The 72,089-nt window shown below is 45.6% G+C and overlaps 1 protein-coding gene and 1 long non-coding RNA gene across 2 annotated transcripts; one reads left to right on the top strand and one right to left on the bottom strand.

Annotated features, from left to right (window-relative positions):
• Positions 1–33,765: 33,765 nt before the first annotated feature.
• On the bottom strand, positions 33,766–71,435 carry CMPK1 (cytidine/uridine monophosphate kinase 1). Its single transcript, XM_068242427.1, has 6 exons — positions 71,217–71,435; positions 58,643–58,789; positions 50,384–50,536; positions 47,911–47,987; positions 38,052–38,148; positions 33,766–33,930 (listed from the first exon to the last, which is right to left on the bottom strand). Exons 1-6 carry the CDS (start codon positions 71,394–71,396, stop codon positions 33,889–33,891), a joined length of 696 nt encoding a protein of 231 aa, XP_068098528.1. The 5' UTR covers positions 71,397–71,435; the 3' UTR covers positions 33,766–33,888.
• LOC137522382 (uncharacterized) lies at positions 46,464–56,068 on the top strand. Its single transcript, XR_011022277.1, has 3 exons — positions 46,464–46,538; positions 47,539–47,710; positions 55,937–56,068. It is a non-coding gene; the product is annotated as an uncharacterized lncRNA (long non-coding RNA).
• Positions 71,436–72,089: the final 654 nt, after the last annotated feature.

Genomic DNA, 72,089 nt, shown 5'->3' with positions numbered 1-72,089 from the left:
TGAAGGCCCCCCCCCCCCCCCTCTACAGTTACACTCCCTACACCGTTGTTGACGCATTTGACTAGGAGACCCATCTGCCAGGCACCATAGACCAAAGCAGCCAACATTACTCCCCCATCCTCGCTTACTCTTGAGTATGGACCCCCGTCACACGAATTGGGGATGAGAAGTCGCCTCCCCCTTCAGAAATGTCCACGACTGTAGAGGCTTCTCCTTCTATCGTTATGCCTCTGAGTATATACTTGATAATTTTTCTGCCGAAACCCCCTATCAAAATTGAGCTTATCGTGAATGGTAGGAATTGATCACTATCCAATCAAATTTCAATTGTATAGAGATTGATCTGGACCATACTCAACCTGTGTATGGCTAGCTAACATTCTGCAGCCTCGAAACAACCATGAAACAACCTAATGCCCATTCTAGGAAAACTCACCACCACCCACATATCATATAGCTGAAATGGATTGAAAGTTTATCATACAGAGTTTGCATTTTCTCTCCCAGCCTCAGAAGAAGCGCCGTGCGGCGTAAAACGGCTGTCAGGCTCACTGGTGCCCGCAGCCATAGCAGACCCCCCAAGTGTCCCGGATCCTGCAGGACTGTCCCGATTTGGGGGGGGGGGGCGCTCCTGCTATCTTGCGCCACTCCACTTGTGTCCCAACCGGCTGGGCAGAGAGAGAAGGCAAAAAAAATGATCGCGGCGCCAGCAGTGCCAATGCGGGATGCGGAGCCAGCATTACATTCCTCCCTCCCTCCCTCTGAATAGGCCCCCCTAACTGTGTGTCCCCCCTGCTTACAGAGTAAGTGTGCGCAGCAGAACGGGCTGTCATCTTACCAACCATACACACGTACCGGCAGTCGGCTCTTCTCTGCTTCCTGTTTCCTATGATGTCATAGGAAACAGGAAGCAGAGAAGAGCTGGCTGCCGGAACGTGAGGATGGACGGTAAGATGACAGCTCGCTTTGCTGCGCACAATTACTCTGCAAGCAGGAGGGACCCACACAGTTAGTGGGGCCTATTCAGAGGGAGGGAGGAAAGTGATGCCGATGCGCATCCCGCATCTGTTTTTTTTTGCCTCTTCTCTGCCCAGGGCATCTCTCTCCCTAACCAAAGTGGCAGCCTCCTCCCCACCCACTAGCACCTTCCTCCCCACCCAAAGGGACCCTCCTCCCTACCTAGTGGCACCCACCATCTTACCCACTGGCAACCCTTTCCTACCACTAGCACCTTCATCCCCACCCACTGGCAACCCCACTCTACCAACTGGCACCCACTTCCCCACCTAAAGGCACCCTCCTCCTACCCAGTGGCACCCTCCTTCCTGCCCATTAACACCCTCCTCCCTGCCTATTGGCAACCTCCTCCTTCACCAAGTGGCACCTTCCTTTTCACCCAGTGTCACCCTCTCTCACCCACTGGCACCCTCCTCCCTCCCATTGTCACCCTCCTGCAAAAGCTGGGGTGTGGCTTAAGGCTGCACAGGGGGCATGGCTTAGGTATCCCTCTTTCGCATCTTCAAATGTTGGGAGGTATGCCCACAGCCAACCATAGCTCACCCCTGGTCTCCACAGTATACTGTTTGCATCACCTTTAATATTGTGCACGTCTACTTGCATCAGCTTGCCACAGCTTTTGTATGCATTTTGTCAAATAAACAGCAAGCCATTTTTTGCAGCGGTGCCAGGTTGCCTTTTATCTTATTACATATATCATACAAAGTTTATTGGCTTCCCCCTAAAATTGTCTTCCCTCTAAAATTGGCCCTAGACTACGATACATACACTACATAGGGTTGCTACCTCATCCCATTAAATACAGACACATGTGCCGGAATTTAAAGGGGTGAGGTGGCAACCCTGACACTACATGATATATATGTAAATAATAATTCAGCAATGGGGGGGGGGGGGGGGGCAGAGAATCACTGGGGCAGATTCCATCATTGTGACCAAATCTGCTGACTAAATAAACTCGCGTATGGCTACTTTCTCTCATACTCACTTTATCTATCATCTCACATTCCTGCCTTATCCTGAACCTCCCTTTCCATGGAGTGTGTTTACCTGTCAGATTAGGCTCAAGACGTAAAACTCAATTTCCAGCAATTTTGAAAAGTGAATCTCGGGCTTTTGTCCGAGCTGAAATAACACAGCCGTCTTCAGGAGCTGCAGGAATCCTTTGGTTTGACAGCCTTATTTTCTCATAGTTTGTGTACACATTCTCCCACCGGTCTCTAAACTCCACTGAAAGTGTATCTGTGTTTCACTGACAGCTGCAAATCATAGCTGGGACCTGGTGGTTGAATGGTGGGGTGACAGGACATCAAAGTTGAGGATCCTTGAAGGTTGGTATAGGTAGGGGGGGGTTGTGGAGGGTGGGGGCGCCACGGCCAGTACCAGGATCTCTAGTTTTAGAGATGGAAATTCTAACAAGCGTCTCCCCAAACACACACCCAAATTGTGCCTTTCCCAGTAGGTAGCAATTGTACACCCAGTATTAAAGTGCCCTTAGTATTAGGTAGCCAGAGGTACCCCGAGTATTAAGTTGTCCGTGACTGAAGGCAATTGCAGTGCCTGTAATGAATGGACATGACCCAGATCAGGGGCCATGTCCATTCATAAGAATAAACGTGAATAAAAGGCAATGATGCGGAGAGCAGGGTGAGTAACCTCTCATTTACCCTGCTCTCAAGACTCTGCATAGGGAAGGAAGGAGGGAGGCACTCGAGGAGCAGAGTGTGCAGCCTTTCTATCATCAGGCGCCTGTAGGCACTTGCCTACAGTGCCTTATGGTAAGTCCGGCCCTTTTCTTAATTATGGGGAGGGAGGTATATAATGAACACAACCTTCCTTCTTCTTCTCATTTGTTTATTTTACATATAACGTGCCAGTGTATTATGCAACACTGGCAGTTTCAGACTGGGAGGTGGGAAAACTGAGGAAATCCACCTGCTGGCCAAGCAGCAGTAACCCTGTGTTATCACTCCCAATAGAAACCTGCAGCAAGTCTTCACTGTGAGCAGCAACACCTGATTACTGCTGCTTGGCCAGCAAGTGGATTTCCTCAGGTTTCCCACCTCCCAGTCCAACACTGAGCACTGGACAATAAATAAGGTTACAGACAACAAAAGAGAACAACTGAGAACATGAATACACTCATTCCTGGAGAATTTTTAGATGCAAGGCTAGGTTCATGAACTCAATGTAGTGGTGATCAAGTAGTCCAGCTAGTTTGTCATTCAATGGGATGGGTGCATGACAGCTTAGGAAACACAAGGGGAGAGGACCCTGCCAAAAGTTTACAATCTAAATAGGGGTGGTAGGGACACACACAGTGGGAGACAATGAGTAATTGGTCAGCAGTGGGGGTTAGAGCATTAATGAGGAAGAGCAGGCCAACTGGAAGAGGTGTGTTTTGAGGGCTTGCTTGAAGGTTTTGAAGAAGGGGGCAAGCTTGATGCGGGGATGGCAGGGAGTTCCAGAGAGTTGGGGCAGCTCTAGATAAGTCCTGGAGTCTTGCATGGGAATGGGCGATGCATGGAGTAGTCAGGCGCAGGTCATTGGAGAATCAAAGTGTGCGGCCAGGTGTGTACCTGTTAAGATGGGTAGTGATTAATGTCACATATAAGGTATCAATATGCTCATCCGCGTTAAAGCCACTCACAACTGACATCAGAGGCTGGGTACATGTTCTTGAAACCTCCAAACAATACAAAACGTTAATTTACAATCTAGCCTGCCACAAAGGGGTTAACCCCCGAAGGAACAATATCAGGGATTCGCAAACGCACAAAGAAGAACAAATACATAAAGAAATCGATGTGCCAGCCCGTTAATCCTAAATACCATCGCTGCTCTTCTGAAACCAGACAGTGTTCAATTATGCCGGCGTGTGTTACGCACGTCAGTGACAGGTCCTCGCAGCCAGCTCTAGAGTAATTGCAAACTAACAAGAGCCTCATTGATTCAATAACATTTCAGTGGAGACCGTGAAACTCGCCCGAGTAAGGCTCCTCGCACGTCCAGATGACCTGACGCTGAGGTGGTTTTTAATATTGTTCTGAGGCGGCCAATCCCACCCGCGTTTCCAAACCCGACACAATATTGAGGAGAGTGATGACAGCTTCCATTTTAGCTCAGGTAAGAAGGAACATATTTTTGGTTCCAGAGCATGCTTGTCTTGTCTCCACGGCAACCGACCACCGTACCTTTTTTTTAAAGGTCACAAATCTGACAGCAAGACAAAAAGCCTTTTGCAAGGTAAAAAGCTTTTTCTTTAGAAAATTCAATAAGAAATGTGAGATGAGAATAGTACTTGGTTACGCTCTCGTTTTTGGATATGATGGTTCCTTAAAGGGAGAAGGAAAGGGCTCAATTCACAAAGCATTACCACATGCAGTACAGCAGAAAATAACTGATTTTACCAAACGATTTGTCAAATGTCAATTAACAAAGGATGTTACCGCATTGGAAACTAGAATGACCAACTAGTGAGGTAAATTGCCAAAGTTTGAGGTAAATAAAACATCTGTGAGGTAAATGACCAAAGTTTGAAGTAAATAAAACACCTGTGAGGTAAATGACCAAACTTTGTGGTAAATAAAGCACCTATGAGGTAAATGACCAAACTTTGAGGTAAATAAAGCACCTGTGAGGTAAATGACCAAACTTTGAGGTAAATAAAGCACCTGTGAGGTAAATGACCAAACTTTGAGGTAAATAAAGCATCTGTGAGGTAAATGTCCAAACTTTGAGGTAAATAAAACACCTGTGAGGTAAATGACCAAACTTTGAGGTACATAAAACACCTGTGAGGTAAATGACCAAACTTTGAGGTACATTAAACACTTGTGAGGTAAATATCACATAAATGTCAATTCACAGAGGATGACACATGCTGTAAAACAAGTGAAATGTTCTGTATTTTAACCACTTCAGCCGACAGGTCTTTTCACTTTCAGGATGGAAGCAATTTTCCCCTGTCAGCGCCTCTCCCATTCATTCGCCAATAACTTTATCACTACTCATCGCACGTAAATGATCTGTATCATGTTTTTTTTGCTACAAATTAAATTTTTTGTGAGCGATACTTGTTTTCAGTAATTACTTTATTTTCTATGCATTTTATAGGCAAATACACACAAAAAAAGAAAAAATACACTATTTCTCCAATTCCACCCACTATAGTTTTAAAATAAGCAATGCTACTATAAATAAAATCCACCGAATGTATTTGCCCAGTAGTCCCAGCTATCACAACATTTAAATTATGTTCCTAGTACAATGTATGGCGACAATATGTTATTTGGAAATAAAGGTGTATTTTTTCTGTGTGTTTTTTTTGTGTCCCATCAATTGTAAGCCCTTATGTACTAAAACAGTAATTTACCCTCATGATATACATATTAAGAAAAGCTAAGTCCCTAAGGCAAATATTTAGATATTTTTTTTACGTTTTTTTTTTTTGTTTGTTTTTATTTGGAAGGGATTTAAAGGACAACTGAAGAGAGAGGTATGTGGAGGCTGCCATGTTTATTTCCTTTTAAGCAATACCAGTTGCCTGGCATCCCTGCTTATCCTCTGTCTGTAATACTATTAGCCATAGCCCCTGAACAAGCATGCAGCAGATCAGGTGTTTCAGACTTTAAAGTCAGATCTGACAAGACTAGCCGCATGCAAGAGGGGCTGTCCCTCCAAAAAAAGGAAAATTGGGAGCTATGATTTCTGCATAGCTCCCAGCTGTCCCTCTTCCGGAGGGACAGTCCCTCTTTGGGAGCCCTGTCCCTCTGTCCCTCTTTCCACCTCATTTGTCCCTCTTTCAGGACTTTGTCCCTCATTCTACTGTATGTAAATATATATTTCTCTATAAAAATATGCGTTTGATTGACTCTAAACTTTATTCCATTCCTTTAAATTGATATATTTCTTATATACAAATGATAATATAAGGGAAAATGAACCAGGATAGAAAGGACCAGTGTGGTTTGAGTTATAAAACAACATCTTTTTCTTATGAAATCTTTACGGTGTGCGTGACTAGGTGTATGCTGGGGGGGGGGGGGGGTTATTAGGGGTGTGGCAGAGGTGTGGCTTAGGTGTCCCTCTTTCTAATCTCAAAAAGTTGGGAGGTATGATTTCTGCATATGCTCCTATATCCTTTAGATCAGGGGTCTCAAACTCGCGGCCCGCGGGCCATTTGCGGCCCTCGATACAATATTTTGTGGCCCTCGCCGGCAAAAGTTTCCTTATAGTTCGTTTCAGTGCTCCCATGTAATCTGCCGCATCCCCCGCCGCTAAACGAGGGCTGCAGAGCCCCCAAATCACCCAGGGGGCAATCCGCCGGCATGAGAGGGGCAGGCAGAGGCGGCGATCCGTGCGGCGATTGATGTCAGGAGGGGCAGAACTGAAGCTGAAAGCTCTGCCCCTTCCAGGAAATGCCGGCGGATTGTCCCTTGGGCGATTTGAGGGCTCTGCAGCCCTCGTTTTGCGGCGGGGACACGGCGGATTACTTGTAATGGGAGCGCTGAAGCGAACTAGAAGGTAAAATAGGCAAAATAGTTCGCTTCAGTGTGAATTTGATTTTGAAATAAAAATCAATGCAAGGGACGGTGGGGGGAGGGTGTGGCCGGGGCGGGAGCTGCTGTTTGTGAAATCCCTTATGCGGCCCAGCCGCATCCTGACTTTGCCTCCTGCGGCCCCCCAGGTAAATTGAGTTTGAGACCCCTGCTTTAGATTGTCCTCCAACTCTGTATTATGTATGTGGTGTGTGTATTATGTACCCATATTTGTTTATTACTTTGCTCAGCACCTCAAAGTCATCTGCTGGCCCCTCTGTTAACCGCCATTACCTCTTCTCTGTAGCGGTGAGCCGGTGACACAGTATTATTCAGGTTATCCATTCTCCTGATTGTGATGTATTATTTCTGCAGAGAGTTTATTTAATTGCCGCTTCTAGAATGTAGGGCCCATTTTAGGGTCATGTTGTGCATACATTTTTTTTTTTGTTGATAATGGGCAGGTTCATTTATTTAAAGTATTTCTGAAAAGAAAAACAAAACAAACAACAATTAAGCTGTTGAGAGATGGGTCGTGATGTTATACGTTTTTATGTATCCTGACAATGGAGTTTTTATATTGTTTTGAACTCTGTCCTTTCTAAACAAAGGTATTTGTAGGTTATTCCACTTCTACAAGCGCCCACATAATTGCTAAACCAGCGCAAACCGGTTGCCACGGAAACAGGAAATGACTTGCAATGATAATTCATTTGTGGTTGGAGGCACGTGCTTTGATAAATGTCCCCCTCCATATGCGGATTTTGATAGTTTGTCACATGCAGGGCTGAATTTCTGGGAAGGCGACAGAGGCCCGGGTCTTGGGCGGCTGGACATGAGAGGGGGGAATGGGCTACTGAATATGGAAGAGAAGCCTGCAAATAAATAGAAAGGCTGCAAATGGGAAGCAACAAATAAGAGAGGGGAGATGCTATATAGGGGAGCTGAACATGAAAGAGAGGGGCTGCTGTACATGGCTGTGACACATGGAAGAGGGGGCTGCACATGGAATGGAAGGAGCTACTGTACATGGATGTTACACATGGAAGAGGGAGCTGCACATGGAATGGGAGGGGCTACTGTATATGGATGATACACATGGAAGAGGGGGCTGCACATGGAATGGGAGGGGGGCTGCTGTACATGGCTGTAACACATGGAAGAGGGAGCTGCACATAGAATGGGAGGAGCCTGCTGTACATGGAGGTTACACATGGAAGAGCAGGCTGCACATGGAATGGGAGGGGAGCTGCTGTACATGGTTGTAACACATGGAAGAGGGGGCAGCACATGGAATGGGAGGGGCTGCTGTACATGGATGTTACACATGGAAGAGGGGGCTACACATGGAATGTACATGGATGTGAGACATAGAAGGGGGGCTGGGCATGGAATGGGAGCTTCTGTACATGGTTGTAACACATGGAAGAGGGGGCAGCACATGGAATGGGAGGGGATGCTGTACATGGATGTTACACATGGAAGAGGGGGCTACACATGGAATGTACATGGATGTGAGACATAGAAGGGGGGCTGGGCATGGAATGGGAGGGGGGCTTCAGTACATGGTTGTAACACATGGAAGAGGGGACTGCGAATGGCAGCCACTTTCCACATGCGATTTTAACTGTGGATTCATTAGGCTGCATCTAATGCAAGAAAAAAATGGTGCATGCTGCAGTTTTACATAGCAGCACGCATCCAAATTGCCCTAGCCCTGCATGGCAAAGCGATACGGATGTAAATTCGCATCAGCACAGGTGCTGCCTCACTGTGTTGCCTCATGCCTGTATGCTTGCCTCAAATGTGAAAAGTAACCCGCTGGAGCGCTTTGTATTGTGCTTGTCATGAGGTCACAGCAGACACCAAAACATCAGATAAAGTCACATCTGCCACCTAGGCAGCATATAAGTAAAGTCTGATATCTTACAGCATGTCTGACCTGTCATAACCGAACCCGTCTTTACAAACTAGTTAAACCTCAGCACTCAGAATCTGTATTCACATGTCAGACTCCTGACAGGCCCCCGAGGAAAGCCGACAGGAGACGAAACCAGAAAGGATCAAAGAGGACTGGTGACATTTGCTAGACGTACGATGGCCAATACTTGTGAAACAATAGATGCCAGTGAATAGGCAGAGCTGATGATTGTAAATATTGATTCAGCCATCTAAAAGCAGAGCCTGACTGTGAGTGACGGCGTACGTCAACATCGCGCTATTCAGTTCAGCCAGACCGCCTATACAGCTGACAAATGCACAGCTAAAATGTTTACCGAAAAAAATGACACTACTTTCCAATTAAAGTTATTTTAAAGAGGAAGTGTAGTAAAATTAACATAATTAATAAAAGTTTTTTTTACAATATTCTATTTATAGATTTGCACATTGTAAATTCTTTATTCTCCTTAATTTATTGTACATTCTGAAATGTATCCCTGGTGGTGACATCTTTAGTTCTGCCAGGTGATCTGCTCGGAATGTTCGCTACTGAGAGTTCTATGCACAGAGGGAGATACTGTTTGCTTAGCAGTTGGAAAAAGCTGTTATTTCCCACAATGCAACGAGGGTCACAGACTGTAAACTGTCAGGGCCATGGTCATAACATCACTCTGTGGGAGGGGCTTTACCACAACATCAGCCATACAGATGTCCTGGATCATGATCTGTTTGAGAAAAGCTAAAGATTATTTGTGGGAAAGGGGGCATCAGTTACTGATTGGTATGAAGTTCAATCTTTGGTTGAAGTTCCGCTTTAAAGCAATCTTCCATGTACAAGACCCCTGATCAATAATACAAATACTATGTGTCATGCAATGAGTTTTCTCCTATGATGAGATCTGAGTGATAAGGTGGCTTTTCTCCGTTCTTTAAGGCTAGGCGCACACATAGCAGAAACGCTAGCGTTGCGTAAAAAGCTGCGTTTTATGCAACAATGTTACTTAATGGGCCGCATGGGTATGCTTTTGTTCTTTGGCGTTTTTAAAATCGCTGGTTTTGTTGCATATTATGCATGAATGCATCAAAAACGCACATAATGAAAGTCAATGGAAACGCAATGTATTGCGTTTTGTATGCGTTTTTGATGCTTTTCTTTTCAAAATAAAGATTTCTGATGTATTTCTGCTTCCTGTTGTCTTCCTAGTGATTTGCATAAATGTAAATATAAAACCGCATACTAAACGCATATGCATTTTATACATGCGAACTGCAAACGCATCAATACGCTTAAACGCATCTGCGTTAAACCGCAAACGCACCAAAAACGTACACAACATTACCAAAAAACATGACATAAAACGCAGCCTTTCTTGTCATCTTATGTGTGCACCCAGCCTGAAGGGTACCTGTAACCGTTTTTTTTTTAAACGGGCACTATGCCGAAAAACTGTAAAATGTAAAATATGTGCAAACATATACAAATAAAAAGTACATTTTTTTCCAGAGTAAAATGAGCCATAAATTACTTTTCTCCTATGTTGATGTCACTTACAGTAGGCAGTAGAAATCTGACAGAAGCGACAGGTTTTGGACTAGTCCATCTCTTTATAGGGGATTCTCAGCAAGGCTTTTATTCTGCATAAAGATATTCCTGAAAAAGGATTTAAACAATGATGCTGGCCAGCTTCCCTGCTCCCTACGCAGTTTTTTGGCAGTTGGACAGAGCAACTGCCATTCACTAAGTGCTTCTGAAAATAAATATATCCCTGAGAATCCCCTATAAAGAGATGGACTAGTCCAAAACCTGTCACTTCTGTCAGATTTCTACTACCTACTGTCAGGGACGGATCTAGACCAAATTACGCCTGGGGCAAGGTCAGGTTTTGACGCCTAAACTGCCATTCCCCATCCAGTTTTGGTGCCTAAAGGTCAGGTTTTGGCGCCTAAAGGTCAGGTTTTGGCGCCTAAACTCCCTTTCCCTATCCAGTTTTGGCGCCTTTTTAGGAATTCAACAAACTGCGCCTGGGGCAAGAGACCCGCTCGCCCCCCCCTAGATCCGTCCCTGCCTACTGTAAGTGACAGCCACATAGGAGAAAAGTAATTTATGGCTCATTTTACTCTGGAAAAAAATGTACTTCTTATTTGTATGTGTTTGCACGTATTTTACATTATACAGTTTTTCGCTGTAGTGCCCCTTTAAGTTGGATACTTACTTCATTGCCTGGTTTAGAGCAGGGGTTCTCAAACTGGGTGCCGCGGCACCCTGGAGCGCCTCGGGCACCTTTCAGGGGTGCCTCGGGATGCTTCCACATCCTTTATGCAATACCATCAGATAATGCAACCGCTCATTGATATACAATGTGGCTGCATTACCTGCTGGTTAACCTTTAGTCCCCGCAATTATGGTTGAAGTTGAAGATGAGAGGAATCGCGGTGCCTAATAATCATCACTAGCTACTTGGAGTGGGTCGTCGCCTGCTAAGGGTCATAATGGCATTTCGGTAGTTGTTTTTGCCGAGGGGTGCCTTGAAAAAAATTCAAAGCCACCAAGGTGGGCCTTCACCCAAAAAAGTTTGATAACCACTGGTTTAGAGAGGCTTACCCTGTCCTTCTGCAATGCTCTGGGACCCTCTGAACAAACTTTGACATTAAAGTTGAAGATTACTCGCGGCCGTGCTCCCCACCGTGTACCAGTGTTGGCTGCACTGCGCAGGCGCAAAATACGGCCCAACTCTGTGCAGTGGCATGTGGCTGTTTGTGCATGGCCTTTTTCTTTGTGCATAAGTGGCTCCCTGTTACTGTGCAGGCAGAGGATTTCCCCTACTGACGTAAGTATGAAAGTTTGATTTTTTTAAGTAAACTTACAGGTTTTTTTTTAAAGGACCACTATATTGAAAAGAGTAAGCACTTGAAATCTGACAGAACTGACATGTTTTTGACTAGTCCATCTCCTCATGGGGGATTCTTAGGGTTTTCTTTCAAAAGAATTTCTTGAACAACAGTTGCTAAATCTAACTGCCAAAAGAGTAAGGCAGGGGACAGACTTGTCTTTCAGTTTTCTGCATGCATCACAGTGTGGGAGACTGGTGATGCGCAGCAGTGAACACACAAGTATTCAGGCGTGAGTGACAGCAGGTAAGGCTAAGTGCAGCTTGTAGGACTTGTAAGGGGTCTGTGATCTGCTGTGTCATCCACTAAAGAGAGCCTCCCTAAAACCCAGCAAAGTTTACCCAGCTCCTCCGCTGTTTGACAAAAGGATTTACGCTTTAAACCTTCATCTTCAACTTCTCACTAACAATAGTTAAAATGCCTCCATTAGCCCCTCTTTCCCATGCAGAGACTCTGGGCGGAGTGTGCAGAACGCATCCTCTCCTTTAACCACTTACTTACCAAGAAGAATTCCAGCCAGCCAACTAGATGCACAATAAAAACTAGTGTGAACTGGTGAATTTTGCATAATCGTAACTTTTGCATCAAAATTCGCAATTGCAGGTAGTTCCGACTTACGAACGCCCGACTTACGAACTGCCCACCGATACGAACGGCATGGATTCTGTGTTTCCATGGGAACAAGTAAATTAAAAAAAAAATTGGACTTGTAGTTTTTGAGAAAATTGATTTTAAAAAATTCAAAGAAAAATGTTTTTTTAAACTTACATAAGCATGTACAGAGGGCAGAGGTGACACAGAGGGGGACACTGGAGACACAAAGGAGGTACAGAGGGCAAAGGTGACACAGAGGGGGACACTGGAGGCACAGGGGGGGGGCACAGAGGAGGTACAGAGGGCAGAGGTGACACAGAGGGGGACACTGGAGGCACAAAAGAGGTACAGAGGGCAGAGGTGACACAGAGGGGGACACTGGAGACACAGGGGGGCACACAGGAGGTACAGGGGACAGAGACGGCACAGAGGGGGACACTGGAGGCACAGGGGGGCACAGAGGAGGTACAGAGGGCAGAGGTGACACAGAGGGGGACACTGGAGGCACAAAGGAGGTACAGGGGACAGAGATGGCACAGTGTTCTGGCTTAAAGGGAACCAGAGAGGAAGCACCCTTGTGTATTTTACCATGTATATCAGTAAGAACATTAGAGAAAACACTTACCATGCTCTCTGTTTCACCCTCACTGCTAAAAGTGTCTGTTAACAGCAGTCACAAGAATCCCAGACTGAGCAATTAAATCTGGCTTTGCTGGGAATGATTATTGCTGAGTCATTATAGCAAAGCCACAAGGGGGCAGGCTTGGGCTTGAAATAACACCACAGAAGACAGACTTAGCTATAATCTTTCTGTAGCAAAGCTAGACGGAGCAGCCTGACTTCTCAGTCGGGGATTCTTATCAGACGTGATAACAGTCAGATTACACAGAGAACAATGAAACAAAGGGCAGATTAGGTGTTTACTGTCATGTTCCCACTGATTTATAAGGTAAAATACAAGAGGGTGCTTCATCTCTGGTTCTCTTAAAGAGACTCCGTAACAAAAATTGCATCCTGTTTTTTATCATCCTACAAGTTCAAAAAGCTATTCTAATGTGTTCTGGCTTACTGCAGCACTTTCTGCTACCACAGTCTCTGTATTAAATCAACTTATCTCTCTCTTGTCAGACTTGTCGGCCTGTGTCTGGAAGGCTGCCAAGTTCTTCAGTGTTGTGGTTCTTTGATGCATCTCCCCCCTCGAGGCCCCTCTCTGCACACTGCCTGTGTGTTATTTAGGATTAGAGCAGCTTCTCTCTTATCTTTTACAAGCTGGATAAATCGTCCTCTGAGCTGGCTGGGCTTTCACATACTGAAGAATTATAAACAAGGGCAAAGCTGTTTGCAGGAAGAAACGAACAGCCTGAAACTTCAGTGCATGAGAACAGGGGGAAAGAAACACACAATGATCTCTTGAGATTAAAAAGAAAGGCTGTATACAGCCTGCTTGTGTATAGATGTATTTTCTATGTGTGGCCATACTGTACATCAACCCACTTTCTGTTTTGGTGGCCATTTTGTTTGTTTATAAACAAACTTTTTTAAAACTGTTTTTAACCACTTTTAATGCGGCGAGGAGCGGCGAAATTGTGACAGAGGGTCATAGGAAATGTCCCCTAACGCACTGGTATGTTTACTTTTGTGCGATTTTAACAATACAGATTCTCTTCAAGAACAGATTCAGGTTAAGAATGAACCTACAGTCCCCATCTAGTTCGTTAACTGTGGACTACCTGCATGATGTGAAATTGTAATGCAAATTTTCAGGCAAATTCACAGTTTATATCACTTGCAATCGTAATCACACGAAAATTCAAAGTTTGATTCTTTAGGAACAAGGGAAAAAAACTTTCAAAAATGCATTGTAGTCTTGTTTTGACAAAATCGATTTAAAAAAAATTCAAGGAAAAATTTTTTGTTTTTTTTAAACTCAGTACAACGACATTTTGCTGCTTTAATATATATTAATATTTATTATATATAAGTTCTGCAAACACATTTTATATATTTCAGGCTGGGACGCTAGACAGAAACGCTAGCATTGCAGAAAATTGTGTTTTTGCCGCTAATGCAAATCTATGGGCCTCATGTATAAACGTAGATATGTGCATTTTACAGTATGCATTTTTCAAAACGCACATCTTGCAGGTTCATTTTAAGGCTTCTTTCCCACCAGGACGTTGCGTTTTAGGGGACGTTATAGGTCAAATAACGTGCCCTTAACGCAACGCCTGGTGGTGCTGGAGGAGGACGCTACCAAGAGCTGCGCTATGCAGCTCTTGGTGCGCGTTTTTTGTGCTGTGCGATGCAGAGACCACGTGATCCGCATCACGTGGTCCCGCCAGCCAATCGCCTGGCTGCTCCAGGAAGTAAACACTGCACGTCACAGTGCAGTGAATATTAATAAACCATGTGGCTGGCCGCAGAGGAGGAGGGGAGACCTCCTCCTCCAACATCACTGAGCATGTGCAAATAGTCTAAAACGCACAGCATGCAGCACTTTCTTTTAACTCGCTGCGTTACAATGTAACGCAACGTGGGCACTGTGAACAGCCCATTGATTTTTCATTGCTGTGCGGTGGGCTGCGTTACAGCCTGCTCTAACGTGCGCCTGTAACGTCTTACTATGAAAGCAGGATTAAAATACACGTAAAACGCACATAATGGATACCATTCATAAAAGGCTATTTGGTAAAAAAAAATCTGGTCGGAAAATACCGCATTTGGTATTTTAGACTTTTGTGTGCAAATTCATAAACATTTTCACAGCTGCGATAGAAGTGCTGTGTTTTACTGAAGCCCAACTGTCCATAAGAGTTTTTTGTTACATTGTTAGATTCCTGTTCTCTGTGCAGAGACAGCGTTACAATAAAAGAGGCATCCCCAACTTCCCTTTAGATGTGCATGTTTTGTTATACTGCCTCTGCTTGCCCTGAATCTGCTCTGTATCTGTCCATAAAGGTGCGTACACACATGCGACTATAGTCGTTTGTAACGATCGTTCCCCGATCTTTACCAACGACGATCGTTACAAAAAACGAACCACCGACTATTAAGGCAAACGACGAACGAGCCAAATCGCTACAAAAGAAAGTTCTGTCTCGGCGGATTTTAACCAACGACGATCATTTGCAAAAGTAGTACATCGTTGGAAACGGACGTTCGTACTAGGCTTGACATGCGCATTTCACAATTTCTCCGTGAAACTTCTCATTTTTATGCGCAGGCACAATAGTTGCTTTACGTGATGTCACGTTCGTTCTAACAATCAGATCGTTACACACCTTTTAAAACTAACTTTACTTAGGTCGTTCTTTCATCAATTAAAAGTTCGTTCGTCGTTCTCAACGAACGATCGTTGTCGCATGTGTGTACGTAGCATTAGTCTTTCTTAATCTATTTAATTGCCACAGCGTAGAAGAGCTTAACCACTTAACATCTCAGTCGTTTTCAGCTTATGCATCCGAGCAATGTTCACCTCCCATTCATTAGCCTATAACTTTATCACTACTTATCACAATGAACTGATCTATATCTTGTTTTTTCCGCCACCAATTAGGCTTTCTTTGGGGGGTACATTTTGCTAAGAGCCACTTTACTGTAAATGCATTTTAACAGGAAGAATAAGAAAAAAATGAAAAAATTCATTATTTGTCAGTTTTCGGCCATTATAGTTTTAAAATAATACATGCCTCCATAATTAAAACCCATGTATTGTTATTGCCCATTTGTCACGGTTATTTTACCATTTAAATTATGTCCCTATCACAATGTATCGCGACAATATTTTATTTGGAAATAAAAGAGCATTTTTTCCGTTTTGCATACATCACTATTTACAAGCTTATAAAAAAAAAATAGAGAGAAATATTTCATCTTTACATAGATATTTAAAAAGTTTAGACCCTTAGGTAAATATTTATGTTTTTTTTTTTTTTTTATAGTAATTTTTTTTTATTAAACATTTTATGTGGGCATTTTTGGGAGGGTGGGATATAAAAGTGTTTTATTTGGGGAAATATTGGTGTATTGTAATGTTTTTGGGAATTTACTTGTAGTTTTACTTTTTGGCCACAAGATGGCAATCTCGATTTTTTTTACATGACGTCACTCTAAGCGTACAATGTACGCTTAGAGGGACATAGCTTCAGAAAGAGCGAAGCTTCCGAGAGAAGCTGTCGCTTTTTCAGCGGGGGAGAGGAATCAATGATCGGGCTCCATAGCCCGATAAATTGATTCCGTGGCTACCGACTCCGCGGCCGGGAGTGCGCGTGCACGCGCGCGATCGGCCGCGGGAGCTCGCCTGTCCTCCTTGACGTTTTTATACGTCAAGGAGGACAAAGTGGTTAAAGAAACTTTACACATGCCCGGCTTTCTGATGTGAAATACACATTATAAAAGCAGGAACCCAAGAGGTTAAACACACAGCCTAAGGTATTTAGGGGAAGCCATGTTTGTTCCACTCTCGCTGCTTCGGCCTGGGGGGAGATCTCACTGCTTCTGCTTAGGAGTCTCCATTATCATCATGTTCCTTGCCATTACCGCCTGCTCTAATCTTTATGAATTGACATTTACTGACATGTGTTGAGGTAATTACCGTACAAGTCGGTAATTTTCCTCGCTGCTCGGGAATTTCAGCTTTTCATGCAGTAACTGCTTTTATGAATTGACATTTTGCGAAGTGCTCGGTAAAGTCAGCTGTTTTCTGCATTACCGCATGCGGTAATGCTTTATAAATGATGATGTCATAATGTATCTCAATAGAGGACTGTGTTTTTACATGCATTTTTTGTTTAAGAATATGGGTACTTACAGTGGAGGAAATAATTATTTGACCCCTCACTGATTTTGTAAGTTTGTCCAATGACAAAGAAATGAAGTCTCAGAACAGTATAATTTCAATGGTAGGTTTATTTTAACAGTGGCAGATAGCACATCAAAAGGAAAATCGAAAAAAATAACCTTAACCACTTGAGGACCCACCCTTTACCCCCCCTTAAGGACCAGCGTTGGTTTGATTGATCTGTGCTGGGTGGGCTCTGCAGCCCCCAGCACAGATCAGGGTGCAGGCAGGGAGATCAGATTGCCCCCCTTTTTTCCCCCCTATGGGGATGATGTGCTGGGGGGGTCTGATCTCTCCTGCCTGCTGTGGGTGGCGGGGGGGGCACCTCAAAGCCCCCCTCCGCGGCGAAATTCCCCCCTCCCTCTCCTACCTGCTGCCTTGCCTGGAAATCCGGGCTGCACAGGACGCTATCCGTCCTGTGCAGCCAGTGACAGGACGTCCCGTCACATGGCGGCGATCCCCGGCCGCTGATTGGCCGGGGATCGCCGATCTGCCTTACGGCGCTGCTGCGCAGCAGCGCCGTACAAATGTAAACAAAGCGGATTATTTCCGCTTGTGTTTACATCTAGCCTGCGAGCCGCCATCGGCGGCCCGCAGGCTATTCACGGAGCCCCCCGCCGTGATTTGACAGGAAGCAGCCGCTCGTACGAGCGGCTGCTTCCTGATTAATTAGGCTGCAGCTGGCGACGCAGTACTGCGTCGCTGGTCCTGCAGCTGCCACTTTGCCGACGCACGTTATGAGTGTGCGGTCGGCAAGTGGTTAAATAAAAGATAGCAACTGATTTGCATTTCATTGAGTGAAAAAAGTTTTTGAACCCTCTAACAATAAAAGACTTAATACTTAGTGGAAAAACCCTTGTTTGCAAGCACAGAGGTCAAACGTTTCTTGTAAATGATGACCAAGTTTGCGCACATTTTAGGAGGAATGTTGGTCCACTCTTCTTTGCAGATCATCTCTAAATCCCTAAGGTTTCGAGGCTGTCTGTGCAACTCTGAGCTTGAGCTCCCTCCATAGGTTTTCTATTGGATTAAGGTCCAGAGACTGACTAGGCCACTCCATGACCTTAATGTGCTTCTTCTTGAGCCACTCCTTTGTTGCCTTTGCTGTATGTTTTGGGTCATTGTCGTGCTGGAACACCCATCCACGACCCATTTTCAGTTTCCTGGCAGAGGGAAGGAGGTTGTCGTTCAGGATTTCACGATACATGGCTCCGTCCATTTTCCCGTTAATGTGATTAAGTTGTCCTGTGCCCTTAGCAGAAAAACACCCCCAAAGTAAAATGTTTCCACCCCCATGCTTGAAGGTGGGGACGGTGTTTTGGGGGTCATAGGCAGCATTTTTCTTCCTCCAAACACAGCGAGTTGAGTTAATGCCAAAGAGCTCTATTTTGGTCTCATCAGACCACAGCACCTTCTCCCAGTCACTCACAGAATCATTCAGGTGGTCATTGGCAAACTTCAGACGGGCCTGCACATGTGCCTTCTTGAGCAGGGGGACCTTGCAAGCCCTGCAGGATTTTAATCCATTGCGGTGTAATGTGTTTCCAATGGTTTTCTTGGTGACTGTGGTCCCTGCTAATTTGAGGTCATTCACTAACTCCTCCCGTGTAGTTCTAGGATGCTTTTTCACCTTTCTCAGAACCATTGACACCCCATGAGGTGAGATCTTACGTGGAGCCCTAGAGCGAGGTCGATTGATGGTCGTTTTGTGCTCCTTCCATTTTCGAACAATCGCACCAACAGTTGTTACCTTCTCTCCCAGCTTCTTGCTAATGGTTTTGTAGCCCATTCCAGCCTTGTGCAGGTCTACAATTTTGTCTCTGACATCCTTGGACAGCTCTTTGGTCTTTCCCATGTTGGAGAGTTTGGAGTCTGCTTGATTAATTGATTCTGTGGACAGGTGTCTTTTATACAGGTGACTAGTTAAGACAGGTGTCCTTAATGAGGGTGACTAATTGAGTAGACGTGTCTAACCACTCTGTGGGAGCCAGAACTCTTAATGGTTGGTAGGGGTTCAAAAACTTATTTCACTCAATGAAATGCAAATCAGTTGCTATCTTTTATTTAAGGTTATTTTTTCGACTTTCCTTTTGATGTGCTATCTGCCCCTGTTAAAATAAACCTACCATTAAAATGATACTGTTCTGAGACTTTTCATTTCTTTGTCATTGGACAAACTTACAAAATCAGTGAGGGGTCAAATAATTATTTCCTCCACTGTATCCGTTAGCCGAGCGCATCCTCTAGGTGGCAATAATTACTATTCCCCCTCCAGGCCGCCATGGATAGTAAGGAAAGATGTAACTCTGCTGGAGTTCTATCGCCACCTAGAGGATGCGCCCGGCTAACGGAAAAGAACCAAAATATGATACTGTATTACTTCAATAATAAAGGGAAAATGTTAAAAAAAATGCAAATGAAAATGTACCAAAAACACATGAATAATGCAAATGCACACAAAATGCACAAAATTAAATAAAAGTACAGTGCAGAAAATGCTTGGTTTTCGGCACTGTCCATTGTGTTTCCAGCCTCAAGAAAACAGACAGCATGGGGTCCCCCTCCCAAACCTTTAAGGCCAGAAACCCGCTAGGAGCGATTTCAAATCCTTAGTGATTTGAAAAAGCTCTTGCTAATGCAGTGCTATGGGGTATTTTTTATAAAATCACATCACTCAAGTGGGATCACACCCACAGCATTACATTAGCAAGAGTTTTCAAATCCCAAAGCGCTCAGAAAATTGCTGCTAGTGGGTTTCTAGCCTTACCCCTTGTCACCCATGCAAGCTGGTATAGCTAGAATTTGGAGCCTGGACTGCATGGGGCTCCTCAGCCTGACCTATACCAGCCCACATAGTCCATGATTAGGGGGCATCTGGAAGAGAGGTGTGGCAACACCTCTCCCCCTCCCCTAAACCCTTTGTCCAATAGATGGACAAGGGGCTCATCCCAAACTCCGATGCCCTGTATAAAATAAGCATACAGAACTTGGAACTCAGCATATATTAAATTGTACATAACATAAAAATCTTTTTTTTTTTTTTTTTTTACGTTTTCCTTGAATTTATTTTAACACCGATTTTCTCAAAAACTACATGGTCTTGTTATAAAAAAAAATAAGACTTGTTCCCACTATTTCCCCAATCATTCTAGTTAGCGCAAACTTTTTTTTGCAATTTACCCTAAAAAAAAAAAAAGTCTGTGACTGCCGCATTTGTAATTTTGCATAATATGCAAAATTAATGAATATATTTCGCAAAATTAGTTCAATTTAAAAATTGTAATTATGTCTGATCGTAATTACTGTACAACATCTTACATGAAATTTCACATAGGCCAACTTAGCCCATTACGATCATATACTAATAAAACAAATATACTTTACCTACCAGCAAGAATACATACAAACATGAACTTTAGCGCCTAATTTGGGAACAGATATTCTTTCCCACTCTTGTCCCCTGGTCACGTAACAAGCAGTATTTTTAGGATCAACAACCCAAAACGTGTATGCAAATTTATGTGTGCAGTTACCAATTTCTGTTCAGGTGCTCAATCATCTCAGCTACCTCACAAGGTTTGCTCACATCTGTCTCTGCTGCAGTCAAGATAAGGTAGTTCTGTTCTGTTATGTGTTATATAATTATTATTTTTTCCCCACAAGGATATATTTTCTTTAGAGTAACCATTATAGGATGAATTGGCACTAATCTGGTAATAAAACTACACTGGGCAGCCTTACAAGTTCAGCACCAATACCTGCTGTGACCAACTGTCCTGGAATGGACTTGACTACAAACTCTACCGATGTGACCACTAATTGGCCTTGGGATTGGTGCAGAGGCAGTGACATCAATATTGGTCTGTAAGGAGGTGTGGCTGGCATGGGAGGAGCTTGGTAAAGGCAGGCGGAGGCATGGCATAATTTGGAAGAGGTGTGGCATGGATGGGAGGGTGTGTGGCAGAGCCGGAACAAAGTCCTCCAGCACCCAAGGCTGAGACACCATCCCAGCCCTCACACAGATTGCTATTAGACTAAGAGGCGTCCCAGGGCCCCCAACACCTTAATCTCTAGTTATCTGGCTTGCAGTCACTGCCACGTATCCCCTTTTCTTATTTCTCTCTGCTTCAAACACAATAGGGGAATGATAGCTGAGGGAGTTGTGTGCTCCCTCCTACACCGCGCCCTGAGGCTGAAGCCTCTCTCGCCTCTGCCTCGGGTCGGCCCTGATGTGTGGCTACATAAAGACACCAAATTTTAATCACCCGATACAACCATTGAGGATCATTTCATCTAGCAATTCACTACAAAAATCTAGCATCACTACAAGTGTCCAGTATAGCTAATTCAGGGCAGATCACCAAAGATGAGACACTATTGTGGTGTCTCTACAGCAACTGCGCCTTAATCTGTCACCTGAAATGATCAAGAACAAGTGATAGTTGCTAAGCACCTGTACAAAACCTAGCTTTGCCTCCCATTCCTAAAGGTGGATTAACTAAAAAATACATGGTGGTTTGTGCATTGAACATCTGTACTTTCTGAAGTGCACAAGTTAAATGTATCTGGCGGGCTGCAACCTATCAGACAGTGGAGAGACGGTTGTCCAGGCTCCTCCCCTATCCCATCATCAACCACATGAAGAAGTCAGAGAGGAACTGGGAGGATGCAGGAGCCAGTCTCTCTGTCAGCACGGATACCCTTACATCAATCACTTCCTCCCTCTGCTGAAGAGATTAACTCTCGTTGGACAGCACTGCAGCCACAACAGAGCATCATAATGAAAGGAATTTGCTGAGCTGCAGTGCTGACAACAAAGAGTTACTTTTTCAGCAGCAGAGAAGGAGCTAAAAAGTGAAAGCTGCCCTCTAGTTGGGAACTCCCACTTTTTTGCCAGCTTCATGCTTTTTGCAGGGATGTCAGAGTCATATGACGGACTTGTCCAAAACTGATTTCTTTGAAACAGCTGCATCAAATATGAAAACTGTGTTAGTATTAGCATAGGCCTCTAATAACTTTAACTAACAATAAATAAATAAATAAAATCTACGAGGCGCTTTAAAGTCAGAGGACAAATTAAGTCAAACCAACTAATGACATTTAATAGTGTGGTTTGGCTCATAAGCTATGAGAATCTTACTACAGAAAATGTGCATATGTACACAACGCATTGCATGTGCATAAACCAACTTGCCAGCAAAAGTTCCCAAATGCCAAAGTCTGTTATTTCTCTATAATGCACATATCACCAGTGGCACACAGGGTAATGGTGTGATTGTTGGCAAGCTACTATTCATTTCATTAGAAACGGGCAAACATTACAGTATTAAAGTGTTGTTATACTTAAAGCGGACCTAAACTAAAAACAGATCATGCTAGCACAATAATTAACATTTCATTTAATATGCACGCCTGATTTTTTTTCCCCCCAAGTATAAACATTCGATTAACTCATTTCAGGCCGAGGCTTCTTTCCTTCCTGGCAATTTGCAATTGTATTTTTCATGCGTTTTTAGTGCAAATTGTGTTTTTTAGAGATGGTGGTGGTAGGCTGAATTTGATTCATCCTGTTTATCACCAATTTTGAACATTGGCAGAGGAGTAGCTAGGTAATGTTGTATTTTTTATTTATAATTCTGTGGGTGGTTCGCTATTTTTTTTTTTGTTTTGCTTTGCATCCTCTTTAACCTCCTTGGTGGTATTCCCGAGCCAGGCTCGGGGTAAAAAAAACAAACAAACATGCTGGTAGTTGTAATCCTGAGCCTGGTAGCCGATGGGAGGTATATGCTGAGCCTGCAGTGGAGCGGCATTGTCACTCACCTCCCCCGGGATCTGGGCACTCGCTGCCTGTCTTTTTCCCGCCCTGGAAGGCTCTCGATCCCTCGGGTGAGATCGCCATTTGTCACATGACGACTGATGGCGATCTCACCATAGGAGTAGTGCACCATCTGTAGGAAAGGAGGGAGAATTGCAGCGCTGCATCCTGAGAAGGTGAGTAATGTGCAGGGGCCACTGCAGATGTCTCTGTGGTGTGATTTTTTTTTCCTGAATTTTAGGGTCTTAAAGAGAGCCCAAAGTGGGCTCAAAAAACGAAGGAAAAAAAAGTAGGCTGCCTGATCCGCAGTGCTGAGCAGATCAGATAGCTGCAAAAACCGCTGCTCCCGTGGGCCGCAATGGCCCACTTTCACTTTTGTGACCTCTGGGTCACGACGCTGCACTGAGAGACTGTGTGTCTCTCTCAGCATGCAGGGAGGCGGGGGAGTGGCAGGGGGCGCGGCCAGGGAAAGAGAGCTCCCTGCCCAATGGCAGCTCAGGAAACCCTGCAGGAACGCCCCTGGTGGGGGTTTTGAACTGGGAATTCCTCTCCCCTGTGTTTACCTTCAAATTAGCCATAAATATTGTCGCTAATTGGGGTGGCTATAGCGCGGAGACGGGGGGAGGCCAGAGAGCGGCGTCTGGGGGACACAGAGGCATGTCATGAGGCAGAGAACATGCCTCTGTGTTCCATTTGCCCCCCCCCCCCCCCCGCCCCCAGAACTACCTCGGGTTCTCTTTAAAGCTAATAAAAAAATTGTATCACCACGACTCTAAAATCTGGAAAAATAACACCATGGAGGTTAAGTGTGCTTAAAGTCTTCATGGGAAACGCTAAACTTTAAAGCGGGATTGTCAGCCCTAAAATCAATTTCCATTTACCCACTGCTCTGTGTTTATTATGTAGTCTACATCCTGACCCTGCATTCCAATGGAATCATAAATGTGTCTGCTGTAATAAATCTTAATGAGCCTGGCTGTATTCTGGTTCATTGCCAGGAAGAGGGACGCTTGTTATATCACCTCCCACATTCCTGCTCCTCACTGGCTGAGGGCAGTTTAGTGTGACACAAGGCTGAGAAGGGAAATGCACCTAACCTCTCTTCAGAAGCTTCTGAAATATGACCTATGCTGTGCTCACATGTGTTTACAAAGCATGCTAGCTATGACAGTGCACTTGCTAATACGGAGCTCAGTGGAGAGGAGGGCTGGCAATGCATAAACCATTTTAGGCAGGAGAAAAAAAAAAAGGAGTAAGAGAGGAAATGACATCAGGATTAGCTTCAGACAGAGGCAGTAAAGATAAAAAAATGCCTGGAACAGTGTTCTCTTTGTTTACTATATATAAAATTCACTGAAATCAAAACGTGGACAGTACAATACATCTCTAAGTAAATAATTCCAGTATTTGTATAGTGCTTTTCTCCTCTCTGACTTAAAGCGCCAGGGCTGGAGCCACTAAGGGCTCACTCAGCAGGCAGTACCAGTGTTAAAGGAGTTCTTCCGCGAATGAGGGAAAAAAAAAGGTGGTTTATGCATAAACTATTAAACATCCCTCCAAAATAGTGTAAAAAGTTTTTTTAAAAAAATGAATGGTTTCACCAATATAACATGTATTGTGAACAGTGACAGATGACGGCTGGGAGGCTAATCCATTTGTTAGGGGTGTTTTTTGTTTTATTTTTACTTTCTTTTCACAACCATAACTGCTGCCTACATAGTTTTCAGTGGTATAACCCACTTCTAGCAGGAATCGCCTTTATAACCCTAATAGCTGAGCTCCGCTGAATATGTGTTTACATTGTTGCTAGGCAATCAGACCCTGGTGCAGAGACTCGTTTTGTGAAAAGAGTCATAAGCTGCAGGGAGAATCAGTCCCATCTACACCATATGATTCTTTGTCAAATTCGATTCAATTTGATTCGATTCACTAATATGATTCAATCTGACATATCCGATTCATGATTCAATTCAAATTGAACCAAATCATGAATCAACATGTCAGATTGAATCAAATCAATGAATCGAATCAAATTGAATCGAATCTGACAAAGAATCAAATGGTGTAGATGGAACTAATTATTCCTGCGGCTTATGACTCTTTTCACAAAACGAGTCTCTGCACAGGGTCTGGTTGCCTAGCAACAATGTAAACACATATTCATCAGCTCAGCAGAGCTCAGCTATTAGGGTTATAAAGGCGATTCCTGCTAGAAGTGGGTTATACCACTGAAAACTATGTAGGCAGCAGTTATGGTTGTAAAAGAAAGTAAAAAAAAAACACCCCTAACAAATGGATTAGCCTCCCAGTCCTTTATTTACAATACATGTTATATTGATGAAACCATTCATTTAAAAAAAAACAAAAAACTTTTTACACTATTTTAGAAGGATGTTTAATAGTTTATGCATAAACCACTTTTTATTTTTTTTCCTCATTCCCGGAAGAACCCCTTTAAGGAGTCTCGCCCAAGAACTTCTTACTGAATAGGTGCTGGATTACTGAACAGGAAGAGCCAAGATTTGAACTCAGGTCTCCTGTGGCAGAGCTCTTGAAGAGACACTGAAGCGAAAAAAATATATGATATAATGAATTGGTTGTGTACTATGAATAATTACTAGAAGATTAGCAGCAAAGAAAATATTCTCATATTTTTATTTTCAGGTATATAGTGTGTTTTCTAACAGGGTAGCTTCAGCCTAAACAAACATACTGTCATCAAGTTACATTAGTTATGTTAATTAGAATAGATAGGTAATATAAACTCATACCCACCCTGAGTTTACTGTGTAGTGAGCAGGAAAGCTGGCCAGCAGGCAAATGTTTGTGATTCATGGGGGCAGCCATCTTTTTGGTTGAAAGGAGGTGACAGGGAGCAGGAGACACAGTTCCAACTGTCCTGTGTCCTGATCACCCCTTCCAGCTGCACACACTAGGCTTCAAATGTCAAATTCAAAGTGTAAAAAAAAAAAAAAAGTGGCACCAAACCAGCAGAACGAGAAAAACAACATAAGAAATCCCATCATGCTTTGCACAGCATCAGGGGAAAAAGTCTGGGCAGTTTTCTTCTGTGCAGCTAAAAATGAGGCTTGTATAAGAGAAACAAAGTTCCGATGCTGTGAAACTGTTAAAGAAACACAAAGCCTTTTTAGTGCTGCTGAGTCGATTTTTAGTCCGGAGGTTCACTTTAACCAGTACACTATCCAGCCACTCATTATGCATTTTACCTCCTTTTCAGACATATCAACCAGTTTGCACAGTATAAATAAGTTGTTATGATAGTAAGTTAGTTACAGTGTGTGGTGATCTCAGTTTGAATAATTTGGTCTGAAACTTTTTCCATTGCTGTAAAATCACTCTCGTTTCTTTCCTATTATACCACATTTCTCATCATAATTGTGAATGTTAATGCAAAACCTAGATTATGTTATTTGAGCTCAACACTATTTACATTGACTCCCGCATTCCCTTCCCAATTGTGCGTCTAATGACAGCTGAATTCCGAGCAATTTCATTGGCTCCACAACCTGAGATCACGATGAGCCAATCACAGAGTGAAAATATAGCCCCCCCCCCCCCCTTCCCAAAAGTCTGCGGTTCTTAAAGGTGCCAGAGCCGCTTGATCCCCAGGAGGTTAAAGGGGCACTATGGCAAAAAATGTTAAATTTTAAAATATGTGCAAACAAAAAGAAATAAAAAGAAGTACCGTACGTTTTTTCCGGGCCATAAATTACTTTTCTCCTATGCTGCTGTCACTTACAGTAGGTAGCAGAAATCTGACAGAAGCGACAGGTTTTGGGTTAGTCCATCTGTTCATGGGGGGATTCTCAGGGATTAATTTATTTTCAAAAGCACTTAGTGAATAGCAGTTGCTCTGTCCAACTGCCAAAAAACTGTGTAGTGAGCAGGGAAGCTGGCCAGCATCATTGTTTAAATACTTTTTAGGGAATATCTGTATAAAGAATAAAAGCCTTGCTGAGAATCCTTTATGAAGAAATGGACTAGTCCATAACCTGTCGCTTCTGTTAGATTTCTACTACCTACTGTAAGTGACCGCAACATAGGAAAAAAGTAATTTATGGCTCATTTTACTCTGGCAAAAACGTACTTATTTGTTTTTGTTTGCACACATTTTAAATTGTACAATTTTTCACTATAGTGCCCCTTTAATGAACAGCACCAAATAAAATGCAGAAACTTTTAAAGCTTAACTTCTAGCAGCAATAGTAGTAGTTCCCAGCTCTCCTATGTCAGCTGCACTTTTCAGAGAGCCACATCGCCGCCTAGTGTTCAACCAGGACACTACAGCAGCAATCACTCCTGGGTCTTGCCAGGCTTTCTGTCCCAGGCGTTGTTCTAGTGCAGGCCAGAACCAGAACCTAACACTAGCTATTAGGCTTGTTGCTTCTGCAACAGACAATTGTAGAGCGTGAAACTGTAGTACCAGCAAAACAAACAGTCATTACCATTTATTACGGGATCAAACAAAAGTTTTCTATATAAAAAAAGGGGGGGGGGGGACAGAACAGAAGTACTTCTGGAGCGCAGCTAAACCTCAGACTCTGGTTACATAGAGAGAGTTCTGGCCGCTAGCTGCAGCCCAGCTTCTGCTGCGTTTTCTTTGGACGGCGTCCCGCGGTGGAATGTATACGCAATGAACAAGGCCACCATTATGGATTCTGGGAGATTAGCTGGAAAAGTGGAAACCAAGAGGAAAAATAGAGCGAGGTGAAAGGGGCTCTGAAAGAGTTTCCTCCCCGAGGGTCCGTGTGGAACTAGACCGGGCGGGGCTTGCTTTAAAGAAATATTTTATGAAAGGCCAGTAGTATAAAATACCAAGTGCCCTATATGTATATATGAGGAGCAAAATTTAAAGGGACCTGGGCTCAAAACTCATAGCAGCTAACACACCTTTCCAAACTATGGGCCCATTAACTCTAGAAATCACAAAACACTAGCGTTTAGTTCAAGTGATTTTACCGCGATTAGCGGGGTCAAAATCGCTGGACACTTCTGCGATTTCAATCAGCGCTTTATAAGCACTGTACTACGATCGCTCCAAAAATGCTGCAGGTAACGCGTTTGTGATTGATGCCAATCGCAAAACGCCTGCGATCGGCGCCAATCTCGGCAGTGAGAACACCATCATAGGGTAGAATACCACTGGCGCTTTTAAAAAGTGCTAGCGATTTGGCGACTAGTGGGAATCGCCCTAGTGTGAATGGGCCCAAAGTCCTGTAACCCACTACAAATCGCAAATCGCGAGCGCAATCACTAGCGGTTTTAATTAGTGATTTATAAGCAATTTCATGAGTGTTTTCTGCAGCGAATTTAAAAAGTGTAAGCTTTTTGCCAACGATTGTGATAGCGATTTGCAATTTTAATTCTGATTGGTCCTTTCAATTTAATTTTTTTCACAGGGTGCAGTCATTTAAAATCATGTTTTAATCATGAGCACTCCAGGTGATAGTATAATTTATTATCGATATCACTCTCATATATCACTGATATAACATATTGCTGGATATATACTGTATATTGTATTGCCAGAGGTGGTATGATCTTTTTAATGGGTTTATGGGCCCTTTTCCACCAGCGCGTTTGCGCTGGCTGAATCGCAAAAACGCAAACCGCTAGCGATTTTACAATCGCTACGGTTTGCTTTTTAACATAGGAATCGCGGTAGGTCATTTCCACTACCGCGATTCGCTTTTGACGGGAACGCGAACGCGCGGCGGAGCGATATTTGCCGCGATTTTGCTATGCAGTGCATAGCATAGCAAAATCGCGGCCGCGAACGTCGGGGAATCACCGGTTTTGCGATTCAGCAATCGCTAGCGTTCAGCGTGAACGCTAGCGACTGCAGGTGGAAAAGGGCTCTATCTCTTGTTTACAGTATTATATGATTGAAATAAATATGTATACTTTTGCATAGACACATGAAGTGCTGCATTTTGAGCTATATTGTCCTCTCCGGTTTACAATTATGCCTGAACACACACCAGCTGTATTGTTGCAGAGATTTTTTTCCTAACGTATTTTCCGGCGTATAAGACGACCCCAACTTTTCCAGTTAAAATATAGATTTTGGGATATACCCGCAGTTTAAAGAGAATCTGTATTGTTAAAATCGCACAAAAGTAAACATACCAGTGCGTTAGGGGACATCTCCTATTACCCTCTGTCACAATTTCGCCGCTCCTCGCCGCATTAAAAGTGGTTAAAAACAGTTTTAAAAAGTTTGTTTATAAACAAACAAAATGGCCACCAAACCAGGAAGTAGATTGATGTACAGTATGTCCACACATAGAAAATACATCCATACACAAGCAGGCTGTATACAGCCTTCCTTTTGAATCTCAAGAGATCATTTGTGTGTTTCTTTCCCCCTGCAGCTATCTTCCACTGAAGTGTCAGGCTATTTCTTCCTGCAGAGTGCAGACAGCTCTGCCTGTATGTAATTCCTCAGTATGTGAAAGCCCAGCCAGCTCAGAGGAGGATTTATCCAGCTTGTAAAAGATAATAGAACAGAGAGAAGCTGCACTAATCTAAATATCACACAGGCAGTGTGCAGAGAGGGGCCTGGATGGGGGAGTTCATAGCAGAACCACAACACTGAAGAACTTGGCAGCCTTCCAGACACAGGCCTGACAAGTCTGACAAGAGAGAGATAAGTTGATTTATTACAGAGATGGTGATAGTATTACGTGCTGCAGTTAGCCAGAACACATTAGAATAGCTTTTTGAACTTGTAGGATGATAAAAAACAGGATGCAATTTTTGTTACAGAGTCTCTTTAAGACTACCCCTCTTGACTCTTGGACATTTATATACTGTACTGTATGTACTGGTGCTATACCATATAAACAGGTACAGATACTGGTGCTGTACTGTATGTGGTACCCAGTACACAACAACCAGCCAATCACAGCAAGTGATGTACCTTCCCGCCAATTGGCTGGTTGTTGTATACAAAGCCTGTTTAGATTGGTGAGCTATCCGTGTCTTCAGGACTTTCAGAGCAGTAGCACAAACATGCCTCTTTCACCCTTCAGGACCCCCTTGTATACTATTACCTCTTTCTCTGCCTCTCAGATCTCACACATGGGCGCACTGCAGTCCTCAGGAGTGAGGTCTGAGAGGCAGAGAAGGAGGTACGGTAATAGGATACAAGGGCAGGGCAGACAAGTGAAAGGTGTTATTCTGAGCACAGCGCCGCTCTCTTTTTCCATACCCCGGGCGTCCCGGATGACTGGAGCTTGCTCCGCCCTTCACTTACACCTTCCACACCTCATCATCGGGACAGCGTTAAAGGGAAGGTTCAGGGACTAGCTAAAAAAAATAATCCATTTCCACTTACCTGGGGCTTCCTCCAGCCCGTGGCAGGCAGGAGGTGCCCTCGGCGCCGCTCCGCAGGCTCCCGGTGGCCGACCCAACCTGGCCAGGCCGGCGGCCAGGTCGGGCCTCTTCTGCGCTCCATGGTGCGTTCCACGCCGGCGCGCTGACGTCATCGGACGTCCTCCGGGCTGTACTGCGCAGGCTCAGTAGTTCTGAGCCTGCGCAGTACAACCCGGAGGACGTCCGATGACGTCAGCGCGCCGGCGTGGAACGCACCATGGAGCGCAGAAGAGGCCCGACCTGGCCAGGTTGGGTCGGCCACCGGGAGCCTGCGGAGCGGCGCCGAGGGCACCTCCTGCCTGCCACGGGCTGGAGGAAGCCCCAGGTAAGTGGAAATGGATTTTTATTTTTTTTAGCTAGTCCCTAAACCTTCCCTTTAAGTCACTTCTTTCCAGGAATCCTGGTGAGTGCATTTTCTTCTACCATACTTGTACAGCTCCACCCTTGCTGCTTTCATACGGTCGCTGCATATGGTGGTGATGCGTCTGCGGACGTTTTTGAGCTCCCCCCCTACCATATGCGGCAAACACAGATTCCCCAGTCCAGCTCAAAAGTTTCAACACCCGGCGTATAAGACACCCGGCGTATAAGACCCCCGACTTTTGAGATTTTCCTGGGTTAAAAAGTAGTCTTATACACCAGAAAATACAGGTATTTGTAAGCTTCTAATATAGTAAACAACGTTTCCTGATCCCTTGGAGTTTACTATAAAGGGATTGTCAGATATGTTCTTGTGACCGCTCTCCTCAGTGTGCAAGACCATGACTGCGCAGGAGGCTGAAGCTGCTTGTACACAGGTGACTCCATGCTGCTGTGCAGAAGCAGCCGTACTCATGCATGCGCAGTACGGATGCACCCATCTTCGGAAGCACTAGAGGTCACAAATGCTTCTGAAGCCTGCCCAGGACTCATGAAGGTATGGAATTTCAATGGGGGAAGAGGACAACGAAGGAAGTATAGCTTAGAAACTTCTACTACCTGATGCTTATATGTTCCAAGAAGGTGAGCAGAGAGGTTATATAGTTGTCTAAACAGAGGCTAGCCTTGCACATACACTAAACTCGGCCCATAACCACCACCTCTGCCAAGAATCCAGCGTGTGTACAGAAGCCCTTGATGTAACTCGGCACACGATCTGCCTGGTGGATCAACTTGGCCAAGCACGTTGATCTCCCCGTCAACTTCGTGCCGCTCCTCATGCACCACTCCATCAAACCCTTCTATCCCCACTCCGTGACGCTCCTCATGCACCGCTCCATCAAACCCTCCTATCCCCACTCCGTGACGCTCCTCATGCTCCGCTCCGTCAAACACTCCTATCCCCACTCCGTGCCGCTCCTCATGCACCGCTCCATCAAACACTCCTATCCCCACTCCGTGCTGCTCCTCATGCACCGCTCCATCAAACACTCCTATCCCCACTCCGTGCCGCTCCTCATGCACCGCTCCATCAAACACTCCTATCCCCACTCCGTGCTGCTCCTCATGCACCGCTCCGTCAAACACTCCTATCCCCACTCCGTGCCGCTCCTCATGCACCGCTCCGTCAAACCCTCCTATCCCCACTCCGTGCCGCTCCTCACGCACCGCTCCATCAAACCCACCTATCCCCACTCCATCAAACCCACCTATCTTCTCCACTCTGTGCTGCTCCTCATGCACCGCTCCATCAAACCCACCTATCCCCACTCCGTGCCGCTCCTTATGCACCGCTCCGTCAAACCCTCCTATCCCCACTCCGTGCCACTCCTCACGCACCGCTCCATCCAACCCACCTATCCCCACTCCGTGCCGCTCCTTATGCACCGCTCCGTCAAACCCTCCTATCCCCACTCCGTGCCACTCCTCACGCACCGCTCCATCAAACCCACCTATCCCCACTCCGTGCCGCTCCTTATGCACCGCTCCATCAAACCCACCTACCCACAGATGTGACGCTCCTCATGCACCGCTCAGTCAAACCCTCCTATCCCCACCCCGTGACACTCCTCATGCACAGCTCCATCAAACCCTCCTACCCACAGATGTGACGCTCCTCATGCACCGCTCAGTCAAACCCTCCTATCCCCACCCCGTAACGCTCCTCATGCACCGCTTAGTCAAACCCTCCTATCCCCACCCCGTAACGCTCCTCATGCACCGCTCCGTCAAACACTCCTATCCCCACTCCGTGCTGCTCCTCATGCACCGCTCCGTCAAACACTCCTATCCCCACTCCGTGCCGCTCCTCATGCACCGCTTAGTCAAACCCTCCTATCCCCACCCCGTAACGCTCCTCATGCACCGCTCCGTCAAACCCTCCCACCCACAACTGTGACGCTCCTCATGCACCGTTCCGTCAAACCCTCCTATACCCACTCCGTAACGCTCCTCATGCACCTCTCAGTCAAACCCTCCTATCCTCACTCTGTGACGCTCCTCATGCACCAATTCATTGGTCCTTCTCTGTCACCACTGTGATGCTGCTCATGCACTTTTGCCCCCCCCCCCCCACACACACACAATACTCCTCCCTGCTTCTTCAGCACCCCCTCATGACGCTCCCAATGTACCACTTCCTCAAATCCTCCACCTCCAAAACCATGAAGCTCCTCATGCGCTGGTTCTTCAGCCATCCTTCCAAATAGCAACATAACGCGTTGTACACCTCTGTGCAGCCTTGGCCCCGAACTGTTGCCTGAGGGAACGAGTCTCTCTGGCGACATGTCCGAGGATTGACAGACAATAAACTGTATTAACCTCTTCTTTAGCATCTCTGCTTTATTATTTTGTGTTTAGCACAAAAAAAAAATAAAAAAAAATTGATAAACATGAAATACTGCTCATACATTTGACTAGTTAATTTTGAGAGAGTGCTACTGTACCATTACACACACGTTAGATTTTCATCACCTAAGACGATTGTCTGACACATATCTGTAGCGAGCACTGTAAAAATAGCGCAGGAGATGTGGGTGCAGCTGACGCCACCATAGGCCATGATAAGAATTACAGCTATAGCGGCACTCAGTAAGTGATTTGGGCGCCGTTAAAAGATGAAGCACAAATTACTACAAAACACTAATTTGGCCGTCAGCAATAGCTTGAAGCCCAATTACAGCTTTCCCCAGCTATCCATGGCGGCCTGGAGTAGGAATAGTGATAAACGCCACTAGGACTTGTGCAGGAGCAGGGTGAGCAGTTTATCGGCTTTTCCCTGTGCCCAAATCTCCCGGCAGCCGATTCATAGATAAGCATCATCACACCCAACCTGAAGAGGTGGAGCTATACAGAAACATTTTTGTGCATTTTGCAAAATGCAAAACAATGTTTTCCAGATAAAATTCCTCCAAATCTTCTTAAAAACCAATAAATAGAACAAAAAAAGTTACTATACATTCCCTTTGAGGTTTTTTTTTTCTTAAACGTATAAAATTAAAAACAAAACTGACCCTCGACAGCTAGCAGTGGGTAGAGGTGTCCGCTTTTGCTCCACTTTTTCTTTTTGTTATTAACGTGTTTATAACTGGTAAATGGCACACACCGTTATTCGAGTTTAAATAATTTCGATTTTTTTTTCTTTTCTCTTATCTCTGTACAAATATAGGCTACAGTGTTTTATCGGAGGTTTTACAGTCCATTATGGTTGCCCTGGGTCCAGGTGAGCAGAGCCTGTGAGGCCCCCTACTGGCAGCTCCTAAAAGTACAATCTCAAGTATGGATGGGTAAACAGAAATAAAGCACATACACCATTAAAATCAAGCCCATGTTTACAATGTTTACATAAAAAAAAAAAAGAATAGAAAAAAAAAAAGTGGTAAATATGAATTAATGAGATTCAGCCTTGTGAGAATTCTAGGTCTGTCGGAGCATCGTCAACCTTCCCGGTCAAAGATTTCCTGGACTTTAACGAAAACCTGGAATAGAAAGAGGAAGAGCTATGAGTACAGGGGATTAATGTCCAGGATGTATGACGTTTAAGGTGGCCATTAACAATCCAATCCAATAGCTGATCAATAGTTCGGAAACACGGACTTGATCCAGGTATCTGATTAAACTGGATAGTGGGAATTATGCCATTAACAGTGGATTACCACGATGGAAATGATTGATCGTCCGCAGGATTGTATAGTTAATGGCCAGCTTAAAGGTGTCCACTAACGGTCCAATTTCTAGTGAAAAATCGTTCGAGTGATGAGACATTCTGAACGGATTGGTTGTAAATAATCTCAGTTGATGGGCACAATCGATTACAAACGATAATAAAAATAGTCATCCGATTGGATTTTAACCACTTTGTCCTCCTTGACGTATAAAAACGTCGAGGACATGCGCGCTCCCGCGGCCGATCGCTCACGCGCACTCCCGGCCGTGGAATCGTTAGCCCAGGAATCAATGTATCGGGCTATGGTGCCCGATCACTTGATTCCTCTCCCCCGTTGAAAAAGCGACAGCTTCTCTCGGAAGCTACGCTTTTTCTGATGCTATGTCCCTCTAAGCGTACATTGTACGCTTAGAGTGACGTCATGTAAACAAACTCAAGATTGCCATCTTGTGGCCAAAAAGTAAAACTACATCTAAAAGTAAAAAAACATTACAATACACAAATATTTCCCCAAATAAAACACTATTTACTTCCCACCCTCCCAAAAATACCCACATAAAATGTTTAATAATAAAAAAAAAAAACATTACTATATAAAAAAAAACACAAATATTTACCTAAGGGTCTAAACTTTTTAAATATCTATGTAAAGATGAAATATTTCTCTACATTTTTTTATAAGCTTGTAAATAGTCATGGATGCAAAACGGAAAAAAATGCTTTTTTATTTCCAAATAAAATATTGTCGCGATACATTGTGATAGGGACATAATTTAAACGGTGAAATAACCGTGACAAATGGGCAAATACAATACGTGGGTTTTAATTATGGAGGCATGTATTATTTTAACACTATAATGGCCGAAAACTGACAAATAATGAATTTTTTCATTTTTTTTCTTATTCTTACTGTTAAAATGCATTTACAGTAAGGTAGCTCTTAGCAAAATGTACCCCCAAAGAAAGCCTAATTGGTGGCGGAAAAAACAAGATATAGATCAGTTCATTGTGATAAGTAGTGATAAAGTTATAGGCTAATGAATGGGAGGTGAACATTGCTCGGATGCATAAAGTGAAAACGACTGAGAGCTTAAGTGGTTAATCAAACCAAAATTTGGATGTTCTTGTTGGTTGTGATAGATAGGAAGCAAAGATTGGTTCGTTGATGGCGTAGTGAACGATTTCACTTCCATTCAGAATTATCTGATTGCTCAAATGATTTTTCGATAGAAATTGGATCGTTAGTGGCCACCTTTACACAGCACCATCAATTCTGCTGAAGAGAAAACCAGTAGTGACAGAATAGGGAGGCGGCCATGTTTAGGTAAAAAATGTCAGCTGCCTGGATGTCATTTAGAAATGCACAAAATTAAAGGACCACCGTCGCAGAAATCTTAAAATTTAAAATACATGTAAACATATACAGATAATAAGCATGTTTCTTCCAGAGTAAAATGAGCCATAAATTACTTTTCTCCTATGTGGCTGTCACTTACAGTAAGAAGTAGAAATCTGACAGAACCGACTAGCATTTAGCCTTTCACATACCGATCCTTGCAGCACTAAGGAGGAGGTTTGTATTAGAGGCTTTTTAAAAAGGTAACCCGAGGCGAGGTTCTCACAATGAAATCCCCATACAGAGGCTGGGTCTGCCTATAAAGCCCAGCCTCTGTTGCTAATCAGATCCCCCCTAAATCCCCCCTGCGCTCAGCGAAACCCCATAAATGACAGCCGCGCTGCCGACATGCAGCGTGTCAGAAGCGGCTGTGTTTACCTTTGGAACGTCAGTCTCCCCTCTCCCCGCCTCCTGTATCGCTCCGGTCCCGCCCGCGCCCCTTCCCTCCCCGCTGATTGGAGGGAAGGGACGGGGACCGGAGCGATGCAGGTGGGGGTGGGGGGGTGGGGAAGGAGCGCCGAGACTGACGTTACAAAGGTAAACACAGCCCGCACAGCGCGGCTGTGATTTATGGGGTCTGGCTGAGCACAGGGGGATTTAGGGGTGGATCGGATTAGCAACAGAGGCTGGGCTCTATAGGCAAACCCAGCCTCTGTATGAGGATTTCATTGTGAAAATCCCGCCTCGGGTTCTCTTTAAAGGGGAACTGAAGAGAGAGGTGTATAGAGGCTGTCATGTTTATTTCCTTTTAAGCAATACCAGTTGCCTGGCAGCCCTGCTGCTCCTCTGCCTCTAATACTATTAGCCATAGCCCCTGAACAAGCATACAGCAGATCAGGTGTTTCAGACTTTAAAGTCAGATCTGACAAGACTAGCTGCATGCTTGTTTCTGGTTTTATTCAGATACTACTGCAGAGAAATAGACCAGCAGGGCTGCCAGGCAACTGGTATTGATTAAAAGGAAATAAACATGACAGCCTCCATATACCTCTCTCCTTAGTTCCCCTTTAAAGAGAATCTGTACTGCCCGATTTGTACAATAAAAAACATACCAGGAAGTGATGATGGTGTGTGTGTGTGTGTGTGTGTGTGTGTGTGTGTGTGTGTGTGTGTGTGTGTGTGTGTGTGTGTGTGTGTGTGTGTGTGTGTGTGTGTGTGTGTGTGTGTATATGTTACAGTATACTACAAGTTTTTATTACATAGTGAATTATCTGCACTCCAGTCTGGGATTCTCACAGTTTCTCAGCATGTGACAGGCAGCTCCCTCCCCCCTCAGCCTCACAAACTGCATCACAGGCAAGCTGAAACAGAGCTGTCTGTGAGGAGTAAACAAAGCACACAGAGTGTGGAGGGGGCCTGCATAACTAGTATTCATTACAACAGAGGCAGCCCATTCCTCCCAGGGTCAACAAAGCTTGACAAAGAAAAGAAGATTAGATATATTACAGGGCAACTAGAAAAGGCTGCAGTAATCCAGACCACATTAGAACAGGTACAGGAACTTACAGGATAGAAGAAATAAGGCTGGAAATTGTTACAGAGTCTCTAATCTACAAGCTTGGTACTCTTTAAAGCAAACCTGAAGGGAAAATAATCAGAGATACAGTACATTTGTATCTATAGTCCTACTCCTAAATAGGACTCCCCCCTCTCCACCCCCCCCCCACCCCAGACAATTCAATCACTTTGATAGTGTCTGCCAGACATCTATGGCCCCAACAAATGCGATTGATTCTGGACGAAGCAAGAGATCGATAGCCACACAGAGGTATGAGCGACCACTTTCCTGGTTTTGAAATGTGTGTACTTATTCTAGAAAGTTTGCAGCCAAGGCCGGTTTGTGGGAGAGTCTCTGCCATGAATCTAGTAAGTGGATAGTTGAGCTGAAAACTCTGGGTTGTCTTGTCCGAGCCCATTGTACTACCCCAGGGGTGAGCAAACTTTTTGACTCGAGTGCTGGGGCAAAAATTGGGTGTGGCCATGACAGGATGTGGGCAGTATGAGTTAACTGTAATGCAGCAGTGTATTGCACAGACTGCACCCAAGTTTTCTACCAAAACAGTTATGCAAAGAGACCCTTAAGGTAATTAGACAACGATCACCATCCCCAATCCATAGAAAAAACATAATACACACACATAATAAAGCAGAGTTCTTACCCTCCCCCCCCCCCCCCCCCAACAAAAACCACATAAGGGAGCAGCATTTTCCCCATGAAGTGGTAAAATGGCAGATTTGTACCCCTTGAATACCCAGGTGTACCCCCAATATAGCAGCCTTCACCTCTGATCCAGAGCCCGTTCTACCCGCTCCACGTCGTCATACGCATCCACAGCAACAGAACTTGATGCAAGGCTATAGCCTAACGACATGTCTGTACAACACTTGGCTCTGAACCATCGCACCTGGTGTCTATCAGAGGCTGCAGCACAGCTCAGGACAATGAACAAGTGCATGATACTTAATACCTTGCGGTCTATCAAAGCCAGAGAAAAGAAGCCCAGAATACAGCTGTGTACAGAGACACCTGAGCTCACCTTATCCACAGAGTGAGAGGCATCCACCTTCCGGACTTTACCCCTCTTCTCGTACAGATCGATGATAGGCCGGGTGGACTGGAGGTAGGTCTGAATCCTGGAATTAGAATAGTTACAGGTTCTCATGAATACAAATACAGCCAATGGAAGTCAAGAGAGGCCGATAATAGATCATCTGACTAATTTCAATGCCTTTTATAGTACTGGGAGAGCCATTAGGCAGAACTGCTCTGAAAGCACTAGGACAAATTACACGGGTGATATTTGTAGAACAACAATGACATTTATGCAGACCCTGAATGGTCCCATGGCCTGTTTCCTCAACTCCCAATCACTGTACTGGGAGTCAACTGATACAGTCTGTCGCGCTAGTGCATCCACCAATAGATCTTAAAGAGGAACTCCAGTGAAAATAAAAAAAGTGCTTAATTTTTACAATCATTATGTATAAATATTTTGGTCAGTGTTTGCCCATTGTAAAAGCTTTCCTCTACCCCATTTACATTCTGACATTTATCACATGGTGACATTTTTACGGCTGGCAGGTGATGTCACTGGAAGGAGATGCTGCTAGCATTTTCAGCAGTTGGAATCCGCTCCAACAGCGGTTATTTCCCACAACGCAACAAGGCTCCCACAGTGTGATGTTAGGACCTCAGTGCTGCGTGGCACTGACATCACACTGTGGGAGGGGTTTCACTACAATATCAGCCATACAGAGCCCCCTGATGATCCGTTTGAGAAAAGGAAAACATTTCTCATGGGAAAGGGGGTATCAGCTACTGGTTGGGATGAAGTTCAATTCTTGGTTACGGTTTCTCTTTAAATATCCATCCACGGTTTTCAGGACGTCCCCCATGTCTCTTGTGTGCAAATCTACAGGCTCCAATATCCTCAGAGCTTATGTGGAGACAAAAGGTGAAACAGGGCCTCCCTCAATCTTGAATAAAAGTAATATTGGCTTTAAAGAGACTCTGTAACAAAGTGTTCATCCTTATTTATTCTATCCTATAAGTTCCTATACCTGTTCTAATGTGGTCTGTCTTACTGCAGCCTTTTCTAATTGCACTGTGTCTGTATTATCTCTGTTATATGATCTAATCTTCTCTCTTCTGTCGGCACAGTCAGGCTGAGGCAGTCAGACTGGAATGTGCAGGGCTGCTTGTGATTAGCTAGAAGCTATACACCCCCCCTACAGGCCCTCTGCAGGCTCTGTATGACACACACTCTGTTTATGTGAGCCTATCAGAAGCTGTTTAGTTTGTTTGTAAACACTGCCTAAAACTGGCAATTACAAGCCAGGATTGCAGCAGAGAGTGGCAGAAACAGCACAGAGGGGCCCAGGAGAACATAATAAATAGAATGGTATGCTTTTTACTGTAAGAATTTTAGAGTACAGATTCTCTTTAATCAAACGTGCAGATAAAAGTACACCGACCGGTTTCGGCATTCTGCCGTCATCAGGGGCGGGCATTACCAATTGAGGATGAGTGATGACCTATGCCATAGTACCACGAGGGTGGGAAGGGATATCAGCCAGTGGGCCTAAACGGTTCAAGTCCAACAGAAGACAAAGAGACAAGGGGGACGTCCTAAGAACAGTGGATGGATATTTAAGAACTATTGGTAGAAGCACTAGCGCGAAAGACTGCATCTATTGGCTTGGAGAGACTTTGTGTGGGACTGAGGCTGGGAACACACTAGGCAGAAACTGTAGCCTTGGGTAAAACGCAACAGAAAAATGCACCTAATGAAACTCAATGAGCCGCATGATAAATGCATGCTTGCATTCAGCAATGTGCTTTTTAAAAAACGCTGGTTCTGTTGCATATTTTTCCAAAATGCACATAATGAAAGTCAATGGTGACGCAGAGGTATTGCATTTTAGTGCGTTTAAAAAACAACAACAAACAAGTCTGATGATGTATTTCCGCTTCCTGTTGATTTCCTAGTGATTTGCATAATACACATGCAAAATGCATACGCGAACCACAAACACATTAAAAACGCACGCAAAACGCATGTGTGGGGAAATAAACACAAAACGCAAATGCACTAAAAATGCATATGCAGCAAAACGTGACCTTTACTGCACTGCATAGTGTATTCCCAGCCCGAGTCTTACTGCATGCTGCTGTGTTCCTTGGTATTCCAATAGAGGGCGCCTGTGTCGTACATTGTTCTTCACAAAACTGTACTGGGAGTGTCCGCATTCTCTATCCCCAGCATCGGGAGATAAACCTCTAAACTGCGCATTCTGACAACTCCATGCTGACTTGTTTCAGCACTTAAGCCATCAGCGCACTGCAGAGTACAGAAAATAGCCAAAACAGGATTCCCCCCCCCATTTTCCAGCATTCAGGCCACTTTACTTGGTTCTGGATTACTTCTTATTATATAGTATTTATACAGCACCAACATATTCCGCAGCGCTGCACAGAGTCTACTCATATAGTCTAGTCACTAAGTGTCCCTCAGAGGAGCTCACAATCTAATCCCTACCAGAGTCCTGTCTATGTTTGTATCGTGCAGCGTATGTATTGTAGTCTAGGGTCCATTTTTTTTTAGGGGGGAGCCAATAAACTTAGCTGTATGTTTTTGGGATGTGGGAGGAAACCGGAGTACCCAGAGGAAACCCACGCAGACACAGGGAGAACATACAAACTCCTTGCAGATATACGGAAATGCAGAGGCGCCAAAAGAGTAAAATTTTCTAAAAAGTTTAAAAGTATTCAGGTGGCGGTGGTGGCCCGGCTGCACCTAAAAACAGGCACGATGCTTATTCACATACTGCTATTAAAAATGCAACGCGTTTCACGGGCGACATCCCGCTTCATCAGGCAATGAACAACTGGAGTATCCCACTGAAATATGACAGAAGCAACAAACATATCAGGACGCTGTAAGGGGCTTAACTGTGTTATAACTTATTTATAGGTAATATAATATATAGGGTAGTGAGGAAGTAATGTAACATGATGTGGGTAATGGGAGTCTTGTACCGGGAAAATTAGGTATTAAAGTGGACCAATTAGTATAAACGCTAGTGTAGGGAAAATTAAGTGAAGGAACTAGAGGATTAATACAGGGAAAATTGAGGAGCTATGCATATGGCTGGGAACATAAATGACACTGAACAGGCTGAGTATATATCAGATGAACTATGAACTGTGAAATCGTTGCGCTAACGCTGACAGAACGATCGATTTCCGCCCGAAATCAATCGTTCCCGTCAATCCGTCCGTGCGGAAGATTTTGCTCGATCGCCGGCGGGTCGGGAGTGCATCGATAGCAGTGTTCGAATGCCCGACAACCGACGCAATACAGCGGCAATCCATTACCTGCTCCGGTCCCCGCTGCCTTCTTCTCCGCTGGGTTCCGGACCGGCGGGCTTCATTTCCTGTTCCGGCAGGAAGTTTAAACAGTAGAGCGCCCTCTACTGTTTAAACTTCCCCGGACAGAAAGAAGTGAAGCCCGCCGGTCCGGAACCCAGCAGAGAAAAACAGTTAGGGCTGGTTTACACTGGCAATCGCTAAACGCAATCGCCAAGGAAAGCTTTTGTGACATTTTTTCTAGCGATTGTCTAACGCTTTAGGGGGCGGTTTCAGAGTGTAGCGATTAGCCAGTGATTGGTGGGTAGTAGTTTTTATTTGAAAAATGATGGGAAAAGCGCTGAAAAATCACTGCACTGCAAAAAATAAAAAGCTATTTTTAAGCGATTATAAACGTATAATGGAAACGCTATCGCTTCAAAAACGCTGCATGCACCACGTTTGTGAATCGCTTAAATGAGAACAGCTCCATTGAAATACATTGCAATAGCGCTTTTCCAGATCGCCAGCTATCCGAAACGCTGCCAAAATTGCTAGAGAAGCGCCTAGTGTGAAACTAGCCCTCAAGATAGAAACCAGCAGAAATATTCTGGTCCTTTTTCATTTCTGACAGTGAACGCCAAAAACATCAAGATGGGTAAGAAATAATTTCTCATTGGATTATTTACTTCAATTATTTCAGTTAATAAGGAGTTTTAAAAGCACTTTAAAGGCAACAATATACAGTAGCAATAACAAGTATGTGAAACCCTTGGAGTTATATGGATTTCTGCACAAATTGGTCATAAAATGTGATCTGATCTTCATCCAAGTCACAACAATAGGCAATCACATTCTGCTTAACCACTTAAAGGGATACTGTAGGGGGGGGGGGGGGGGGGGGTTGGGGAAAAATAAGTTGAACTTACCCGAGGCTTCTAATGGTCCCCCGCAGACATCCTGTGCCCGCGCAGCCACTCACCGATGCTCAGGCCCCGCCTCCGGTTCACTTCTGGAATTTCAGACTTTAAAGTCTGAAAACCACTGCGCCTGTGTTGCAGTGTCCTCGATCCCGCTGATGTCACCAGGAGCGTACTGCGCAGGACCAGTATGGTCTGTGTCTGCGCAGTACGCTCCTAGTGACATCAGCGGGATTGAGGACATGGCAACACAGGCGCAGTGGTTTTCAGACTTTAACCTCCCTGGCGGTAAGCCCGTGCTGAGCACGGGCTATGCCGCCGGGAGGCACCGCTCAGGCCCCGCTGGGCCGATTTGCATATTTTTTTTTTGCTGCACGCAGCTAGCACTTTGCTAGCTGCGTGCAGTGCCCGACCGCCGCCGCTACCCGCCGATCCGCCGCTATACGTGTCGCCGCAGCCGCCCCCCCAGACCCCGTGCGCTGCCTGGCCAATCAGTGCCAGGCAGCGCTGTGGGGTGGATCGGAGTCCCCTATGAAGTCACGTCGTCGATGACGTCGGTAACGTCATCCCGCCCAGTCGCCATGGCGACGGGGGAAGCCCTCCAGGAAATCCCGTTCTTTGAACGGGATCTCCTGATCTCCGACGGCGATCGGAGGGGCTGGGGGGATGCCGCTGAGCAGCGGCTATCATGTAGCGAGACCTCGTCTCGTTACATGGAAATTTTTTTTTTTTTTTTAAACGTATTTGCTGCCCCCTGGCGGATTTTGACAAATCGCCAGGAGGGTTAAAGTCTGAAATTCCAGAAGTGAACCGGAGGCGGGGCTGGAGCATCGGGGAGTGGCTGCGCGGGCACAGGATGTCTGCGGGGGACCGTTAGAAGCCCCGGGTAAGTTCAACTCATTTTCCCCCAACCCCTACAGTATCCCTTTAAGCTCTCAGTCGTTTTCACTTTATGCATCCGAGCAATGTTCACCTCCCATTCATTAGCCTATAACTTTATCACTACTTCTCACAATGAACTGATCTATATCTTATTTTTTCCGCCACCAATTAGGCTTTCTTTGGGGGGTACATTTTGCTAAGAGCTACCTTACTGTAAATGCATTTTAATAGTAAGAATAAGAAAAAAAAAATGAAAAAATTCATTATTTGTCAGTTTTCGGCCATTATAGTTTTAAAATAATACATGCCTCCATAATTAAAACCCATGTATTGTATTTGCCCATTTGTCACGGTTATTTCACCGTTTAAATTATGTCCCTATCACAATGTATCGCGACAATATTTTATTTAGAAATAAAAGAGCATTTTTTCCGTTTTGCATCCATCACTATTTACAAGCTTATAAAAAAAAATAGAGAAATATTTCATCTTTACATAGATATTTAAAAAGTTTAGACCCTTAGGTAAATATTTATGTTTTTTTTTTTTATAGTAATGTTTTTTGTTTTTTTTATTAAACATTTCATGTGGGCATTTTTGGGAGGGTGGGATATAAATAGTGTTTTATTTGGTGAAATGTTTGTGTATTGTAATGTTTTTTTACTTTTACTTGTAGTTTTACTTTTTGGCCACAAGATGGCAATCTTGAGTTTGTTTACATGACGTCACTCTAAGCGTACAATGTACGCTTAGATGGACATAGCTTCAGTAAAAGCGTAGCTTCCGAGAGAAGCTGTCGCTTTTCCAGCGGGGGAGAGAAATCAGTGATCGGGCACCATAGCCCGATACATTGATTCCGTGGCTACCGAATTCGCGGCCGGGAGTGCGCGTGCACGATCGGCCGTGGGAGAGCGCCTATCCTCCTTGACGTTTTTATACGTCAAGGAGGACAAAGTGGTTAAACTAATACCACACAAATAATTAAATGTTTCCATGTTCTTACTGAACACATTCACAGTGCAGGTGGAAAATGTATGTGAACCCCTAGAGTCTAGACTAATGACATCTCCACAAGCTAATTGGAGTGAGGTGTCAGCCAACTTGAGTCCAATCAATGAGAGGAGATTGGCAGTGTTAAGGCCCATACACACGTCTGATTTTTGCAAACGACCCGCCGTTTGGACGTCCAAATGACCAGTGGTTCGGACGTCAAATCGGGCGTGTGTACAGACTGTCATTCAGCTGATAAGACTGGACATGAGCGATTCTTGGGTTTGCTTCTCCCAAGAATCATTGCATGATGTCAATGTTGTCTCGGACAAACAAGATCTCAGAAGACCTACAATTCAAGGTGGCCATACACTGGTCGATTCGCCATCAGATCGACCACCAGATAGATCCCTCTCTGATCGAATCTGATCAGAGAGGGATCGTATGGCTGCCTTTACTGCAAACAGATTGTGAATCGATTTCAGCATGAAACCGATCACAATCTGTGAAGTTGCCGCTGCCGTTCTTAACCCCCCCCCCCCCTACATTACCTGATCCAGCCGGCGTGAATCCCTCGGGCTCCGCCGTCTCTTCTCCGCGCTCCAGCTTCACTGAACTTCCTGCCGGGGGAAGTGTAAGGCTACTTGCACACTAAGACGTTGCGTTAGGTGCCACGTTAAGGTCGCATAACGTGCAGCTAACGCGACGCCTGGTGCTCTTTGATGTGGACGTCAGAGTGAGCCGCGTTGTGCAGCCCACTCTGGCGTCCGTGATGCGTACTCTTGGACGCATGCGGCATCACGTGGTCCCGCCGGCCAATCGCCTTACAGAGCGGCCGCTCCAGGAAGTAAACACTGCATGTCACAACGTGCAGTGAATATTAATTAGCCATGTGCCCGGCCGCTCTCCGCTCCTCCCCAACATTACTGAGCATGTGCAGACAGTCTAACGTGGCTTAAGCCGCTGTAACGCTATAGTATGTTGCACTTTCTGAAGAACGTGCAGCGTTACATGTAACGCAACGTGGGCAGTGTGAACAGCCCACTTGTGTTACATTGCTGTGCGTTGGGGGAGCGTTACAGGCTGCACTAACGTGCGCCTGTAACGTCCCTGTGTGGAAGCAGCCTAACAGTAGAGGGCGCTCTACTGTTTAAACTTCCTGTCCAGACAGGAAGAATTGAATCCTGCCGGACTCGAAGCCCAGCGTGTAGAAGAAGCAGCGGTGACAGCGGGGACTCGCGCCGGCCAGATCAGGTAATGTATTGCCGCTGTATTGTGTCGGTCATCGGGCATTCGAACGCCGCTATCAACGCACTCCCGACCCGCCAACGGTCGTGCGAAATCTTCCGCACGGACAGATCGATGGGAATCGACGGGAACAATCTATTTCGGACGGAAATCGATCGTTCGGTCAGCGTTTGTGCAACGATTTCACAGTCGATTTGATCACAGTGATCGAATCGGCTGTATATAGGCGGGAAAATAGTTAGGTGTATAGGCCCCTTAAGAATTGTTGACTTGCATAAAGCTGAAAAAGGTTACAAAAGTATCTATAAAAGTAAGGTTATAAAGGTAATTATTATGGCAGCCTCCATATTTAAATGTAAAGTGAACCCTTTTACTTACAGCGCCTGTACTCTTGTAGGTCCCTCACTGTTCTCCTGGTCCTGTTCCTTGATAAGGCTGCAGATCAGCTAAGTTACGCACTATTGTACTTGCACTGACCCTGTGCCACCTGCGCTCGGTCACACACGTGATCAGACGTGTCCTGCGAATGCACAGTCACTAGTCTTAAAGAGGAGCTGTCAGCCATACTATGCCAGATAAAAAGCGGCGTAGATAAATACTAGCTCTACTTACATAACGTGTATTGCACGGTCCAAGTGTTGATTTCAGTGAACTTTATAAAATAAAAAAAAGGTAAATGGAGAGAGTTCTGTTCTCTGGCAGGGGCCATCTTTACTCCCTCCAGCTGAAGCCAATGGTGAGGTCATTTCCTCCCTTACGCCCCCCCTCCTCCCCACACCAATAGCGAGCGTTGATTGTAAATGCAGGGAATCCCTAAGGAAATGGTAGCAGGGAGGGGGGTCCACATGGATGCGATGCGGTGGTGGCAGGCTGGCAGCCACTGCCCACATGAATCAGCAAATAATGCCCGTCGGGCTGGAGTGTGGGGAGGGGCAGACACAGACAGTCATGGGAGGCAGCCAATGAGAGGAAAAGGAGTGAGAGTGACACAGGCTGCAGCCAATCAGGCTGAACTAGCTGTGTCTGTGCAGAAACTCCCCCCGCCCCAGCCTGCACTGCAACTTCTCTTTTGCGGCTGTTTACTGGCTGCGTACTAAGGAGCTGGGGACATGAGGATTAATCTCTGCAATAAAAAAGTAAGATTGATTTTAACCATTTCAGCCGCCCGGACATGATGACCACGTCCAGGCGGCTGCTCTGCCGCGCTTCGGCGCACTCTCCGTGCGCAATTGCGAACGCGACCCCGTGCTGTTCCCCGGTAGCCCTGGGATCAGTGAACGGGAACATGGTTCCCAATCACCGATCCATGTCCCCAGCAGAAAATTCGAAGCGCTCTTACTAGAGGCTTCAGTCTTTCTGCAAAAAAAAAAAGTTTTCCCTGTCCTTGTGCTTCCGGTTAGCGAAAAGCACAAGGAGAAAAAAAAAACCTCAAGGTGGCCATCTTGTGGCCAAATAGTTAAACTACGTCTACATATTTTTTACATTACAATTTACACATACAATAACATTAAAAATTAACTGTTTATTTCCCACACCAAAATATTACCCAAATAAAATAAAAAAAACAAATCGTTACCTAAGGGTCTGAACTTTTTAAATATGCATGTGAAGGGGGTATACTATGAACATTTTTTTTATTATAAGCTTGTAAATAGTGATGGACGCAAAACGGAAAAAATGCACCTTTATTTCCAAATAAAATATTGGCGCCATACATTGTGATAGGGACAACATTTAAATGGTGTCATAACCGAGACAAACGGGATAAAAAAATAGATAGGTTTTAATTATGGTAGCATGGATTATTTTAAAGCTATAATGGACGAAAACTGAGAAATCATGAATTTTTTCCATTTTTTTCTTATTAATCCTGTTAAAATGCATTTATAAAAATATTATTCTTAGCAAAATGTACCACCCAAAGAAAGCCTAATTAGTTGTGGAAAAAAACAAAATATAGATCAATAAATTGTGATAAAGTTATTAGCAAATTAACGGGAGGTGAAAATTGCTCTGATGCATAAGGTGAAAAATCTCTGCGGGCTGAAATGGTTAAAGTTATGCATTGCCTTTTTAGCATTCCTTTTATATAAGCAACAGAAATAGAGAATTGATTTTGTTTTTCATGCCTAACAGTTACTCTTTGACGTACATGCAATCTTGCAATCAAGCACACGCCTCCGGACCAGAACATGCGTAGTGTGTGACTTAGCTCACCTACGGACTTTATCGGGGCCTACAGCGGATGCAGGAAGAGGACCAGGAGGACAGTGAGGGACCTACAAGAATACAGGGGCTTTTGCCTTAGGTATCCTTTAAACACGTAGACAACATAAAGAGCTTTAATTAGTGCATCTTTGTTTGGTATATTTCAGTGGTTGGTACAATGATCCCTCCAGCGGTTACATTACAAGGAGTATCAGTTTGGCTAATGGCGGGGGTGATCTCGCAGTGCTGGGGTTGTGTGTCAAATGATATCTGCGGATAGGAAGACACTTCTTTAGTTACCTCTTCTGTAAGCTCTCCCTGTTGTCATCGCTTCTACCGCTGCTCTTCCCTCGCTCCAGACAGCGCTCGATACAAGTCTACAATACAAAAATCACACCTTCATAAGACACTGCGATGTGAAGGAGAGCTCCACAATGTACTTAAAGTGAATGTTTACCGTTTAAAAAAAGAAAAAAAAGTCAGATACTCACCTAAGGAGAGGGAAGGCTCGGTCCTAATGAGCCTTCCCCCTCCTCTCCTGGTGCCCGGTCCCGCGCAGGATCCCCCGTGGCAGTATTCGACCAGTTCGGTCAAATACTGCCACTTCCGCATGCCGAAGGGAGCTTTCGGAAGGCTTCGGGAGCACTCGGACTCCCGAGGACGGGCTCGCTCCATACTACGCATGTGCGAGCGCCCTCTATGACGCGATCGCGTGTACGTAGTATGGAGCGGCCCGTCTTCGGAAGCCCGAGTTCTCCCGAAGACCTCCGAAGTCCCTGCGGCGGCGGACGCGAACGAGGGAGCCAGCGCAGCACCGAGGGCACCGGGAGGAGAGGGAAGGCTCATTAGGACCGAGCCTTCCCTCTCCTTAAGTATCTGACTTTTTCTTTTTTTAAACGGTACCCATTGGCTTTAATGAAAATCCTGCCTTAAAATTAAAAGAACATGAAACCACATACAATTGAGAAGTTTATTTTCAGGTTAAGTGGACTCTGAGCAAAAAAAAAACAAAACAAAAAAACAAAAACAAAACTGGTACTTACCTGAGGTTTTCTCCAGCCCACTGTAGGCTGCCAGGTCCCCCAGTGTCCTCCTGACTCCGCTCCTGCTGGCGACTTTCAGACTGAGGGTCGGCAGTACTCTTCCTGGACTGGGATGTTCCGCGTCATCACGTCAGCAGGCGTGACAGTCCTGTGCATGCGCGGTCCAGAATAAAAGAAAAAACGCAAAAAAAACCACGCACATGTGCAGGACTACCACGCGGGTCGGCGTGATAACGCAGGGCCTGTCCTATCCAGGAAGAGTACTGCCAACCCTCAGCCCGAAAGTCGCCGCTAATGAAGCTGCCAGCGGGACCGGAGAGGAGCCAGGAGGAGGCCGGGGGACCTCGCAGCCTAAAGTGGGCTGGGGAAAGCCCACTTTTTTTTTTTTTTTGACTGCTCAGAAGTCCCTTTAAGTTGTTTTTTTTTACTATATGTAGTGATATATTATTATTAATATAGCACCAACATCTATAAAAAAATAAAGTAAAAAATTATTCAGCATACCCACTTTTACGTTAAATACGCTCCCACTGAGACTTAACCTAGGCTGTTTATTATACTGAATTCTCCCCCATTCTGGGATACCAGAGATATTTTCTACTGCTTTAGAATTCTCAATAAAAAAAACCCCCAAAAAACATTCCGCAGAGATCACCTGGCAATGCTAAACACTGGGGGGGCTGAAGGAGGCACAAACGACTGGCGGTCCCATCAGTCATCTTAATATTGAATGCCGTTATCGCCATCAAACCCGATTAAGCTCTTGCGACCATGATTTTCAGCCATTCCCGATCGATCAATTCGACCGAAATGTTGATCGAGCGGCCATGTTGCAGCACCAATTGTCTTCCAATTTGACTTGGAAGGTCGATCGGTCCGTAATATCGACTGCAGCATAAGTAGGGCAGCACGGTGGCACAGTGGTTAGCGCTCTCGCCTTGCAGCGCTGGGTCCCCGGTTAGAATCCCAGCCAGGTCAATTTGTATGTTCTCCCTGCGTCGGTGTGGGTTTCCTCCCACATTCCCAAAACATTATTTAGTATTTATATAGCGCCGACATCTTCCGCAGCGCTGTACAGAGTATAAATTGTCTTGTCACTAACTGTCCCTCAGAGGAGCTCACAATCTAATCCCTACCACAGTCATATGTCTAGTGTAGTGTATATATCGTAGTCTAGGGCCGATTTTGGGGGAAGCCAATTAACTTATCTGTATGTTTTTAGGGATGTGGGAGGAAACCGGAGTACCCAGAGGAAGCCCACACAGACACAGGGAGAACATACAAACTCCTTGCACATGTTGACCTGGCTGGGATATGAACCAGGGACCCAGCGTTGCAAGGCGAGAGCACTAACCACTACGCCACCGTGCTGCCCGATATACAGATAGGTTAATTGGCTTCCCCCTAAATTGGCCCTAGATTACAATAAATACACGATACATAGACATATAACTACAGTAGGGACTAGATTGTGAGCCCCTCTGAGGGACAGTTAGTGACAAGACAATATTCTCTGTACAGCGCTGCGTAATATGTCGGCGCTATATAAATACTAAATAATAATAAGTAGCGGTCACCATACTTCTCCTGAAACAAGCATTAGCGTTGTGGAATCCCTCACAAACAATGCTACACTGACTGAGGTACGAAACCTGGAAAACCAGCCGGCAGTGGTTACCATGGCACCCCTGTAACTAACTGGTCAGAGCAGGTGACAGCGGCATTCCTACCTCATTATCACAATCAAAGAAAAGCACAAAGGACACGTCCGCTTTCCCGTCCATTGTCTTGTCCCAGCCCTGCAGGTTGTCCTCGTTTCTGGGGAAACCGTCTATGAGGAACTTGTTCTTGTCTGCGTGGGCCGCCATGGTCTGATCCATTGCCTGCAAACAGAGAGCATCATCACAGTAACAGTAACAGCCCCTCATTTATAGGAAGGTGAACGCCTCAACCGGATAAAATCTGGTATTACACAGAAGCTTTTCTTTTAATTGGCACATTCAGTAAAGAGCGATGAGCTGGCACAATTGCCACTTCAGTGTGGTCGCTATTTTTGCCACAACCTCCAGTTTATGGTTCTTTGATGGTACTTTAGAGTCTATCGCCATGCTTATAAAGTGGCAGTAAGACCACATCATCGCTTCCTAATGGGACCCTCTGGGTAGGGCCGCTTCTCTCATGAAGCAAGGTGAAACATTTGCATCAGGCACAGAGCTTACAGGGATAGCATGTTTGTACTGTGTATACAGTAACAGCATGCAGTCAGAGTAGGAGGAGAAGCGAGAGGAGAGCGAGGTGAAGAGGTCATTATTGGGGAAAAGCAGCTTGTTGTGCTGTGTGAGGAGTCTAACAGTGAGTGAGGAGGGGGAGGCAGGGGAGCAGCAGTGTTTCGTTTAACTTGCACAGCAGCAGCGAGGAGGTGGCACTGCTGTCCTGACTGAGGAAGAATGGAGTAGCTGAGGGTGAGCAGTCTGTCACAGACTCACAGTCAGCCAGTGTGCTATTGTGTTGAGCTGCAGCATGTCATGTGAGAACATTAAATGAAGCAGAGCAAATTACCGAGTGATGTGCGATCATTCCAAATTGGGGTTGGGGGGGGGGGGCGCATCCTCTCAAGTTTGCCTCAGGCAGCAAAAAGTCTATAACCGGCCCTGGCTCTGGGATCAATAATCTTATAGTGTTCCTGCATCAGTTCCTACTTGCAGGTCGGTTCAATGCGGAGTGGACTGTCCCAAGGGGGGGTGGGGGATTTGATAATTTTAACCACTTAAGGACCACAGTGGTAAACTCCCCTAAAGACCAGGCCAATTTTACTAAAATGGCCACTGCAGCTTTAAGGCCAAGCTGCAGGGGCGCACAACTCAGCACAAAAGGGATTCCCCCCTCCTTTTCTCCCCACCAACAGAGCTCTCTGTTGGTGGGGTCTGATCGACCCAACAGTTGTTATTTTTTTTAAACAAACATTCATTTTTGTATTCTTTATTATTTATTTTATTTTATAACAAACCCCTCCCCCAGGTGGCCAACCCTGGCGATCAGCTGTCATGGGCCTCTGCCTATGAGAGCCGATCGCTGTCCAGTGCCCCCGGGGGACAGCTGTGTCACGTGGCTGTCCCCAGTACTGATTGCATCGCTGTACTAGTGAAAAAAACTGCGGTTTCGCCGTCTAACAGTCTCCCGAGTGGAGACTGAAGGCGGGGTGGAGCTCCGCCCCTCAAACAAGAGATGCGCGCACAGCCTGCACGCGATCTTCTGCAGTAGCCGGCCCCAGGACCTGATGCCAATTAGCGTTAGGCGGTCCTGAGGCTGCTGCCACTGCCAACTACATTGGCGTGGGGCAATCGCAAGGTACTTAAAGTGGACTGGAACTCTTGTACAGGACAGAAGAAACGCACAGAGAAATCCAGCCTGTATGTATTTAGAGAGTTTAGCCTGTCTAATTCCTCCTCATCTGTGACAAATCACAAGTTGTAAATTGATCTCTCAACTGTGTCAGCACAGGAATTCGGCAGCCTGGGCAGACACAGCTAATATGTAAACACAGGATGTTAACCCTTTGTCTGCTTCCACGAAAGCAGGAAGTAGACACCACAGATTTACAGTTATGTAAGCTGTAACAAAAAGTTTTTTTTCTTTAAAAGTTATTATGCTGTTGCTTATCTTTTAGAGCAGAGATGAAGTTCTGAGTTCCGGTCCACTTTAAAGTGGACCTAAACTCAGAATTTTCTCTCTGCTCTAAAAGATGCATGATAGCCTTTATAGACAAAAACATTTCTTTATTGCAATTTACTGAATTCTTAAAGAGACTCTGTAACCAAAAAAAGTTCCCCTGGTGGGTCCTCACCTCTGGAGGGGGAAGCCTCAGGGTCCCAATGAGGCTTCCCCCACCCTGTAGCTGCAGACAGTCCAGCGCTGGCTCCCCGAAGTGTCCGGCGATCCTCCCTCGACAAGCGCTGATTTATTTACCTTTCCTGGCTCCAGCGGGGGCGATGTTGCGGCAAACCGTACGAAGATAGGCGGAAATACCCGATCTCTGTTGGGTTCGCTCTGCTACACAGGCGCAGGAGACTTGCGCCTGCGCAGTACAGCGGGCCGACAGCAATAGGGTATTTCCGCCTATCTCCGGGCGGATACTGCGCCTGCGCTGGAAAATATTTACATACCTGCTGTTCGGAGGGGCACAGCAAGACCGGAGGAAGCCTCGATCGGATCCAGAGGCTCCCCCTAGTACCCCCCGGGGGAACTTTTTGAAGTTACAGGTTTTCTTTACAAAAAAAAAAACAACAACTAAAGTTTACAAGTTGATTACCCTTTGCAGGGAGCAATGGAAGTGTTAAGTCTCAGTGTTTACTGTATGGGGAGAGATCCATGGCAGAGCTCCTGCAGTCTATTCACAGCTGCTGATAAAAACTAATTAGACACTTTGATCTGGCTAAACAAACACAGGAACACAGAGCAGTGGATTTCTTCAGCAACTGAATGTGGAATAGACTTTTGTGTGCTCTGCAAGAGTTCAGGTCCACTTTTAATGGCAATATTTCATAAGGTCAATAGTAAAATAAATTGAACACCACAAATAAATACTTTTAAGTAAAAAAAAACCCCAACAGATACAACAAAAACCGCTAAAAATAAACAGAAAGGAAGCAACATGCCCGCTAATGCAAGCAATGTACAGTGCAGAGAGGTGACCAAATAAGGACACTGGGTGACCTGGATGATCCGGACAAAGTCTCACTATCTGGCATCCAGCAGTCAGTATAAAGGGCAGGAATCTTATCACACTAGCTGGGATGTATGAAGTCAGCAGACAGTGAAAACGTTGTTGTATAACAGCCAGAGTCCTCGCACACAGGAGGTGCATACACACGCACATTTAACATTGCCAGTGGCATCCACATACTGTACAGAGAGCAAGTAGTCGTGTAACAACCAGAGCCTCACAGCAATCTTCCCCTGCAGACATGGGAGGTGCATACACACGTACAATTAACATTGCCAGTAGACAAGACATAACGTTTATATTGTGCATTTCTCCTGGCGGACTCAAAGCACCAGAGATGCGGCCACCAGGAGGCGCTGGCTTCCGGAAGATGGTATAAGCGTGGAAACCATATGCTCACCCTCAGTGCCGCTTATTGCTTTCCTTCACTGTTTAAAAAAATAAAAAGTGAGATACTTACCTCAGTAAGGAGAAGCCTCAGGATGGTCCAGAGGTTTCCCTGCTCTCCCTGCGGCCCTCCTACGCTGTGCTGGGACTGATGAGTGAAGCTGCACTGTGCAGAGCAGAGCTCGCGCCTGCGCAATAGCACAGAGCCTCAAGTGCACAGATTGTTTTTTTCTCTGTGCATGAGCGACTTGATGCTACTGCACAGGTGCAAACCCACTGACCCCTACACAGCATGGCCACATTCATGCACAGAGGGGAGCGCAGCCGTGAAGATACAAGGGTCCCAGCTGGCAGCAGAGGGGTCTCAGAGGATTGTGATAACACTTCTGGATCATCCAGCAGCTTCCCCCTACTGACGGGAGCATATACCCTTTTATTTTAAACATTACAGGTTTACTTTAACCACCTGGGCGTTACAGATGAGCTGAGCTTGTCCTGTAACGCTGCGGTGGATTGCTCAGGCCCTGGTAGCCCTTTTTTTTTTTTATACACGCAGCTAGCACTTTGCTAGCTGCATGTCTTACCCGCTCGCCGCCAATCCGCCGCTACCCACCGCGAAAGAGGCCCCCCCCCCCCCCCACAGACCCCTTGTGCAGCCTGGCCAATCACCGCCAGGCTGCACTATGGGGTGGATCGGGACTCCCTGTGACGTCACGGCGTCGATGACGCCATCCGTTCGTCGCCATGGCGACGGGGGAAGCCTTGTAGGAAACCCCGTTCAGAATGGGATTTCCTGATAGGTAATCACGCCGGCAGAGATCAGAAGGGTGGGAGGGAGAGCAGGGAGGGGGGAACCATGTAGCTAGCGATAGGCTAGCTACATGAAAAAAAAGAAAACAAATTAGGTTAAAAAAAAACCTCCCGCAGCCGTGCACCGCATGAAATCAAAACGCCAGGGAGGTTAAAGTGCATCCGAGATAAACTTTTACTCATTGCATAATTGTGTTCCTTTCCTATAGTTTATAGGGCATTCCTCAAGCCAAATACTGTTTTGTTTTAATACTCTAATTCCCTATAAACTATACAAGCCTCGCCCACAGCTTTTCACAGTGCCTTGGCACTCCATGTAGCAAGGGTTTATGGGAGCTCAGTCTGGGCAGGAGGAGGAGGGGGGACTGAATTTACACACAGAGAAGCTGATAGCATCTCCAGCCCTCAGCCTGTGACAATGTGACAAACAGAACATGGCTGCCCTCATTGTATCACAGGAATAAATAATCATAAAATGTTGAAGCTGTTTGCAGCTGGATTTGCTGTGTAAACTATCTAAAGTTTAGATGAGATATATAGACAAGTTACTGGTTATAGTTCGTTTTTCATCTCGGATCCGCTTTAAAAAAGGAGCCCGAGGTATGAGACCTATTAAGGCTGCCATATTTATTACCTTTTAAACAATACCAGTTGCCTGGCAGCCCTGCTGGTCTATTGCTGCAGTGGTGTCTAAATCGCACACCTGAAACAAGTATGCACCTAATCTTGTCAGATATCTGATCTGCATGCTTGCTCAGAGTGTATGGCTTAAAGGACAACTGTAACCAGAGGAATATGGAGGCTGTCATATTTATTTCCTTTTAAACAATACTAGTTGCCTGGCAGCCCTGCTGATCTATTTGGCTGCAGAAGTGTCTGAATCACACCAGAAACAAGCATGCATCTAATCATGTCAGTTCTGACAATGTCAAAAACATCTGATCTGCTGCATGCTTGTTCAGGGTCTATAGCCATAGGTGTTAGAGGCAGAGGATCAGCAGGACAGCCAGGCAACTGGTATTGTTTAAAAGGAAATACATTTAACAGCCTTCATAGCCCTCTCATTACAGATGTCCTTTAAAGTATTAGAGGCAGAGGGTCAACAGGACAGCCAGGTAATGTGCATTTAAAGTGAACCTCCAGAATAAAAATCTACTCAGCAGAACTGAAGGCTTGGTGGTTCTTTAACAGTTTCACAGCATCAGAACTTTGTTTTTCTTACCCAAGTCTCATTTTTTGCTGCACAGAAGAAAACTGCATTTTCCCCTGATGCTGTGCAAAGCATGATGGGATTTCTGATGTTGTTGTTCTCCTGTTTTTGCTAATTTTGGTGCTAATTTTTTTATTTTTTTTTCAAATTTAGAATTTGAGATTTGAAGCCTGGCGCGCACAGCTGGGAGGGGTGATCAGGACAGAGGACAGTTGGAACTGTGTCTCATCTCTCATGCTCCCTGTCACCTACTTTCAACCAAAAAGATGGCTGCCCCATGAAATCACAAACATGCGCCTGTTCTTTTAAAACAGGGTGGGTAAGAGATTATATTACCCATCTATTTTAATTAACATAACTAATGTAACTTAATGACAGTAAACATATCAGCCTCCATATCCCTGTCACCTCAGGTTTCCTTTAAGTGCCCCAGCGTACTAGATGTCCAAGTGACATCATCGGACATTTGTACACAGGCTACACAGGACAGGATCTGCAGGCAGCACAGTAACGTGTACGGAGTATAGAAGAAATGTGTCAGTAATGTACACAAAGCACGACGGGTCCAATAACACTGAGGTGAACTAGTCTCCGTACCGCTGAGATGTGCCCAGCCTGGGTTATGTGAATAAGGTGTTGATGAAGTAATCACAAACAATTACAACACGCAGCATGCAAACAAGCCCTGGCAGCAGCAGGATGCAGATATCCTGGAGCAGCCATTCACAGGACAAAGCCGGCTATTACAGCGGCGGCTCCACAATCCTGCCGGCCGGGATGCTGTATGGAGTCCATTTGTGATGCGCAAGCGCTGCATAGGGATACCATTGTACACAGCGCCGGCGATCAGCAAAGCATCCCACTGTGAATGGGCCCTAACGGGTCAAATTAACCTCCCTGGCTGTATCATTCCTTCTGATTTTAGGGTCTAAAAGCGCAGTGTTCTCCCCAGAAAATTTTTCCAGCCGGGTGGCATGAAAAAGTAGCCGGGTGGGGCGAGATGAGAATGCAGGGCCGGTGCTTCTGTGAGCAACTCTGCTTACAGCATAGCAGGAGGTGATGCGATGACAGCCGGGTGGTCACCAGAACTAGCCGGGTGAAGCACCCGGCTAAAAGAGCCTGGGGAGAACACTGCAGCGGTAGAATTTTTTCATGAGAGAGTCTGCAGCACCCCCATCGCTTACTCACCTCCCTTGCCTCCAGTTTTCCCTCCGTCCTCCGGGTGGTGCTGTAAGTTTATAGTGAGATTGCTGCCTGTCGTCATGACAACAGACGACAATCTCACACCAGGGGGAAGCAGAGCCTCGGAGGAGAGGAAATAGAATGGCGGCCGATGTCGGGATCCCCCGGGAGGCGAGTTGAAACGCCCGGCTACGCCGAGAGTAGGTCGGGGTTACCGCCAAGGAGGTAAACCCTATAGAAGCAGTGAGGGTAGCTTCATAAACATTTAATCAAATAGGGGTCAGCACACACAGCAGCCTTGCTATTAGCACAAACATACTCTAAAGCCAGGCACACTAGATGACACTGGGTCAGGGCGGCCAATAAAGGCAACTAAGCGCCTGGAATAATCCCTTGAAAAAATAAAACTCCCCATAAAAGGGCGAACACGCTGAATCCAGCACTGGAGACTTGCACTATAGCAGAGCACAGGGAGTAACTTCAGCGCTATCAGAAGACGGAGCTGAAGTTGCTTTTAAAACAATAATTATTTCATTCCCCCACTATCCATGTGGACCTGGAGGGGGAATAGTAATTAACACGTCCGGGACTTGTGCAGAAGCAGGATCAGCCATATACCGGTTGTATCCTGCGCCTAAGTCTACCGGCGCCGTTATCTCCTGTACACTAAAAGGAGGTTCGTAATGAACTATCCTTTGTGGGGGGTTGTGAGCTTCGGAATCCTCACCGTCGACCTCTGTCAATCACCAGATCAATAACAAGCCTCATTACCAACCTAACAGGTGCTTCTCCTCTGCCCCCTCCCCCAATCGTATGGGATTCGCCATCTTGCAGGAAGTTGCCACATTTTTAAGTTCCTGGTGAAGTTGTGTAGCAGGGCTGTGGGGTGAGAACAAAAATCAACCAACTCCAACAGGTCACTTTATGAAACCACCAACTCCGACTTCAGGTACCCAAAATTGTTCCGAGTCAGACTCCTCGACTTTACAGCCCTGGTTGCGTGCGAGCCGCACAATGCAGCATGGGAGTTGTAGTCCGTGGATGTGAGTACAGAGGTCGACTTCATCTACCAGCATGCATTGTGGTGGGCGCAAGTGCAACTTTGTGGGTAACTTGAAAAGGTGGCAGCTGTGAATTCTCCCTGGAAGATGGCGGATCCCATACAGATAAGAGGCCAGTGGAGCACCCTCTGTAGGTAAGTAGTGATGCGCAGTGTTCTCCCCAGGCTCTTTTAGCTGGGTGCTCCACCCGGCTAGTTTTGATGAGCACCCGGCTGTCATCGTCTCACCTCCTCCTATACTGTAAGCAGAGTTGCGCACAGATGCACCAGCCCTGCATTCTCTCTTATCTCCCCACCTGGCTACTTTTTCATGCCACCCGGCTGGAAAAAAATTTCTGGTGAGAACACTGATGTGCGTTATTGATCCGCTGATTGAAAAAGGTCGACAGTGAGGATTCCGATGGGTTGTCAATGGAAAGCATAGAAAAAAAGGTGTATAAATATGTATAATGGACTTTTCATTGTTCTAGTGAAAGGCAAGCAGAGCCCCTTCGAGCTGCCGTCACATAATGCTGGGATAATGTCATTAGGCTGTGCTCAGGAATACCATCATTAGGCCATGCCCAGGAAACGTTACTCCTCCGTGCCTGGAACAAGCTGCTCAGAAATCTCCTTACCCTCTTCAGCAGACTGATGGTAATCTCCACTGGCACAATCTTCCCTTCTGTGATGTAAGATTCGATCAGCTCTCCGTATTCAGAGCCCGGCCTCTTCCTCTCGTCCCGCAGCAAATCCCCAGCCGAGAGATGCGTGTAGCCGTATTTCTAAAAGAGAGGAAGCAGGAAGTGCTGTTACGGGCGGCAGAAAACAGGCAAACATACACAATAAAAAGGGAAATTCAGGGTCTGCTCAGAAGGGTCTAATAAAAACCAAGACACTTTCTTCCCTGGAAAAATGTATGTTATCCAGCCACATGAAAAATGCAGCAAAATCCTGCATAGACTGAATCCTGCACAATCACTCTTCTCCCTCCCATACGATGACCTGTACTGTCTACTCTCCTGAGTTCATATACCGGACAGCATTAGTCATCAGAGGGGAGGGGTTGAGTAGTGATCACATGGGGCTCAGCAAGTTAGGCTGCAGATTTGACTACTTAATAGCATCACTGCACTTTTCACATGGCTGGATCAAGGCACATACACACGTCGGATTTTTTTAAACGACGGTTCGTTTGGACGTCCCGTCGTTCAGTCGTCCGGACGTCAAATCGGGCGTGTGTACAGTCCGTCATTCAGGTGATAATACTGGTCTTGAGCGATCCGCCTGGTGGACCAGTCTTATCACCTGAACGACGGACTGTACACACGCCCGATTTGACGTCCGGACGACTGAACGACGGGACGTTCAAACGACCCGCCGTTTAAAAAAATCCGACCTGTGTATGGGCCTTAAGAAGGAAGAAATGATATTCAGGGTAAAGCCTTGTACACACACTAAATTGTTCTCAACTGAGTAATGCTGGGCATACACAGTGCAATTCTGCGCCGGAATCGAGCTGGTGGCTCGATGCCGGCGCGGCCCCGGCTCGTCCGCTCGGATCGATTCCCGCTCGTCCCTGTGGGCAGTTCCTTATCAGCCACTCGTTTCTGCCATTGTCCGCCCGGGGTGATCGGACAGGTTGAATATTATTAATCGAGCCATCAGCGGCTCGATTGATAACAACTATCGCGCCGTGTATGCCCAGCATTAGCTAAGAGGTGTACCAGGGCTGTGGAGTTGGCCCAAAAATCATCCGACTCCAATTCCTCAGTTTATGATTCCACTGACACAAGACTCCTCTACATTGCATAGAACAATCTTGTTCAGTGAAAGTACAGTATGTAACATAAAAGGCATCACTGCAAAAGCTTAGGAGTATTAAAGGGGACCTTAAAAGGAAACCCGAGTTGAGAGGGATACAAAAATGACTCGCACTCCAGCCAAAGCGTAAATGCAAAAAGTTTGTATTCAATTGCCAATAAATACAGCTGAACATATAAAAAAGGATCACAGATAATAGCCTGCTTAGCAAACATCACAGAAAGTGAACAATACATCAGTACATCACAAGGAGTCAATTGTAAATAAGGGCAGACATGTATGCGCATTGTTCAGACAGCAAACATTGTTAACGCAGCAAACAAAGTAATGAGCCATACAAATGAAGTGGCAACACTACACTGATTGAATTAGTGCTCTTGTCTAAATTAGGGTGTGCAAACCTTTTTTGTAAATAGGTATATGGAGGCTGCCATATTTCCTTTTAAGTAATACCAGTTGCCTGGCTGTCCTTCTGACCCTCTGCCTCTAATACTTTTAGCTATGGACCCTGAACAAGCATGCAGCAGATCAGGTACTCTGACACAGGTTTTACTGGATTAGTCATATGCTTGTTCCAGGGACTCTGACACTACTTATGCCAGAATATCAACAAGGCTGCCAGGCAACTGGCATTGTTTACAAGAAAATAAATATGGCAGCCTCCACATCCCTCTCACCTCTGGTCCCCTTTAACTGTAAAAAATAAAGAGTTTCACTTAACTGGGATTTCTACCAGCCCCCTGCAGGCGCCCTGTGCTTGCGCCAGTCCACCATGATCCTCCGTTCTCCCGCCACCAGCTAGTTTCGTTTTCACCGACTCGGGAGTCGGCGGGCCACTTAGAAACGAAACTAGCTGGCGGCGGTGGAAGAAAGGATTGTGGAGGACCGGCGCGGGCACAGGACGGCTGCAGGGGGCTGGTAGAAAGAAACCCCAGGTAAGTGAAACTTAGAGCTTGGCTGGACGACTTACCGGGGCCAGCTGTGGAAGAACTGGCTGAGGAGGACTGAGGATGATGAGGGATCGATCTGGCCAGAAGGGGCAGGAGGAAGCCCCAGGTATGTATATTTTGCTTATAAATCCTGATCTCAGACACTATATATATATATATATATATATATATATATATATATATATATATATATATATATATATATATATATATATATATATATATATATATATATATATATATATATATATATATATATATATATATATATATATATATACATACATACATACATACATACATACATACATACATACATACATACATACATACACACACACACACACACACAATACACACACACTGAAAATAAAATTGCTTTGCAAAATCGCAATCTCTATGTGCTAAGCGATTGTGTTTTGTAGCGGGAACTAGGCCTAACAGACCACCCTGCAACTACGTATTGGTCTGAGATATCTATGCGCTTTGAATCCCATGGGAGAAGAGCATATTACACATCGTATTGTACTGTATCCACGCAGGAAATCTCACAAAACACGTATGGTAAATATTCGCGTACACACAAGCAGAAACATTCTGAAAGGCTGAAAACATCTACAATGTCTAATTCTCAAACTGTAAGAAAAGTGCAGAAGGCTTGTGGGGCTGTAAAGTATGTCAGGCTCTGCCACAACATGCAGACCTCTATATATAGCCCATACATCTGGCCCTCTGCAGCTCAAAGCAAGGAAAACACAGCTGGAAGGGCCTACTTCCTTCGTGAAGGACTCTACAGGAACCAGCAGCCCCTTGTTCTGTACAGTGATAACACACATGGGAGTCCACAGCTAGACATCTGCTGTATGTCACAGGTGGAGAAACAGAGACGGTCACACCAATCTAGCAACCATCACAGAACTAACACGAGACAGAAGGACTATGGCTGGGAGACTCCAGCATGATTAGATGGTAGGTTCAAATGTGCTTTAAACCCAGAAAAAAATGAGATGTGTAAATTAGCCAGAATTAGGCTCCGCCCTAAAGCGCACCGGACATTTACGGCTATGACGCGGCGAGTGCCTAATTTGGGCAGTTGAGTTTGGTTATCATATGCAGGGCTGTGGAGTCAGAGTCATTTTTGGGTACCTGGAGTCAGATGTTTCATAAACTGAGGAGTTGGAATTGGATAATCTTTGTACCGACTCCGTAGCCTGGATCATATGGTTGAACTCTGGCAATCATGCAGTAGGTGTACCGATCGGCATCAGGGATCGGTACCTGCTTTTCCCGTCGTTTGTGCAAACGACGCGCATGCTCCCGTCATCTCTTATTTCAGGATTGGCTAAGCATGGTGCTTCAGTGCCGAACGCTTCTCTGCTCATTTGCGGCACTGCTGAAAGCCTGTGTAAACCAAGCCTTAAGGTGGCCATACACTCGTTAGATTAGCATCAGATAGATCATTAGATATTTCTGATCTATCTGATGTGTTTAAGAACATTTTTTACTAGGAACAGATTTCCAATAGATTTCAGTATGAAATCTATTGAAAATCGATCTGATGGCATTTTTTGCCATCAGATTTCCATTAGGTCCAATGCAAATTGATAAGCAATCTCATCAGATCGACCTATATTTTCCAGCACGTCAGATCGAAAATGGCCGCAAATCGATCGGCCGCTAATCGGCTCAGCGTATGGGCCCTTTAGGCATAAGAAGGGTGTTTGTTACTGTTACATGTAGGAAGGTGGGCGGAGGTAATGTAAAGGTGGCCATACGCTGATAGATTTGCAGCAGATTCGACCATCAGATAGATTTCTGTCAGATGCCTGTCAGGTCGAATCTGACAGGAATCTATCTAATGTGTGCATTCCACTAGGAACAGATTTCCAATAGATTTCAGAATGAAATCGTTCGATCGACGATCGATCATCAATTTGCGGCTGATCGATCAATTTGATGGATGGCTGAAATCAATCAGTGTATAGGCCCCTTAAATGTTAGGCGTAGGCAGGTTGAGGGTAGACCCGAACAATTTTAGGTAAAAAGATTGAATTCAACGATTTCTGTCAGAAATTGAGATTTCGATTTGAGTCATGATTTTTGATACACCACAATGGATTAGCACGTCGATGGTGAGTATAAGTGGCCCCAGTATAGGTAGCCAAGTATAGGTGCTCCCAGTATAGTTTAGCTGGCTTTAGGTGCCTCAGTATAGGTAGCTAGGTATAGGTGCCCTAGTATAGGTAAGCCAGCTATAAGTGCACCCGGTTGAGGGAGGTTAATTTCAGCAGAACGCAATGGCCGTTAAGGTAAGTGCCTGTTTTAAATATTGGGAGGTTGGAGCGGACGGCTCCCCTCGGCGCTGGCCACGCTTGGGGGGGGGGGGGGTCGCCTGCGCCACCCAGCCTCCCCTCCGGGGTGCTGCTGTGGTTCCCAGGCGGTGAGAGTGCCTGGGACCCCGCGGTCCCCCGGTTGTATGGGGGCATTGGGAAGCCTCCCTGTGGCGCTCCTGGATAGTGCTATTGCAGCATGAACTAATTCCCGCAGGGCGACCACATTGCGGTATTCGTTTTTTGACCCTGCATAGTGTGGCGTGCAAAAGCAAATGCATATTTGCATGAGCATGCAAAAGCAAATGCATATTTGCATGAGCATTGCCTCATGAATAGCCAATTGAGCCAGATTTGCAGAGCCAGACTTGCTAGGGTTAGAGCACACATACATTTTCCTCAGGTAAGTATAATTTCAGGCATAGGTGGGGGTGGTTAGGTGTAGGTGAGGAGGTATTGTTAGAAGATGGGGAAGTTAATGTTATGAAGCAACGGCAATAGCGGCACGCAAACTGCTGACACTAAGCAGTTCTTTGAATGGCGATATTCAGCTATTGGTTACACCAGGTAGCTCTTTTAACAGATAAACAGAGCTGGAAATTGGGGTCAGAACACACCGGCCCACATGCAAATCACTTTTTCTCCTAGGTGAGATTTTCACCTTGTAAATAAAATTCACTAAGGCTGCTTTCACAGTGGGACGTTACAGGCGCACGTTAGAGCAGCCTGTAACGCAGCCCAACTCACAGTAATGAAAAACCAATGAGCTGTTCACAGTGCCCACGTTGCGTTACATTGTAACGCTGGACGTTTATCGAAGGTGCAGCATGCTGTGCGTTATACGCGGTTTTAGCCGCATTAGACTGTTTGCACATGCTCAGTAATGTGTGTTTTTTTTACATTTTTTCGTGCAGGAGTGGAGGAGGGGAGAGTCCGCTATTGTGGCCAGCCACATGGCTAATTAATATTCACTGCACTGCAGTGTTTACTTCCTGGAGCGGCCGCTTATTTGCTGGCGGGACCACGTGATGCGGAGTGTTCCGATCACGTGGTCTCCACAATCTTTTGCCGCATGCGCCGTTTTCATCCGATAGTATGCGTCAAAAAGTATGCATCCCGGACGCATCAAGAGATGCATAACGCGGCTCTATATAACGTCCAACTTCAAAGCTCACATGCATTGCGTTAGGGGCACGTTATGCGACCTTAATGTTGTATCTAACGCAACGTCTTAGTGGGAAAGAGCCCTAAAGCTAGAATAATTTTGGCTGGACATTTTCACCTATTTTTTGCAATTTCTTTACAAAGTTCTGAAAGGTTATTTTAACAGAAGATCACAAATTGAAAAAGGACCACACTACTTGTGACATGTTGTATACTAAGGGGGAGGGGGGGGTGCAGCTATATAGTAATTATTATTATTATTTATTGTATTTATAAAGCGCCAACATATTACGCAGCGCTGGACAATAAATAGGGATACATACATTGCAACAAGGGGTGACAGACAGAGAGGTAGCAAACGGTTATACAACATAGCACAAGGTTATACATGCAATCAGGGTATAAAATGCGGTTTACAGAGATCCGGCAAAACAAGTACGAGTTAGGCCACATACACACATCAGACTATAGTCTTTGGAAAATCACAGACCAATCTTACCCCCTTCCATGTAGTATGAGAGCCATACCTTCACAGTCTATTCTATGGAGCTGAACTCCCCATCAGACAGAAATCTTTGCAAGATGCTGCACACAAACATTCTGTAGACACTCAAAAGATCAGTATCTGCAAAAGATCTGTTCCTGCCAAAGATCCGTTCCTGCAAAATGCATTCATAGTCTATGAGATCTGCAGATCATCATACACACATGATTTAACTGACATTCATCTGCAGATCAGATCCACCAGGATGGATTTTCAGATCTGCAGATGATTGTCTGATCTGCAGATGAATGTCAGTTAAACAAGGTGTGTATGATGATCTGCAGATCTCATAGACTATCATTGCAATTTGCAGGAATGGATTTTTGGCAGGAACAGATCTTTTGCAGATACTGATCTTTTGTGTCTGTACAGCATCTGTGTGTGCAGCATCTTGCAAAGATTTATGTCTGATGAGGAGTTCAGCTCCATAGAAAAGACTGTGTAGGTATGGCTCTCATACTACATGAAGGGTGGTAAGATTGGTCTGTGATCTTTCATTTTCCAAAGACTATGGTCTGATGTGTGTATGAGCCTTTAGTCCATGAGAAAGGTGTAATTGCCGGGGTAGTAAAATTAAGAAGGACACCAGGGTTTCCATGCTGACAGCAGCTATAGGGTGTGCACACATGATATATTTCTGGTCACCCGCAGGCAGTTTGGCTAATCAGTGATTACAAGAAATGAGCTTCCATGATCTGTACTGTTTAATGATCCCTAAATAACCCTACAAAAGTAAATGAAAAAAATCTCGGAAAAAAAAATCAAAACCCTGCTGATCTCACTGTGATTCCAGCGCTAAATAACTGCTTTATGAGTCAGGAGGGACACACCCAACAACTGCCAGAAACATGAAGAATGTGGTCGGTGTGCTTCTCCATAACAGCATCTCACGCAGGCTGGCTGCAATCTGACAGCGTGGCAAGAAAAGCAACAGACCAGAGATGGGCAGCAAGATGCTAGGATAGTAATTTGCAAATTGCATGAAAATTTAATACAAACACCAGCCCAATAAGGCAAGCCAACTGATCTCTCCCTGATTTAGGATCACTAAGCATAAACTGAACAGACAACGTGTAACTGATCACTACTACCCAATTTGCAATCAGTGAGCACAACACACAAGACACACACAAAACTTGTATTGTTGCTTGCAGGGGTCTGTATTTGATCCTTCAAGGACCACCATTGCGAAAATCTTAAAATGTAAAATATATGTAAACACATAAATAAGATTCATATTTCTTCCAGAGTAAAATGAGCCATAAATTACTTTTCTGTGATATTGCTGTCACTTACAGTAAGTAGTAGAAATCTGACATTACCCACAGGTTTTGGACTAGTCCATCATCTCATAGGGGATTCTCAGCATGGCCTTTACCTCACTGAGGCCCAGTGCACACCGGGCGGATCCGCCGGCCGAATCCGCCTGAAAATCCGCATGGCTAATGTATCTCTATGGGCTGGTGCACACCGGCGGTTTGAGGTTTTTAGCAAGCCGCAAACGTGTCTCTTGCTGCACGTTTGCAGTTTGCTTAAAACCTCAAACCGCCGGTGTGCACCAGCCCATAGAGATACATTAGCCACGCGGATGCTGAGGCGGATGCGGCCGGCGGATCTCATACAAAATCCGCTCGGTGTGCACCCGGCAAATATCGGCTCTCTGCTCCCAAAACCGCTAGCGTTTTGACTATCTGCTAGCGGTTTTGGTGTGCACTAGGCCTAATATAAATGCGAAAGTTTGGATGTTTGTTACTCAAAATCAATCAGATATGTTGGAAATAATCGATCTAACAGTAAATCTGTCAGAAAATTGCATCATGTGTACCTAGTATAAATGAAACAATAGATACTGAAACAATAGCAACGGTTTATTGCTAATTGAACTTTAAAGGAGTATTGGGGGGGGGGGGGATGAAGCGGGGAGTTGAACTTACCAGGGGCTTCTAATGGTCCCTCGCAGACATCCTGTGCCTGTGCAGCCACTCACCGATGCTCCGGCCCCGCCTCCGGTTCACTTCTGGAATTTCAGACTTTCAAGTCTGAAAACCACTGCGCCTGCGCGGCCGTGTCCTCGCTCCCGCCACCAAGACAAGAGTGTATTGCGCAGGCCCAGTAAAGTCTGCGCCTGTGCACTACGCTCCTGGTGAGGTCAGCGGGAGCGAGGACACGGCCATGCAGGCACAGTGGTTCTCTGACTTTAAAGAGAACCTGTATAAACAAAAGTGCCCCTGGGGGGTACTCCTCTCGGGAGGGGGAAGCCTCAGGGACCCAATGAGGCTCCCCCCTCTGCTGTAGCTGCAGGCAATCCAGCGCTGGCTCCCCTGAAGTGTCCGGCAATCCTCCCTCGAGAAGTCTGACAAGCGCTGATTTATTTACCTTCCCGGCTCCAGTGAGGGCGCTGTTGTGGCTTTCCTGACGGAGATAGGCGAAAATAGCCAATCTGTCGGGTCCGCTCTACTGCGCAGGTGCAGGAGACTTGCGCCTGCACAGTACAGCGGCCCGACAGCAATAGGCTATTTCCACCTATCTCCGAGGCAGAGAGCCGGTGCTGCGCCTGCCCTGGAGCCGGGAAGGTAAATATTTACTTCCTCGCTGTTCAGGGAGCTTTCTCGACGCTGTCGTGGGTCCGAGAAGGACGGGGGAAGCCTCAATAGGATCCAGAGGCTTCCCCCACCCGAGGTGAGCACCCCACTGGACGCTTTTCTTGTTACAGAGTTTCTTTAAAAGTCAGAAATTCCAGAAGTGGGCTGGAGCATTGGCGAGTGACTGTGCGGGCACAGGATGTCGGCGGGGAATCATTATAAGCCCCAGGTAAGTTCAACTCTTTTTTTCCCCCCTACAGTAGTCCTTTAATCAGTAAAGCTAATGGGTGACGGGGAAAGCTGTGAATATAATAGCAGCATGTTTAACTAGTTACTGAGATTAGGGATTGTAATCCTAGACACACACTAGTTATCTCAGGTGACGACCCAGCACGAGAACAGATGTCACCAATGTCTGAGAAAATCCACAAAAAAAAAAACAAAAAAAAAAAACTTTCTGTCCACCGAGTTGATCAAAGCATTCATATACCTGATCTACTGTACAAATATAAACAGACAAGGGCAATACAAATATTACACAGATGTTAAGCCTCATCTACACGTGCAGATGAGGCAGCGATGTGGCTTATCAATCGAGCCGCTGATGCGGCTCGATTGATAAGATCCGACAGGTCGGATCTTGCCGCCGCCGATTTCCTGCTCGTTCCCTGCGAGGGGACAATGGCAGGGAATTGAGCGGAAGATAAGCAGCACGGCGCGGGACGAGTGGGTATCGAATCCGGCGCACGCGAGCGGGGACGCGGAAGAGGCGATCCGGCGGCTAATCGAGCCGCCCGATCGCCGCCTCATCTACGCGTGTAGATGAGGCTTACCACTAGACACTTGTAGAGTACATTCTCGTACACAAATGATTAAAGTCGGCTGATAACAACCGCCTCAGTCAATAATTTAGGGTCGCGCACATCGGCTCCCGACCCCAACCTGAAAAATTTCTTCAATCCCACCACGTAACCTCACACACGCTCTGTCGTCCCTCTGCCCCCGCATAGCAACAGAATGCTTCGTCAGCTACACAGCCCAAGATGGATTTCAATCCCTGGCAGGCTACATAAATCGTGTGTACACATCTTTATACATACAATAATGACCAATCTTTCCAAATTTATCATTACAGTAAAATCTGGTTATAATAAACTATAGTTTGGGTCACCCTGAGCTGCTTGGTTACTCTGTTATAATAAATTATGATATAGTAAATCTCTGGCAATAGTAAATTCAGTCCGCAGGTACCAGCCATGCATCTGTATAAATATATTATGAATTCACATGCTTGCCAGGGGTTGCAATTTGCAAATCAAAAAGACACTTGCTTTTTCGGGCAAACCGCGGTTTTCCCTTTCCATCAGTGTTAGAATACCCAGATAGCTCATGGTGACCAGCAAAGCATGTGTAGCGGAAAACCAGAATACACGCCATGCAATTTTCACTGCAGATCCTACTCAAGCGAAAGATCAGATCGATACACAGATATGATCACACTGATCACTACAGAAGAATGCCAGCATGCACAAATAGCATTTTCTTCTATTTTCAATAATTTTTCCAATTTGACAATTTGAAAATTAATTGAGAAGAGGTTCACCAAGGAAGAGGTTGATCTTGGGCGTACGAGAGGAATTGGCGTGGGAGACTTGGGCGCAGGATACAGCCGGTATATGGCTGATCCTGCTGCTGCACAAGTCCCGGCCGTGTTAAATACTATTCCCCCTCCAGGCCGCCATGGATGGTGGGGAGTGAAATAATTCAGCTTCCAGCAATTGCTGGAGGCGAAATTATTGTGTTTTAAAAGTAACTTCAGCTCAGTCTTCTGACGGCGCTGAAGTTACTCCCTGTGCGCCGATATAGCTGTAATGCCTATTACGCAGCCATAGACTATAAAGGGAATCGGTCTATAGCGGCGCTCAGTGAGTAACATCGGCGCCGTCAGAAGACGGAGCCGAGGTTGCTTAAAAAACACAGAGCGGACCGGTGTTTGTTTGTATCAGGGCCGTGGGGTCAGAGCAATTTTGGGTACATGGGGTTGAAAGTTTTCTCAAACTGAGGAGTCGGATGATTTTGTTTACCAACTCCATAGCCCTGGTAAGTATTAGACTAAGGAGTTGGAGTCGAGAAGTCAGAGGAATTTTAGGTACCTGGAGTCGGATTTGGAGGTTTTAATTAACTGAGGAGTCGGATGATTTTTGTACCAACTCCACAGCCCTGGTTCATATGCTACTTTGATGGCGAAGCAGATTGTTTTGGTGCATGGCGTCTAAAACTAGGCGCCCCATAGAAGCAAAGGTATGCTGCGCGGGGCACGCAGGAGTAATTTGGGGCTTAGGCTTCCTGCGCACTGCATGCGATTTTGAATCGTTTTTTATATCCAATTCCGATCTTTAATCGTTATTGCATGCTGCATTTTTCTTTCGTTTTTCTGTTGATTGCATTCAGGGAAAATTGGAATTGCATATTGGAATCGCAAAACGGATTTGCAGTCTTAGACCTCCCTCCGAGTTGTGACGACTCAGGGAGTTTAGCGGCAGCAGGAAAAGCCGCCATTCAGCTCGCCCTGTGCCCAACTCGCTGACGCCATACTAATACATACGCTTTGATGGGTATATTGAAATGTTGGAACACCAGACAGGGCCGGGACAAGGTCTTCCAGCACCCAAGCCTGAGACACCAAAGTGCGCCCCTCCATCCCCCCACCCCAGCCATCACACACTGATTGCTATTAGACTAAGAGGCACCCCAGGGCCTCCAACACCCTAATCTCTAGTTATCTGGCTTGCAGTCGCTGCCATGTATCCCCTTTTCTTATTTCTCTTTGCTTCAAACACAAAAGGGGAATGATAGCTGAGTGAGTTGTGTAGCACACAAAAAGAGCGCTGTGCACCTTCCTCTTGCATGTTTTTATTCCATTTTTCAGCCAACAGCCAGCATTAATGACATTGATAAAAAGAACTGTCAAACCTGGATTTTTTTTTTTTTTTTTTGGACACACGCACGTGAACAAGCACCAGCTGGCGTGAAACGGCTGTAGTGCCGTCCACATATCCCCTGGTCACCTCTTCCCCGCTCACCTCGGCACCCCCATCGATCCAGGTTTGACAGTTCTATTTATCAATGTCATTAATGCTGGCTGTTGGCTGAAAAATGGAATAAAAACATGCAAGAGGAAGGTGCACAGCGCTCTTTTTGTGTGCTTTATAATTAAATTTGTGCTCTGCACTGTTCAAAAGTTTGCTGCACTTCTCTATGCTTGGACTGTGAGCTGACTATTGGGTGCTGCTGCACGGGTGAAGCTCATTGCAGATTCATTGGAGCTAGCTTTACACCCCCCCACCCCCCCCCCCCCCCCCCCGCTTAACCAGCTGTGTGCCAATTGTTTTTCTCTACTGAAGTGTACTATATATTGAGTGAGTTGTGTGCCCCCTCCTACACTGCGCCCTGAGGCTGGAGCCTCTCTCGCCTCTGCCCTGAAACCGAGATTTACACGGATTCATTACCATCATCTAGGGCACATTTTGAGGGGGAACCAATTAATTTCAAATTTATTTTGGGGGAATAGGAGAGGAAACCCACAAAGTTCATGCAGATAGTAACCTGGCTGACATGTGAAGCCAGAGCAGTATTGCAGCAGGCAGGCAGAATCCATGCAAGGCTATGGCAGCACTCCAGGGATGGATGGCAGTCTATGCAAGGCTATGGCAGCACTCCAGGGATGGATGTCAGTCTATGCCAGGCTATGGCAGGACTCCAGGGATGGATGAATGGCAGTCTAAGCTGCAGGATGACAATGACTGGGCGACACTCACCTCCACGATCCTCTCGCACTGAGTGCCCTTCCCGGCCCCCGGGCCGCCCAACACGAACACCACGAGCGGCTTCATCAGGGCGCAGAGCAGGGAGCTGGCGGAGAATGGCGAGGGGCGGGGCACGGAGTGGCCAGAAAGCGGAGGGAGGCGGAGCGAAGCGCACAACGCGCGGTACAGCATACGCAGCAGTGGGCGGGGAAACCCGGCTTTCCTACTGAAGTGTCACTCGACGGAAGTGACGACCCACATCCGCCAGACCGCGCCCCCTCGGCCTCTGCTCATTGGCCAACTTGGTGCATCACGGACTCTGCCGGCGCCATCTTTATTGAGGGCATGTTTCTTCTTGGTGACAGGGGTTATTTCACACAGCTGAACTGTCATTTTCAATTTCCCATTTGATTTTTAAAGGACAACGGAAGTGAGAAGAATATGGAGGCTTCCATATTTATTTCCTTTTAAAACAAGACCAGTTGCATGGCAGTCCTGCTGATCTATTTGGCTGCAGTAGTATCTGAATAATATCAGAAACAAGCACGCAGCTAATCTTGTCAGATCTGTCAATAATGTCAGAAACACCTGATCTGCTGCATGCTTGTTCAGGGTCTGTGGCTAATACTAGTATTAGAGTCAGGGCAGCCAGGCAACAGGTATTGCTTAAAAGGAAATAAATATGGCAGCCTCCATATCCTTCTCCTTAGGGCCTGTTTCCACTACATGCAGATTCTGCATGCAGAAAACTGACTCCAATGAATGCCTATGGGCCTGTTTCCACTGAAAGGCCTGGAACACACCAGAGGAGTTTTTCTGAGCGTTTTGAGTTTTTAAATCTGCTGCTAATGTTATCCTATGTGTCTGTGCACACTGGAGCAATGA

The sequence above is a fragment of the Hyperolius riggenbachi genome, chromosome 6 (assembly GCF_040937935.1).
Source record: "Hyperolius riggenbachi isolate aHypRig1 chromosome 6, aHypRig1.pri, whole genome shotgun sequence".
In the NCBI taxonomy this organism is placed as follows: Eukaryota; Metazoa; Chordata; class Amphibia; order Anura; family Hyperoliidae; genus Hyperolius; species Hyperolius riggenbachi.
The sequence above is the reverse complement of the archived record's forward strand: the minus strand, read 5'-3'. Positions and strand labels throughout refer to the sequence as shown.

What these genes read in the sequence shown, in the direction of transcription:
- CMPK1 (XM_068242427.1), bottom strand. Translation starts at nt 71,396, where the DNA reads ATGCTGTACCGCGCGTTGTGCGCTTCGCTCCGCCTCCCTCCGCTTTCT. An exon ending in AGTGCGAGAGGATCGTGGAG is followed by an intron (nt 58,790 to 71,216) that starts GTGAGTGTCGCC and finishes CCTCTCTTTTAG; the next exon opens with AAATACGGCTACACGCATCT. An exon ending in CCTCTCACTCTGTGGATAAG is followed by an intron (nt 33,931 to 38,051) that starts GTGAGCTCAGGT and finishes TTTCTATTCCAG; the next exon opens with GTTTTCGTTAAAGTCCAGGA.